Source organism: Delphinapterus leucas, chromosome 11 (assembly GCF_059928025.1).
Source record: "Delphinapterus leucas isolate spDelLeu-1000000601 "Yukka" chromosome 11, BTC_Dleu_Yukka2, whole genome shotgun sequence".
Classification (NCBI taxonomy): Eukaryota; Metazoa; Chordata; class Mammalia; order Artiodactyla; family Monodontidae; genus Delphinapterus; species Delphinapterus leucas.
Genome location: NC_143139.1, coordinates 5,607,655 through 5,679,743, shown reverse-complemented (window position 1 = coordinate 5,679,743; position 72,089 = coordinate 5,607,655). Strand labels below are relative to the sequence as shown.

General features: G+C 47.8%; 1 long non-coding RNA gene across 1 annotated transcript; it reads right to left on the bottom strand.

The window, feature by feature from the left end:
• Window positions 1-20,040: 20,040 nt before the first annotated feature.
• LOC149747935 (uncharacterized) lies at window positions 20,041-41,085 on the bottom strand. Its single transcript, XR_016394852.1, has 3 exons — window positions 40,892-41,085; window positions 21,815-21,926; window positions 20,041-21,716 (listed from the first exon to the last, which is right to left on the bottom strand). It is a non-coding gene; the product is annotated as an uncharacterized LOC149747935 (long non-coding RNA).
• Window positions 41,086-72,089: the final 31,004 nt, after the last annotated feature.

Here is a 72,089-nt window from a genome sequence, read left to right as displayed (position 1 = left end):
AGGTGATACCTCATTGTAGTTTTGATTTGCATTTCTCTAATGATTAATGATGTTGAGCATTTTTTCATGTGTCTGTTGGCAATCTGTATATCTTCTTTGGAGAAATGTCTATTTAGGTCTTCTGACCATTTTTGGATTGGGTTGTTTGTTTTTTTGATATTGAGCTGCATGAGCTGCTTGTAAATTTTGGAGATTAATCCTTTGTCAGTTGCTTCATTTGCAAATATTTTCTCCCATTCTGAGGGATGTCTTTTCATCTTGTTTATGGTTTCCTTTGCTGTGCAAAAGCTTTTAAGTTTCATTAGGTCCCATTTGTTTAAGCTTTTTTTTTAAATAAAAACTTGCTTGATACGTATTAATCTCGATATTCAGAAAAATTCTGCAGGTAATTCTTCAACAGAATGCAAAAATGCCTCCACATGATCTGAGCTGCTTTTCTCATCACTGAGTTTTCTTAGTGCAAAGTCTGCCATCTCTGCCCTCTGTCTACGGGCTGCGATTGCCCCAAAGTCAGGCTCTGCATCTCCCGTGAGGTCTGGGTGTGTGTGAGAGCTGAGTTTCATGGATGGCATCTGTGCAGACCGAGCATAGAGAACACGTGGGCCTGTGTCAGAACGAGTTGTTGAAAAGACAGAAGAAATATCTGAGCCATCTGAGATTTATTGAGAACACACTGAAGCACCAGCATCAACGTGTTTGCTAACACAGTCCTCAGTGGTTGCCAACTCTGTGTCCTAAGGCCAGATTAATCCCTGCTCCAGACGGACACTCATGGCACGGCCAGCAGGAGAGAGACTACTGGTTGCAGCTGCCCCTCTGCTCCTCTCAGTCCCGTGTCCTCAGCTACCCCATGCCTTGTTTACCCAGGCCCGGTGGTTGGCCAAGCCCATCGCTGGGCTCACCTTAAAGATGTCTGCTTCCACAGGTAGATTTCTTCTCACTCGTGTAGATGGGCTGGACTCTGCTTCCATGGCTGCCACCGACCAGCTGGGTGACAGGAGGCCAGCTGCTCACACTGCCTAAGCCCTTTGAGCCTTGATTTCCCTGTGTGCAAACTCAGATCACACTACCTATTCCTCGAGGGGGTGGATCACGGATGAGTTTTGTAAATAGTCAGGTAGCAGTCACTGCAAGACACTGTCGCCCTGACCCTGACTATGTCCGTCTGTCTTTCTGCACTTGAGTTCCTGGTCTGGGACAGAATGGGAATAGCTTTCTGTCATCTAGAGCATACAGAAGATTAACGGGCTCCAAGGGGCCGAGGCCGAGTACTTCCTCTTAACACACCTCTTTTCAGCTCTATGGCTGTTTGTGTAACCCGGCCACCAGGGGCATTTAGAAAGAAGAGCAAACACTCACCCGCCACCCAGTCACACTTACAGGCTCCTGTTGGGATTCAGCCCTGGGTTCTAATTCAACCCACACTGCAAGTTCCTGACTCCTTTGGCAAAGTCATTTCCTTTTCTTTGAGTTGAAATTTCCTCCTCTGTAGTTGTATTAAGACCTCTGTAAGGTCTCTGCTTCCGAAATATCCCATTGTTGAACTGTGTATTTCTGTCTGCTGGCCGACGAACATAATATCTGGCCAATTTACCCAAGTATTAAGGTGCATTTGTTATTAATTAAAATTATAAAATCCTGGGTATCCTTTGGTCTCCCAGGTCTGCACACCTCATCCATTTCTGATTCTCCCATCAGTTGCAGGAAAAGTCCCGTGGGCCAGTTCACCCCCATGCCTGGTGGATCCCCACCACCCTCCTTCAAGAACCAAGAACCAGGGATTTCAATTAGTGATGAGAGCCTGGGAAAGCTGAGAGAGTTACTAAATCAGGGACTAACCATTTGAAGGAGGAGCTATGTCAAAACACATGCTGTCTTGGATGGGCTCTTCTACAAGGTTCCTGTTCCCCAATAAAGCAAAAGGTCCACATAGAAGAGGGTAGAATGTAAGAGCATAGGAAGACTTTTGCTGTCATTCAATTCTATGCCCAGTTTTACCCCGACCCAGAGAGACGAAGTGACTTACCTAAAGTAATATGGATACCTGGTGGCAGAGACTGTTTCCCTGGAAGCCAGCCCTGCCTCTTTCTACTTCATCTCTCCCTTCAACCATTGCCCAAGAGAAGGTGGCCTTTTTCCCTTTATAAAGGAGAAGCAGAGATCTGAGAAACATTCGGTACAGCTGTCTGATGACACACAGCATTTTGTTGTCACTAGCAAATCTATTTCTTGAAGTGGCTTCTTTCCATCATGAAATGGGGACCAATTGGCATGTGTCTATTCTTATTTAATTCTCAAAGTCTGGTCAGGGTCAGCTTAATAGTCTTATTTAATTATTTGATTAGATTTTCCCAAAATGTGTGCTCTCTTTCTATTGGCTGGGAAAACTGTAGCCCAAATACACATTTGCTCTTTGTGCCCAGATGCTCACCTGTACACATACACACATGTGCATGTACACATACACACATGTGCATGTACACATACATTTAAGATGCATGAGTGTGCATATGGTGCCCATGGGAGAGGGTGTGAGTTGGTGGATTTTGTACTACATCAACAGCCATAAGAGTAGCTCACTCTCCCAAAGGCAGGTGGCCACTTGGGGTCCTTTCTAGCTCTGAGAGTTAGAGTTTGTGATTCTGTGTTGACTGAGAAATGATCAAAGACTTCCCATTCTCTAAAAATACATGTTTGCTTCCTGAAAGAGAAGAGCCCAGGGCAAAGTCACACTATTCTTAGCATTTATCCTGTGGGTCCGTGGCATGTAGGTGCTCTGGGATGGAGCTTGTGGAGGGTGGAAGGTTTGGGGTTCCGGATCCTCCAGAGCCCATAGACCTGTCTCTACACTCCAGTAGGACACTGGGGTGGAGCAGTGGATGGGCAGGAGGCCTGGGTCTACCATGATTGCTGCCAGGACTCTGTCCCTGTGTACACTTGCCACCCATCAACCATGTAAGGGCCATCGTTAGGTTCTGGGGCACAAAGGTAAGTAAGTCACGGCCTCCATTACTTCCATCATTGCGTAGTTCCTATGCCAACAGGGGTGGATAACAAACATATCTTTTAAAAAGTGTGATGAAGTGTGATCAGTGTTTTACTGGAGTATAGCTCTATAAAAATACCATGGGAAGGCAAGACGGAGAAATCATTCTTCCTTGGAGGAATTTTTCTCCTATGCTGGCCTAGGGTTCACTCATTTGAGATCTAATATGTATTCTTTGAATGTTTTCAACTGCTTACCACTGTGTTCAGAGTTGGGAGGAAGTAGTAGGGAGAATCTGTTTTGAAGAGAAAAGGGGAGACCCAGGGATCAGAGTCCAAGTCTCCTGATTGCCTCACATTTATTCAATCCACATTCACTAAAGCACAAACCCTGCATCAAGCTATTGGCTGGACTCAGGGGACATGAAGGTAAGTGAGAGATCCCTGCCCAGCTCTGCTCAGAGAAGCCACCCGTCAGGCCAGTGGGGCCTGGGGTCCCGTGGGGGTCAGTCCTCAGCCAGCATCAATAGATGGTGTTCAGAGAGCCCACCTAAACCAAGAACAGAGCACCAGCCCGCCCCTGGGAGGAGCCCTGTTTTGGGGTATCCTGTCTGTGGGGCTGGGACTGCACATCTGTCCACAGGTCTGGTTCCGGCCTCGTGCTTCGGACCTGATGAGTCCTATTGTCATTTCTGGCACCTGATCACGTCCACTTCTCGCTCTGCCTTTACCTGGACTAAGTTTGGGCGTCCAGTGACACCCACCTCACATCTCAGACCCAGCTGTTAGCAGGGCCTTGCTGTACTGTGTGATAAGGACTTACTGGAGCCAGAGAAAGCCCTACAATAAGAGGGTCCACCTAGGGCTGAGGTGTGAGGACATTTTTCTTCCCGTATCACCTCTGGCCGATTACGTGGCTGTCTAGCGCGTTCGTCGTGTTGTGAGACTGACTTGGGCGCGGTGAGGGGCGGGGTGAGGGTGGGGACGGCAGGCTTGCTGTGCTCTATTTGGGGGTGTCATGGGACGTAAGTGGTTTCCTAGGATCGCCAGCTGACTGTGAGTCATTAAAAGCCCAACTGTGTAAGCTGATTGGGCTGCTAAGGAAACTATATCATACGGGGCTCTACAATCCCAAACATAGTGATACTTCACATCATGTGACTCCAGGAGGCTAAGATCAGGTCTCTCTCCACCTAGTGCACAAAACAAGGTGACCCCCTGGTTTCCAAGGGAAACACAGTGGGCCTTTCATTACTCACTTTACAGCTTATCTCCTGGAAATCTTGCTTCCAGCCTGAGAGTTGGGAGGAGCCATGGTTTGCTTGTGATGCCTCTCCTGACCTGCAGCTTAGGGCCCAGAGAGGGAAGCAAGACAAGGCTTAGGGCCTCCCTTTTTCCTTTCCCCACCGCCCTGGAACACTTAGGTAGAACACCCCTAGCTCCTCTGAAGTGTGGTTTTGACATATGAAGCCACCAGACAGGGAGCTAATGACAAGGGATGGAGGGGAGGGGCGGGCAGGCCCTGCTTTTTTGTCCAGTGGGGCTGGTCCAGGAGCTCATCAGTGGGGTCTGACTGAGGAGCTGATTGAAGACTTTCCTGGGTTCTTCCACCCAGTGTTCGATTCTACGCATGCCTGATGTGCAGTGTTCAAATGCGACCCCTTACATTTGATGGGTATTTTACAGCTCATAAAGCCTTTTCATGTATTATCTCATTGGAGCCATGAAAATCCCGGAGACAAGACATTATTATTCTTATGTTACAGATGAAGGAACTAAATTCGGAGAAGCTTAAATGATTTTCCAATGGTTATTTGCTCACTCAGTGACTAACCATGGCTTTGCCTTAAGTCACCTGGCTCTACAAAGCCCCTTTCACTCTATGATGGATGCATTCCTGAACCAAATAGAAATAATTCTTGGGTTTTAGCTCTTAGGGATCATATGTACCAGTCTTTCTCTTCAATAGCACAGATAAATGGGAGCTGATAGAAAATTCCTTCTTATTATTTCGAAGGAGATGAGAAGGAAAAGTAAATGAAATTTTGAATGCCCAAGAGGGGTTGCTAAGGAGCGTTGTCTCGTGCTTTGGAAAGTTGGTCTAGTGTCAGCAATTAATGTGTCTTGGATAACTCTGCTAATATCTTGCCTGGATATGGAGGGAAGGTAAGATGGGGTTTCAAGTTCTCATCTGATCTAGAGGGCCTGTGAGTCTTTGGTTAGAATTTCTATGGCATCGCCTCTCAGCCATGCTCAGTCACCCCTGATACCCTCTGCCATCATGGAATCTGCCAGCTTGGCCCTCCCAGGCCACCTCCCAAAGAAACAGAACACTCCTGTCAGCATCTCCCCAAGGCCCTCAGCAACTAACCATCTCCGGACCATCTCCATGTAACAATGTTGTCCATAAAGTCTGACAATTCCTTAGCTGCTGTGCTACTCCACATGGAAGGAGATGGTTAGATTTTTTCTTTTTTTAAAGATCCACAATTTGATCTCCCAAAACACTGCTTTATTTGAAGTCAGTATTGAAAATATCATCTCCACAATTAGGCAAAAAGAGTGCATTTAAAAAAAAACTTATCAAAATTGGTGAATTTTTGTGTAGCCATTTTAATATTGAGGATGAAAGAAAAAAAAGCAACATTTTCAGCATATTATGCTTTATTATTGCAAGAAAGGTAAAACACAACTGAAATGCAAAAGAAGATTTGTGCAGTTTATGGAAAAGGTGCTAGGACTGATGGAAAGTGTCAAAAGTGGTTTGTGAAGTTTTGTGCTAGAGATTACTCACTGGACAATGCCCCACAGTCAGGTAGACAAGTTGAACTTGATAGCGATCAAATCGAGACATTAATTGAGAGCAATCAATGTTATACCACGCGGGAGACAGCAGACATACTCAAAATATCCAAATCAAGCATTGAAAATTATTTGCACCAGCTTGGTTATGTTCATTGCTTTGATGTTTGGGTTCCACGTAACTTAAGCAAAAAACAGCTTCTTGACCGTATTTCCACATGTGATTCTCTACTTAAACGTAATGAAAACATTGTGTTTTTAAAACAAATTGGGGATACTGTACAATAATGTGGAATGGAAGAGATCGTGGGGCAAGCGAAATGAACCACCACCAACCACACCAAAGGTGGTCTTCATCCAAAGAAGACGATGTTGTGTATATGGTGGGATCGGAAGGGAGTCCTCTATGATGAGCTCCTTCTGGAACACCAAATGATTAATTCCAACAAGGACTACCCTCAGTTAGACCAACTGAAAGCAGCGCTCGACGAAAAGCATCCAGAATTAGTCAAAAGAAAACACATAATGTTCCATCAAGATAACTCAAGACCACATGTTTCTTTGATGACCAGGCACAAACTGTTAGAGCTTGGCTGGGAAGTTCTGATTTCTCCGCCGTATTCACCAGACATTGCACCTTCGGATTTCCATTTATTTTGGTCTTTACAAAATTCTCTTAATGGAAAAAATTTCGATTCCCTGGAAGACTGTAAAAGGCACCTGGAACAGTTCTTTGTTCAAAAGGATACAAAGTTCTGGGAAGATGGAATGATGAAGTTGCCTGAAAGATGGCAGAAGTAGTGGAGCAAAAGGGTGAATACATCGTTCAATAAAGTTCCTGGTGAAAATGAAAAAGGTGTCTTTTATTGTTACTTAAAAACCGAAGGCACTTTTGACCCACCCAATAGTAGTACATGGGGGGAGGGGGTAGGCAATGATACCCTTTACTACTTGAAGATGTCAGAATTAAAAGTGTACTCTAAGGGTTCAATCATTAATCACAGAAAGTGAATCAGAGTAGGGTCCTCAGTGTCAGCTCTATTGCCAGTTTACCCTGTGCCCTGTAGGAGGTCTTGTGGCATCCCTGGCCTGTGCCCACTACCATCTTGTAGCACCATCCCACCTCACCCCCGAGCTGTCGTAACCAAATACGTCTCCACATTCTGCCAAAAATTCTCTGGGGGAAAAACTGTCTTCTGTTGAAAAACACCAAATCAGAAAGAAGGACTTTAAGACTTGTAAGTCTTGGGTCTAAATGTACAAACCCATTTAGAAGAAAGAGAGCGGGGCAAACTTGAGAAGTGCCCATCCAAGTACCTGCCAGGGTATCTCATAGTCCCTTTAAGCGTTAAGAAGGTACAATCCTTCTGGAAGGCATGACCGTAGCTGGACCCCTTTGGGTATTCTATTTTTCAAATCCCCCTTGCTCTGGATCCACTCTACCAAACAAATTTCTGATTATCAGTTTTTCCAAACTGCTTTCCCACACAGAGAGGGTTCACTGGCCAAATGGTGTGAATGAGTATCTTGTCTACCTGACAGCCGTACTTTATTTTATATGAGTGAATTGACATTGCAGTTTATCCATCAGTCTCTGTGAGTTAGGTTAGCAGAACTCATTCATTATCTGTGATCTATGCTAGGATCTCCATGAGGTGGAATTTTCAAGCCTGCAAAATTCAAAGAATTTAGCAAGATGAAAGCATACTTATGAAACCCCTTAGGAGCCAACCAGCTCCCTTCTTCTGGGTATCTATTGTTATGTAACAAACCACTCCAACACTTAGTGGCTTAAAATAACAGCTACTTTATTGCTTATAATTCTGTAGATCAAAAATTCTGGTAAGGCTCAACGGGTATGCAGGACACCCCTGGATTCACATGTCTGCATTCATATCTGAGGCTTTGTTGCTGCCAGGAAGTGGAGTGTCTCAGTGCTCCTCTGCTTGGCCTCCTTCCTCAGCAGGAGAGTCTGGACTTTCTTCCACGGCAGAGCAATGCCTTAGGAGTGCAAACACAGAATTTGATGGGTCTCTTAAGGCCTAGGCCTGGAAGCGACACAGTGTCACTTCTGCTTCTTATTGTTGGTCAAAGCAAGCCCAGCCTGGAATCAGTGAGAGGGGGAATACACTCCAAATCTTGAATGAAAGAGTGTCAAAGTTACATTTCGAAAGTGTACTTGTAATTGAAGGGATTAGTATGGCCATCTTTGGAAACAATCTGCCTTACTGTCATAGAATAAACTCCAACAAGATTCATAGAAAACCTATAAAATCTTTAAGATAAGTGTATTAAAGAAAGCAGTAAGAGCTTGGATTTTAGGACAGAGGTTGTTAAAAATAAAGATGCCTCCAGGCCCCCAACTTTCTTTGGGCAGAAAGCAGACTGAGAAATCTACTCAGGGGAAAACACAATCCATTTCTTATAGAAAATGAAAGATGTTCAAAGGGAAAAGCCCAGACAGCAGAGCCAAGAGCTGAGGAAAACAACGGATTGCAGAACCATTCCCAGAGAGAAGAAATGGACTCTGATCAAGGAACCTTCCTTGATGCTAGAGTCAGGGGAACTGACAACATATGTCTGGATTTCACAATTGCCCCGGATCAGTGATTGCTTTGTTCTTCCCAACATTTCCCTTGTAAAATGGAATGTCCTTATCTTATCCCTGTATTTTGTGGATGTGGTGGACAGGTAACCTATCCCGCTAGTTCACAGGTCTCCAGGAGTCTCATCCACATTTGAACGTCATGGAGAACACAAGGTGCTCTATTTTGAAACCCTAAGCACATGCCAACACCCATCAGGATGTGAAGACTACTTCCCCTCTCCTTGAATCTGAGCTGCTTCGAGCAATAGAATATGGTGGAAATTATTCTGTGTGACTTCTGTACCTAGGGCTTATGTGGTCTGGCAGCTTCCACTTTTATGCTCCAGAGTCCATAACAACCATGTGAGAAAGTCCAGCCTAACTTACTGGAAAAAGAGATCAACTGGAGGAACACTGAGGTGCCTCAGCTGGCTTCCACGATCGAGTGCCCATATATGTAGTTAAAGACATCCTGGATCCTCTAATCCCAGTACCACCTAATCAGTACCAGGTGGGACAGAGCTAAGCTGTCCCTGCTGAGCTTTTCCCCAACTGCAGATCCACAAAATCATGAACAAATTAAATAGTTGTTATTTGAAGCCACTGTGTTTTGGAATAGTTTGTAACCCAAACAAGAAAACACTGAAACATACATACCCTATTCTCACAATATGATTTGTTTTCTACTTTGTTCACACTTGTCACCTTCTCCCCGAATATTTTGAAGAAACACCTCAAATTTTCAATTCTTAGCAGGGTCTAGGGTATTTCACTATTAAAATAGTTGTATAAACATCGAGAAAGCACAATGACACCAAGGGACACTCCTGATCCCACTAATGCAACAACCAAAACTGAGTAGACAAAGCAACCAAAGACCTATGGTTCGCAGTAGATTCAGATGGTTGTAGAAGGTGTCACCACAGACCTCCAGGGTTTAGAACCCTGCTCTAGCTTCCATCAGGAAAATATCTAATCACGTTTAATCTCCCCACCATCCCCTTTCACCCTTCTCCCCTAAACCCCAGCAAGCACGTCCAGACTTAACCACCATCATCTATGTCCTGCTTGCTTCTGCTCACAGTGTGCTGTGGGAATTATCAGGGTCCCCAGGATCTCAGCCCACAGGAAGAAAGCAGGCCACCAACTGACTCTTGGCTTTGGGAAAGGTCACCAATTACAGCTCTCTGCTTACAGAAGAATTCTGGGTTGTCCTTACCCTTTGTGGTTACTTCTAAGAAGTCAGCTGTTAGGCACTGGGCCCTGAAAGTGCACTGTTCTTCCCGATTACTGAGAACAGAAACAGGGCCCTGATTTTCCATGGTAGTGTCTATTCTATGGCAAGGGAGGGAAAGGAGGACGATCTGAAGAAGTCTGGATTTATTATGGGATTAAGAGCAGCCTGTATGTTGAATGATCTGATTATTTTGGCTTTGGACACAGAGGCTATGGAGCGCTCCTGCCTCTAAAACTCAATACCTATATTATAAACAGGATTGTAAATATCCTTTCTTAACATAGAACAAAGTCCAAATAAGGAGCCAAGCAGCAGTAATTCTGGGAATTTTTTCTAAGCTGTGCAGATGCAGGATGACTTGTTTTGGAATCTGATGAGAAATACAGGAACTAGAAACCAATGGTATGAAAATATCACCAAAACTGAAGATAAATGCTCCAAGAGAGCTGTCATTCTCCAAGAATCTATAGACCCGTGCTTGGACCCCTGCTTGGCCACAAACCTCAGCTGACCGCTCTGCACTGCTTGATGGTCCTTCTCTACCCAGGATATTCTTTCCTCACATCCATCACTGAACCCCACACTATACTCACAGCACCCCAAACTTGATTCTTCTTCTTCAAAAAACAAGACCATGAAGAATAAAGTACTTCAACTTCCAACCTTCTCCACCGTCATGAAGTCAAACTTGTCAGCTCTTCCTCCATGGTCAGCTCTTTTCTTCAGGGGTCAGGGAACAAGATGCCCCTCTCCAGTTCATTGTGGTTCTTGATGTTATCCCCCCCCCACTTCCCTAAGACTTTGTATCAACAACTGCCACTTTCCTTGCTACATCTTCAACCACTTGTTCACTCGTGGCTCTTTGCCATCTGCCAATAAACATACCCAAGTCTCTCTTCTCCCCATAAAACCCCTCTCCTGACTCTGAATCCTCCTCCAACCAACAACCTGTCTTTCATTCTCCTGAAAAATATCTTGTGCTCCTGAAACAGATGTCTACACTCATTGTCTCCACAACTTCACAACCCCACCATTCCTCAACCCCTTTCCATCTGGGCTCCCTCTCTGCTGTGCTTCTGACTGTCCTAGCCAAGGTCAGCATGCATGGGGGGATGATGTCATACCCACGGGATGCTTTCCAGTCCTATGTCACCAGACATTCGTTCTCCTCTAATATTGTGATCGTGAACTTCTGACTCCCTTGGCATCTCTTTTGTTTCAGCTTGCACCTCCTTGATGATCTCTCCTTGACTTCCTCATGGAAGACACCTCAGCCTTCCCCTTAAATATGCTGTTCTCAAGAATAAGACCTTGACCAACTACTGTTCATCCAATAAATGCTCTTTGAATGGTCTTGTAACTCATTCTTTTAAGCACTCCCTGTACATTGAGGACCACCACATCTCCAGCTTCCTTCTCTTCCCCGAGAGCCACGCTTGCCCTCCAGCTCTCTTCAAGTCTTGGCCATTTAACCTTTCTTATCCGATTTCTCCTCTGTCCTATAGTCTCACTTTCTCAGTTCATAATTCTATCATCCATCTTGTCATCTAAGTGAGAAACTTGACATCATTCTATACTCCCCTTTCTTTCTGCCTCACAGCTGACCAGTCACCAAGTCCAGCTGACTTGGCGTCTTAATTACTTTTCCAAGCTGTCCCTGCCCTCTCTACTTCTGCTGCCCTAGTTCAGATCCTATTAGCTCTTACTCAGCCTTTTGAAATCCTCCTTTCTATATTAGTCCATCAAAATCCACTCTCCAAATGAAAACAGAAGGTTCCATCTACTTGTAAACATGTTATTCCCCTGCTTAATCCTTCAGAAGCTCCCTATTATCTGCAGAAATCACTCAATCTCTTTGCCAAGGCAACTCCCTGTTCTTGTGCTGTATGTTCCCGTATGGACCAACTGCTATGGTTCCCCACCCTCACAGTGTTCTTGCATACCTGTGTTTTGTGCATGCACAGAATGTTCTGCCTTTCTTTCACTGCCTGGCTAACTCATTCTCCTTCAGAACCAAACTCAAGCATCAGTTCTTCTGAGAAGCCCCCTCTAAATCTGCATGTTGGACCCAGTGTTCCTCTTCTGCTCTTATAATCTCTTAAAATCTGCATCTCTCTCTCTTTCTCTCTCTCATCACTTTCCTTGCCAAATTATATCTACATTATAACTACATGTTTTGTGGATGTGTTTGCCAAAGTATGGTAGAATCTTTAAGAACAGGAACTAATTCATCATTGCAGTTTAGTAACTGACACACAGTATGGACACAGTAGGCACTTAATAGATGTTTGAATGGAACAGAAACACCTGGTTGACCTTAGGAAGTCACCTTCCCTCCCTGGGCCTCAGATTCTTCATCTGTCAGTGAGTGGGGGTTGAATGAAATGTTTTCTATTAAAGGTCATTTCCTCTCTAACTCCCCGTGCTTTTGTGTGCTTCTGAGCAAGGAGGTGTTGACAGGGAAGGGTTGTCCATATATCTGTTTTTTTTTGTTTTTTTTTTTCATCCTACTGCCTCTGGAGTCGATTTTTTAACAAAAGAACAAAATAAAATAAGAACTCACATTTGCCACATGCTCCTTGGTGCAGACACCCTTGAAGGCCCTTTAATGACTCATTTGATATCCATTCCTACCCTATAAGTGGGCATCACTATTATCCCAATTTTCATGTGGGGAAGCTGAGGTACAGACTAACTTTCCCAAAGAGAAGAGACTGCAGTAGAAAGAAACTTAGAATCTGACATAAGAGTGTGTACTCATGACCATGACACTATCATGCATGGACAGACTGACAACCAGATGGAGACAGATACACACACAGATCAAGAGACACGGTGAAGGGAGAAGAGGAAAATGAATACTGCACTGAAGAACAGAGAGAGCAGGGAGGTTTGCAATTCATCCTCCCATGCCCACGAGAGGCCTGACTTAGCTCAGAACGTGATGAGCGGAAGGGTAGAGGGATTTATGTTACCCATGGCCTTCGAGGCATCGTATAGGTGAAAAATGAAGAGTTTATACAATTGGACTTTATGGGGCATCGTTGGGCATCATGAATTCTTCCTGCATTTGTCATTGTAGTGCTAATTAAGCTATATTTTGTGGGCTGTAAAGTGGCTCTGGCTAGAATTTCTCAGATAGTTTATTGTCATTTAGCATGAGTCAGGCTTGAGTTAATGGACATGGGCTGCTTTATGCACTCGGGTTGGGGCCCTGCCGTTGCTACTGCATCTTTTGAGATTCATCCTCTAATTCACCCAGTGATCAGCAGGTATGGACCTAGATGTTGTATATTTCCATAGGAATTCCATTTTAATTCAGCGTTAGAGTGCCAACTAAAATGCAAAGGAAGGGACATGCAGAAGTCACCTTAAAGCATCACTGTCTTGGGGAAAATCTGCTGGATTTAGCCGTTTGGCCAGCTCTGCTGGGGGTAGGACAAAGACCCAGACATAAAGGAATAGCCTCCTTTATGAATCACATGGAGGCCCACTGGCCAGGGTTTGAGGAGAGACGATGGAGCAGCTTGGAGTGGGGTGGGGAGGGGACCCTCTGAAATGTACTGAAGATTCCATGGAGGCATTGAGCACCTAGCAGGATCCTTGAAGAAAAAGGGAGATGGGGACCTGTGCTGTGGGACAGGAGGTGTCCAGTCTGACCATCAGGATAGAAGGAAGAGCACAGGAGTTGGGATTCAGATGCTTTCTCATGCTGAGGACACCCCATACTCCTTCTTACAAAGGTAAGGCTTCTCCGAGAAGTATATTGGGTGAAACTGAGTCTTAAGAACTCCTATGTTCTTTTTTTATTCTTTCGCGATGAGACCAATAGACAGGCTTCTCTTGTTTTGTTCATCCCTGTATCTCCTTACATCTTGCATTTGCCCAGATCCAGTTGTCAGTACCCCTGCCTTTGCCGTCGGCTATTCACCTCTCATCCCAGGAACACCAAGGATTGCCGTCAGCAACCAGAAGCCAGGAGAGAGGCAAGAGACAGACTCTCCCTCAGAGCCTCCAGAAGGGGACCAGCCCTGCACACATCTTGATTTCAAATGCTTCTCTGACCCACTGAAAATGGCACGAGGAGGCTTTAGGATTCAGACAGAGGTCGGTCTCTCTGAGAGGCAGGATCTAAGCTGGAGTTTGTGGTCATATGATTCTGTACGCACCACTGGCTCCCATCCTAAGGCCATCTGGGCTATTAGGCGTCTTCATTTCATTAACCATCACAGCATCATACAGGGGATTTCTTTGTAGGGATGGCAAATGAGGGATACTGAGGATAGTAATAGAAACGGCTTGAGTGTTGTAAGGGCCTAAGTGGGAGAAGGCCAAGAGGTAGCTCCATCTTTGGGTCTATGGGAACAAGGTTTCTAGAGCTGTCGTTGGAGCTGAGACGAAGGAAAGAAGCTCTTGGGTTGGCAACAGGAGACATTAGTAGGGATGGGACTTGAGGGTATTATGCTAAATGAAATGAGTCAGAAAGAAAAAGACAAATACTATATGATCTCACTTATACGTGGAATCTAAAAAAAAAAACCTCATAGAAACAGAGAACACATTGATAGTTGCCAGAGATGGGGAGTGAGGGATGGGGGAGATGGGTGAATGTGGCCAAAAGGTGCCAACTTCCAGTTATAAGGACTTGCTCAAGTCCTGGAGATGTGATGTACAGCTTGGTGACTATGGTTACTAATACTGTATGACGTATTTGAACGTTGTTAAGAGAGTAGATCTTAAAAGTTCTCATCACAAGAAAAGAATTGTAACTATGTGTGGTGAGGGATGTTAACTAAACTTATTGTACTAGTCATTTTAGAATATATACGTATATCAAATCATCGTGTTGTACACCTTTAACACTGTGTTATATATCAATTATGTCTCAGTGAAGCTGGAAAAATTTAAAGAAAAAAAATAACAGTCTGAGTTGCTGAAAAGCTTGGAAGCAGGGGCAACCGAAGACTCACCAGCCTCCTTCTGTCTGTCCCTGGAGTCTGTGGATACAGCTGGCTCTCAAGGGTGTTGCCTGTGGATCTTCCAGGCCATTGGCTACTGCTTCTTTCTCCCTTTGGCTTTTATTTATTTTAATTTTATTTTATTTTTCTTTGTATTTCCCTTTATATATATATTAATATCTTTATTGGAGTATAATTGCTTTACAATGGTGTGTTAGTTTCTGATGTATAACAAAGTGAATCAGCTATACATATACATATATCCCCATATCTCCTCCCTCTTGCATCTCCCTCCCACCCTCCCTATCCCACCCCTCTAGGTGATCACAAAGCACGGAGCTGATCTCCCTGTGCTATGAGGCTGCTTCCCACTAGCTATCTATTTTACATTTGGTAGTGTGTATATGTCAATGCCACTCTCTCACTTCGTCCCAGCTTACCCTTCTCCATCCCCGTGTCCTCGAGTCCATTCTTTGTTTTTTTTTTTTTTTAATTGAAGTATAGTTGATTTATAATGTTGTGTTCGTTTGGGGTGTACAGCAAAGTGATTCAGTTACATATATAAATATATATATACTATTTTTTATATTCTTTTCCATTACAGATTATTACAAGATGTCAAATATAGTTCTCTGTGTTACACAATGGGACCTTGTTGTTTATATCTTTTATACATAGTAGTTTGTATCTGCTAATCCCCAACTCCTAATTTATCCCTCTCCATCCGCGTCCCCTTTGGTACCCATATGATCCAGCAATCCCATTCCTGGGCATATATCTGGAGAAAACTCTAATTCGCAAAGATACATGCACCCCAGTATTCACAGAAGCACTATTTACAATAGCCAAGATATGGAAGCAGCCGACCTAGAGATTATCATACTAAGTGAAGTAAGTCAGACAGAGAAAGACAAATATGATATGATATCACTTATATGTGGAATCTAGAAAAACGGTACCAATGAACTTATTTACAAAACAGAAACAGAGTCACAGACATCGAAAACAAACATATGGTTGGTTCCCTTTGGCTTTTGAAAACTTCTTTTTTAGCACTTCTGGTTATGAAAACAAAGAGGGCTATAGACCTGTGATGGCTCAGAGCCAGGGCCAGGGCCAGAGTACAAAATTGAGAAGGGATTTACTTCCAGGGCCAGCTCTGCACTGGCATGGCCCTGAGGGTGAATGCCACCTTATATTTTGTCCCTTAGGTGGTACCAGCCCTACCCAGTGCTGCCTGTGTCTGCATAAGATGGCTTTATCCTCTTTTTTACTGTTAGGAAACACCCTTGCCTGCAGATATAATTTCTTCAATGTCAGTCGTATCACAATAATAGAGATGATATCTGGTCTCTTGTCTGCTTCAGGGAAAAGCATCTGAGAAGTGGTGTTGCCTGGTGCACGTTCTGGGGCCAGACACCCTGCCTTGTGTCCTGGTTCTGACATTTACTAGCTGGAGGCCCTGAGCCAATTACTTAATCTCTTGGGGCCTCAGTTTTTTTGTTGGCAAACTTGGAAAAATAATAACTCCCTCTTAAGGTTGTTTTCAGAATTAAATTAGTTAATATACCTATAATACACACAGGATTTCTTGACACAATAAATATTTAATAATATTAGTTAATAGTTACTAATAGATAACGTTAAGTGGGGGAAGGACACAACTTGCACCTTGATGTTCATATCTATTTAAATGTTGGGTCATTTTACCTTGATTTAAAATCATTTGAATGCTTAGTGATTGCTAATGATTAAACAGGTTTATTGTTATGTTTTTATTTTTATAGCTGCTGCTTAAGTAATTGGGTCATTAGGTAGGTGTTCATTCTCCATCAATTATAAGGGGTTAGCTTCTGCAGTCCCTAACAAGTTAGGCAATTACCCAGATTGCTGGCACGACGTCGAGAGAGCGTATTTAGCTGGTGAAGAGCTTGTCTTTATGTCACAATATTAATGGCAATCATCACACCCTTGCCTTCAACACGATTGCCGGCAAATGAGCTCGATCTTTTTAGGACTGGTTAATGGGGACATTGAATCCAGGTGTTTTGAATTTCTTAACAAATATGTATTTCACAGATATATCACACTAGACTTAGATCAGTTTGGAACCACTGAGAAGAACGCCAATTCCCCATCGTGTTCTACTGAATGTATGTACCAGCAGCGTGCTGATAAATTTTAACAATTAACTCATGAGGACGGGGGGAAAGCCCTGATCTGTAGCATTTACCAATTTCTGTGGTGTAAGTGCTCCTACCGCTGAATGCAGAGTTTGGGGGAAAGATGCAAACCATTGGCTCTCATGGACCAGTACAAGCTGGCAGCCCCAGTGTAGCCCTGCCTCCCAGTTCTACACTCCTTGTCACAGAAGTGTCAGAGTAGGAGTTCATTTGGCAAAAGAGAAATTTACTCCTTGGGTCCTTGCATTATCAACTCTGCTAGCACACAGGACTTATTCTGGGCTGGTCACAAATATTGACTCATTTAGATCTCAGAAAAAAATATAATTCCTATTTGCAGATGCAGTAACTAAGGCACAGAGAAGTTAGGTAACTTGCTCAAGGTCACACAGCTGGGGAATGGTAGATTTGGGATTCAAACCTAGGCAGTCTGGCTCCATTTATGGATAATAAGTGGTTATGGCTAATGGTTAATATTATGGTTAATGGTTAAAAACACTGCCCTCTGTACTCTGTTCATTTTCTCTCTGTCTCTATCTCTTTCTGAGTCTCTTAAGCAAAAATCTATTTAAAACTTATATCTATCATGGCATTCTATTTGTTTTTCTCATATTTTTAACACAGATCATAATGATTTTATCCTTTTCTTACTTTTTGTTTTATGTTATGCACCTCTCCTACCAGATTATAGACATCCCAGGAATAGGGACCATGACAGTTACTCAATACATTGTAATTGGATGTCAGAATGAATCTTATATCACCCTCCCACTTGATCTGTCTTCTTTCCTAGTATGTACAGATGTGCGGGTAAGAACAGAAAATGTCTTTGTTGTCATACCTGTAATCCTCACTGTGCCCAGGACATAGCTGGAGCTCACGAATGTTTGTGATTTGAATAATTTGAACTGTCTTCTCAGGGACAGTCAGGTGTTTCCAGTGTCACCTTATTAAAAGCAGCTCATCTTCAGGCACATCCATGCTTACTGCACTTGACTTTGTTCATACCCGTGTGCTTGTCTTAGCCTCCTTCTTGGATTCTTGACATGAGCAGAGACTGTGTCTTATCACCTTCATAGCCCTAGTATCCAGCATAATGCCTAATGCTTCATGGGCATATGCCAAACATGTTTCCAGACTGAAGCAAACAAAAGGCGCTCAATAAGTACTCGTTAATGGATGAGTAAGTAAGGAGGAACTTGCTCCTCAAAGTAGAATATGTCTGATAGGAAAGGTGCTTGAGTTGTTAACACAGGGGCCCATAAATATATATATATATATATATATATACATATACATATATTCTGCTGTAACGTCTGGAATGTTGGTGACAGAAGGGGAGAGTCTGAAGGACTGTGCCGATGTGCCATGGATGAATTTGAAAATTATCTTGCAAAAGCAGTCAGATGTTGCAGGAAGAAGAGTGGCTTAGGGACCCAGAGTTCAGGATTTGAGATCTGGTTCATCCACATATGCATCATATGAGCCTCGGTAATCCCATGTCATCCTTCTGGGATAAGCAACCTATATGTCTTCCCAGCTAATGGTTCCAGATTAAAGAATTAGTGTAGTCCAAGAAGTAGGATGTTGATGCCCAAGAATTGCTCTGCAACCCTAAGAGTCAAGCGTCTGCCTACCACTGAATCTCAAAGATGCTGAAGAGATAACATGTGACCGTATCATTGAACAATTCATTTCATAAATCTCAATGAAACATAATGACCTGATGAATATTAATTGCCCTCTCTTTCCTTTCCAGGCATGAGAATGGAGGGGAAAAAAAAAGAGAGAGGAGAGCAGAAGAGATGAATTCTTAAGTGGTGTGATTCAATTACCTCCAAAAGATCTCCAAAGATGAGCATGCGATTACTACTAATTGCAAATAGCGCTACTGGAAATGATAACGATCCGTCATTTTGCTCGACCCCATTCTAAACAAGACTACAGGCATGACCACAGATTCATCACGTTAATGGTCAGCGTTCTGGGGGGCTTTGGTCACGAGGTATGGATGATTCTCCATTCTGAATGGTGGGTAACAGAATCCCAGGGATTGCAGAGGTCAGCCAACCACATCCTTGCCCACCACCCACCTCTGGGCTCCACCTCACCTAACCTAGAGACATGGGTATCCTCTCTCCTGATGGCCACATTATTTAAAGTAACAACAACAACAACAAAATAACCTTTCTTTTAATCTGGTCCCAAACTCTTCATATTTGGAAACTGCTTCCGGGTGACCATCTTACCGCATTCTTGTTACAGTTTATTCTGCAGCTGGAACCTAGGATCTGGAAGGGTGGACACAGACGCTACAGCACACAGTTCTATTTCCATTTCTATGGACTTCGGCAGCAAGAAAGGGGACTTTGATTTGCCTGCCTATAAAATAGAGATAATCCTAATTACGTCCTTCTCTTTTGTTGAAGTGGGAATTTTTTGGGCAATCCATGGTGTATCTTTGATAAAACTGCTCTGCATACATAAATCAGAGATTATTCTGGGATTTCTTCTGGTATTTGTCAGAAAAATCCCTGTGACTCTGCGTGTCAGGACACTAATGGCTGCTTCCAACTTAAACAAAGACAACCCCATGCAGCCATGGTTATTACTATGTCACCCTCCGCTCCTTTGACCACAGAAAACATGGTGAGTGTCTGGGATCATGAAATAGTCAAATCCAGAGAAGATACAGGGAAGCTGTTTCTCTAGAGGTGCTGGCATTGCTCTGTACCCACCGCAGCCCAGCCTGGCACCGAGGCCATCAGCTCCCTCTCACCGCTCACACATGGGTAACCTGTTGCTCCTCCAAAAAAACTTTGAGCCCCACTTCCATTTCCTCCTCCTAATTCTGCATTATAAAACCACACATCATCATACAAGATAATTTTTTTTTTTTTTTACCACACCTCCCAAAGTAAAAGAAGCAAGCAGACACACAAAAAAGCTTCCCAAAGCTGATACAATTTGTCCTTGGTTTATCCTTTGTCTCGGATTACCCACATCAAGAAATAACTTTTGAAAAGGAAGTTCTGAATACATCAGTAGCGTCCCACCTGATTCTATCAGCGGAGGGAACGTCCTGAAATTTGCCCCGTAAACCTATCAGACTGTTTCTCAGAGGAATGGAGCTCATCTCCCTGTAGGGAATTGGGAGCTTCTCCAATGACAGAAGAGAACTACTGCATTGTTAAATACATCAGCTCATTCGCTCCTGCACGGTGCGCCTGCTTTGATCTTGAAATAGGAAAGCCTGGCCATAAGAGGCAGGGGTGGGGGTGAGGAGGGGGTCCCCCGAAGATGCTTTGTTGCTTTAGAGTTATAGATCCCGGAGAATCAGGATAAGCTAGCCCTTGTCTTGTTTTGTCTAGACTCGGATAGCTCTCCTCACTACTTATTTTACTGACACAGACATTTGAGCATGAGTAAGTACCCTTATCTGTATGTCACAGGACGGTTCATTTGGGTCCGTTCTTCCTCATATACAGTAAATCATTTTCATTCCCATTTTGCTGGAGGTAACATAAAGGGTAACTTTCAGAGTAAAATCCTCACGTTGGAACTATAAGCTCCTGTGATACACCCTAGTGTCCCTATAATCTATCTGGAGCTCTGGGGGTACCTCGGAAAGCTGTGGCTAAGAGGGATCATTTGTGTGTTTGTGGGGGGTTCCGCCCTAAAATCCCACACTCTTCCAACCTCAGTTAAAGTGTGTGGTCACAGTCACTACCCACACTTGTCATTCTTAAGCCACCGGGAAAATGTGGCAGTGGAAAATACCAGGGCTTTGTTGAGACCTGAACCCAGCTTCTGGAATCCATCAGGCTGCCCTGGGAGCCTGGCTGCCTTTCATCTTCCTGGTTCCACTTTGACTTGAAGTCTAGGCCACAGATACACCCCAATCCACTAGCTCTACACCCCGGGAAAGTTCTCGAACTTTCGTGAAGTGGAAGTTACCTGGTGAGTCTGCTCAACTTGCATCTAAATTCCATCCCTAGAGTTCCTGATGCACCAGGAGTGGGGTGAGATGGGAAAGATGTGAGTTCTAACCAACCTCTTAGGTCCTCAGATGCAGTTGCTCTGGGGAACATGTGCTGAGGCCCAGCACAGAAGGAGGGGGTCTCTCTATCGGGTAATTCAGTCAGGAGACCTGAGACTTCATGCTTCTTTTTTCTTTCATTCTTTTAGTGCTCAGTTTCTTTGCCTAAAAAAAATGGGAGACCGTCCACCATGTTTGTAAGGTTCATTCATGCCGGAATGAAGGTCTGGGTGACAACATGCCTGGTATGAGTTAGATCATGTCCCCTAACCAATACAGTAGAGCCTTGAACCCCAGAACTTCAGAATGTGACAGTATTTGGAGACAGGGTCTTTACACAGGTAATCGAGTCAAAATGAGATCATTAGGGTCTCTAATCCAATACAACAGATGTCCTTATAAAAAGGGGAAATTTGGATACAGAAAGATGAGCATCAAGGAAAATTCATGTGAAGATTATAGCGTTATGCCATCCAAAGCCACGTAACTCCCAGAAGTTCAGAGAGACCTGGAACAGATCCTTCCCTGCCGACTTCAGAGAGAGCAGGGCCCTGCTGACACCTTGGTCTTGGACTTCTATCCTCCAGGACTGGGAGATAGCACATTTCTGTTGTTTTGGCTGTGCAGTTTGTGGTACCTGGTTGTGGTGGCCCTAGGTAATGAGGACAATACCTAAAGATCCTGGGATACGTGGACCCGGTGAATTTCCCTCCCTGTGATAGGCAAGTTGTACTGGAGACTTTCCTGCTGGAGTCAAGTCCAGACAACATGGACCAGAGGAAAAGCCACGAGCAGCTGGGTCCCTGCTGCTGCATGTGGATCAAAGTGGCGAGGCTCTTCTTCCGGGGTTGGCTGGGCGCCTCCTTACCATTTCTTTTGGTTCCTCTGTGTAGTCAGGGGGCTTGCGTCACTTTGAGTCACTCCACTGCAAAAAAAGCAACATCGGATCTCTTCAAAGGCAATGATCAAATCAGATGCTGGGGGGAAGTATGCACAACCAGCCAGCAATGATTGCGCTCTTACCAAATGCCAGGCGCTCTTCTCACTGTACAAAGACACTCTTATTATCCGGGTACCTCACAGGTGAGGAAACCGAGGCACATGGAGATGAAGTCACTTGCCCGAGGTCACACACCTGGAAAGTGGGACAAATGTCAGACTGGTTCAGAGGCACAGAGAGGATGGCAGGGAACACGGAGTAATCCATTTAATCAAAATATTTCCCCCAAATTTCTTTTGAATCAGTCATTGGAGAAAAAGAAGGAGTTTGCTCATCAAAAATGCTGTGCGTAGGGGTTGAGAGAAGGATTCTCCAGAGAAAGGAAAGCTTCTGCCAAGAGTGGGTGGGTTTGCTGCATTCAGGGAGGTCTGACATTTGGCTCTTCAGAGGTGGGAAAGAGCTGAGAATGCAGACCCCATTCCTAGACCTTTATTGGTCACTGATGTCCGGAAGCCGTCACCATAAAGATGACTCACTGTCTTTTCCTAGGGTGTGCTCTCCTAATGGTGGTTACTATCCCCACCAACCTCCGCCTCTTCATCACTTTCCCTTGCGTTGCTGCATTATTGTGCAATCGGTAAATACCTCTCACAAGTATCCCATCATGGGTTCATCATGCTGTTAAGAAATAAGCAGAACTTTAATCCAGATGAAGAAGAAACCAAACCTCACAAAGTTTCAGTGATTTGTTTGAGGTCTCTAGCTAATTCCTTTGAGAGCCAGGACTTAAATCCAAGAGTGCTGACCTTCTCTACCTACCCAGGCTCTTTCTATTCCAGCCCCCAACCAACACCCCAACCCTGGGCTCTGGGCTGCCAGGAGCTCTTGGTGTTGGATGCTCTTCCCAGAGCTCTGCTCCTCCTTGCCCTGTTAGTGATCCCCGGGGCTCTCTCCCAGAGGAATTCAGAACATGCTGTGTTTATTTGTAGAGCACTTTGCCTCTGGGAGATGGGGGTTTACACAGCTCAGAAAAAGCAGCATTTGCCCACACAGACAACGCTGCCCAGGCTATTAAAGTCCAAGCAGAATAGCTGAATGACGAGGTGGAGTGTGGCTTGCTCTGCCCACAGGACTTCTTGGCCAAGGAGATCGTATTCTTTTACAACAGCCTTGCTAATACCCATGCAGTAAGACTCTTGCCCCATCTTCTGAGACATGAACAGAGAGGGCCTTGCATAGAACTGCAATTGCCTGTCCTCATCAACTTTCCTGGGAGATCAGGACACATGGAGGCTTGATGTCTTAAAACACTATTTGATTAGTGCCCCCTTGGGATTCTAAAGCATCCCAAGCATTCCGCATTTGTTGTCTTTCTCAGTCTTATAGTTATCTTTGTGCAAAGGGAAAGGGTAAACATTTTTAATGCACGTATTCACTCAGAAAACATGTGTTGAGTCTCTACCATGTGTAGATGAGTCTAAAGCTTCCTGGCTCTGATGATACAGAGATAAGGAGGATAGCTTTCATTTACTCAAGCTCAAAGCTCGGAGGAGAAAGACAGTTCATCACTGTTATATCGTGGTGTGATGATCGCTGTAGCAAAGCTAAGCATAAGAATCTGTAACAGCGCAAAGGAAGGAGTAGTCAACTCAGGCTAGAAGAGGCAGAAGTCAAGGAGGCTTCAAAGAGGAGAAATAAGTGCACTGGGTCTTAGGGATGAATAGACATTCAGCAGGACAAGGCTGGGAAGGGCGTTCCATCAAAGGGAAGGGTAAGTGGAAAGCCAGGGAGATATGCACCAGCCTGGCACCCAAGATAAAGGATCTAAATCCCAGAGAGGGAGGGGGTAGGCTGGTGGGGTATGAAGATGGACAGGAAAGAGCAGATCTGCAAGTCACTTAATGTCTTTAGACCTTAGTTTCCAAAGATATTCTGGAAAGCCTCTCCAACTCCTTGTTTGCTCAGCAATGTTGCCTGCCACAAATCTGACTGTGTGCCCATGCTTCATGCCACGTACTTCAAAGCCTCCATGAGAACCCTGAAGACCTCCTGCAGTCGACACTGCTTCAAGAATTGTGGTGGATTCTCAAGCAGAGAATACTTTGTGTCAAGAGACCTGGTGGCAGAACTATGGTCAAGGCTGCAGGATGGAATGGCAAAATGATAGTGCAATGGAAACTTACCAGTCGTGACTAATGAAACCTAGACCATTCCCATCTGCTTGAGAAGCTAGGAGGCTGGGACGGGCTCTCTAATCAGCACACCAGGCTTGGGGTCTCTCTTGCTCATTTGTAACATTTAGGGACCCACCGACAGACCCATGTGTCTTTAGTGCCAGTTATCCAGGTTCACTTGTGGCCCTGGTCCTTTGCTCCAGCAAAGATGTAAAGAACTGAGGGACCCCAAGATTGAACCATGAAATGTCATTAGCTAGATCTCAGTCCTCACAACTCCCAGGACTAATTATAGAGCAAGGAGTGGCTGGGGCCAGACCCCTCTGGTATAAAAAGATTTTATGAAAGGCAAAGCGGGGGGGTTAGGCAACAATAATTCTCACCCTATTATATTCCTTTCAATTATTTACAGTAATAGACACTGGTGGCTACCAAATATAGAGACTGGAATCCAGTGAGGTCACATGGGTGTTCTGGAAGCCAGTGATGCAGACTTGGAATCTGGGGATACCATGAGGCAATGTTTCAGCTGCCCCTGCATTCTTTACCTCCCATTGTTCCCAGCTCTCTCTGCTTCCCTTCCCCCACTGCCAAAGTCAAGAGCACAGACCCTGGCGAGAATTCTAAGCTTCATCCCATGTCTAGGACTAGCAAATATCTTTCTTCCATTCTGGGTTTGTTTCTTTTTTTTTTTCTGCCCTTGGCAGTGAAAGCACGGAGTCCTAACCACTGGACTGCCAGGGAATTCCCTCCATTCAGGGTTTTAAGAAGACATTCACACTCGTTCTCCTAACTCAGTACGATGGGAATGAACGTGAGGACTCCAAAGGCAGAGTTGGGGTGGCACTGGGGAGCGTGCCCTACAGATCACCAGGGCATCATCTCCCCACTGCAAAGCCCTTGAGCAAAAGCTCTGTAGCAATAAAGATCCATGTGTTCCTCCATGTCTCCCAGCCTCCCTGGCATTGGGTTGACGCCTCAGCCAACTGGCTTCCGGCTGATGAAATGTGGGCAGTGACATAAGCCACTTGAGCTGGCCCTTAAAAATCCTGCAACACCCTCCAGCTCCCTCTTCCAAAAAAAAAGATAAAATTTTTTCCCTTTTCTTTTTTTTTGCTTTAGATGTCACACATACCAGATGGAGTAGCTACAAGATGGAGAAGCCTCTTGACCCACCAGTTATCAGACGGTGACATAAGTGAGAAATAAATGTTCTTAAGAATGATAAGCCACCGATGATGGGTTGGCTGGTGTGGCAGAGTTAGCGCTATTTTTTCTAAGCTCTCCCAGTCCAGGCACTAGGCACAGAGACATTCATTTCGTAGAAAGAAAAAAAAAATCCAATGCATTAAATAAATCTCTGTCTCTTTTCCTTGATCGTATGATTCATGCTGTAGAATAACCCTTGACCTGCAGATTGGAGGAGAAGTTGTAGTAAATAAGTCCCTGGAGATGGGCAAGCCCCCATGTCACTGACTTGGAGCTGAAGCAGTTTAACTCCCCCAGGAGTAGGAAGAAGGAGCCTTTCCCGGGACAGACTCCAACAGGCTCCCTGGACTCTGTGCAATGAGAATCGGGGAACAAAGTCACAACAAACTGTGGAGAGAATTAAAGCACACACACACACACACACACACACACACACACACACACCCTGTTTCCCATGTGGAATAGCCTCACCATGTGTGTCCACCACTGGGGAATTTTCTGACTGAGGAAATTGATTGACATGTGCAGTAATCTCGGATGCAATGTGTCCTAGATCGTTTCCATACTTCTCAGTGGTCCGGGACCCAGTTTTTGAAGGGCCTGACCACCTTTTTAACCCATGACATTTGTTTCTTCTAGAAATTCCTTTTCTATTTTTCCTTACCTCCCACTCCGCTCTTTCCATCTCTACCTCTAGCTCTAGTCTCTGAGCTGAAATCTCTGGCATCTTTCTTGGTATCTAGTCCTGTGCTCTTGAGGAAATGAAACCTTTGATATTTTAGAAAACAGAACCCCACGCTTTCAGACTGGCCTGACACCCACTTTAAGTAATCAGACGAGTCTGATGTGAGAGGAGCCCAGCCAGGGAATCTCAAGTCTCTCCTAGATTCGGGCATTTGGTGGTTTTTACCAACTCGGTCACTGAGGCAGAGAATCAGAAAGAGAAGGCAGCTGCAGATTCCATCCTATCTGGCTCCACAGAGCATGGTATCAGGAGTTATCGAAGGCCAGGGATTGCGCTGAAGGCGATGCACAGGTGGGCATCATTTCTCTGCCGTGCCCCTCACCACACCACCTCCTCCCTAAGTATGCGGTCACCTCACTCCTCCTCTCTCCGGGGTAAGGCAATGGCCTTCTCCTACTTCTTCTCCTCCAGCCCATGCTATTTGTGGCTAGCAGAATACTCTCCCCAAACCTACTATTGGTCATATCACTCCTCTGCTAGTAAGCTTCCCCTGATTCCCCACTACCTTTTGACAAAACCTGAACCCGGCATTCAAAGGCTCCAAAATCTCTACCCACTCTATCCTTCCAAGCCCATCCTTTCCTATTCCTCTTCCCAAACTTTCAAACTGTCCACGTCAGCTTCATCCCATGCCTCCCGACCACCTCCCAAGAGGCCACCATGGCCCTCTCTGACCGGGAAACTTCTGCCCACCCTTCAGACTCTCACCCCACTTGGTAGCCTCCCTGCTGCTGGTGGCACCCGGGCATATATGGTCTCTCCCAATTTCAAATGCCATAGGTCATTGAACCTCCCACTTATGTTTAACCTGTTCTGCCTGGTACGATGGTTATTGCAGCGCTGTTGGTTTTGTCTCCACAGTTAGAGAGTGAGATCTTTGAGGGGTTACGCATGAGTCATTGTGACTTCGTTCATGGTGCGCTTCTGTCCCTTGGCAGGGTGGTTGCTCAATAAATATCACGCCATTGAAGGGAATACAAGGCAGGTGAATCAGCCTGACATTAATATTCAATGAGGCTTTTATCCAAAGTGGGAATCAAGAGTTGCCTGGACTTTCTTGAAATGTGATCAGATAAATCTTTAAAGATCAGCCTTTCTTAGAAAAATAAAGAGGAGAAGGGAAGGATTCAAGTCATCAGAAAAAGAAACAGCAGCCACCTCGTTTTTAGATCTTAGCCAGGGATTTGTCCATCTGCAAAAAGGTCTGGCACCACACCCTCTGGAACCACAAATCGCAGAGCTTATGGGTCCAAAGTTTGCACAGAAAACGAGCACTCTCCATTTACCAACTGTTTTCCTCCTCCTTCCGCTAATCGGGAATCTCCGCTAGAAAATGACACCGGGTGTGTGTCACTGAGTGTCACCTGCTCCCAGGCCTGCTGGTGCCTCCCAGGCCCTTTGATCCTCTACTCCCATTGTCTCCTGTAACCAATCCTTTCCATTTTGTATTTTCCCCCCTAGATCACCTGATACTTCCAAGCAACCAGGTGTTTCTTTCAGAAGCCAGAAGCTGATAACCTGGGCTCATTGATCTCACCCCCAGCCCATGTTCTGTGCAGTGGAAGACTCAGGGTGGAGATTCTTTCCACCAAGAGGTGGGTGCCAACTCTCCCTTTCAAACTCATTCGTCAGCAAACTAAAGAGAATGCCCAAAATGTTTGGAGCCGTGGAAGCACCATTGGTTTAAGTAAATAACTTTACAAGACATTTATTTCAAGATAACGTCTCATTAGATGTATAAGTTTCTGGTTTAAAAAATACATGAAATACAACGAGTCCTATTACTTTGTCAATATCCCTTGAGTAATTATCTTCACAGCTTGATTGTAAATTCTTGGGACAAAAACTAGGTATTATACGTTTTTTGGGTCCCACACTATGTCCAGCCCCAAACTGAAAACAGAAGCACACATGCCTTGTTGACTTCTTGTTTCTTTAATTGTTCCTGGATGAGACATTTTCTTGGATTATACACCTCACTGATCTTTTCCATTAATCGGAAGAGTCCATTTAAAATAGTTGCTCAATGTTTTATTAGCCCTCACGGAAGCTCAGTGAAGTAAGGATGGCTGTCATCTCTAGACCTTTTGGAATCAAGAGAGGTTGGGATCAAGACGAGAACGTTTGAATGATTTTCCAGGTGTCACCCAATAAGTCATGGATAAGTCCCCTCAGTTGGGGAAGAAAATGTCATAGAAACAGAGTAAATCCACTGAACGTGGTCAACTGATAAATATGCTAGAGCCTTCTAGAAGGGAGCGTTCTCATTGCCTGAATTCATCTTGACCCCAGCGGTGCTCCCTACATCTAGGGAGAAACGGATGTAAGAGAATCTCATAACACCAGAATATTTTAGGCCATTCCTCTTGCTTAAAGGGACAAACCATATAAGCAACTCCCCCCCGCAAATTGGTCCATGAAAGGTATGGCTGTGCTCAGGCATGGGAGAGAGGAAGGCTGAGGTTGGGCTTGTCCTCACGACTTGCATTTAACATTCAGCCAAGCAGCACATTTTCCATATTTCCCAGGACACAGAGGGCCTCCTTCTAACAGAGGCGATGCCCGTCTTCACACACACATTTGAGGTGATGTCACGTCAGCAGACAGTGTCCTGTTTAGACATCTTAGACCTCCTTAGGCTGGAGACCTGCCTGGGCCAATGTCCCTACCCGGGGACAGACACTGCATTTGCACACAGGCTCCAGGATTCCTCTAAAACTCCAAGATTCTAGTCAAACTGTGTGCATATCCCTTGTCCGGTTGGCCCTAGCGGTACCCCCCAAGAAGCAAAGGCAATTATACTCCTATAACTTTAAATTCTGGGGCTAATTCTGTGCATCTTTACAATTTGTATTGCAATCTACTTGGATCACGAGCATTAACATTTAAAACATTGCCAGAAGTTTTGCACGCGGGTAGGCAATAAAGCTGACTGGTAGACTAAAGTCCCTCTTTCCCAAGAAGCTAAGAGGGCTTGATTTTCCCCCCCATTAAATCCAGGTTTTATAATGTGAGATTTTCTCCAAACTTGGAAGAAGCAAAGAATTTGGGGTCAGAAACCCTTAGTTTGGGGGCAGTTGTATATTGATCCTGTGACTTTGAGCAAATTACTCAACCTCCCAGAGTCTCAGTTTCTTCGTTTGAAAAAATAAGAACCCGATACCTATTTCACACGGGTATAAGGATGAAACGGGGTAATGTATATATAAGTGCTTTGCAAATGGTTGCGAACGACACAAATGCACCTTCCTATTGTTTTGTTCTCAGCGCTCCTGCCTGGCTGCCTCTACTTAACCCACTCTCCAAGATCTAGAATCAGATTTCAGCCGTATGGAATCCTCCCCAGGCAGCAGATGGGCTTACAAGTCTCTTGGTCTCTTCATGTAATTAACAGCCAAGACGTCTAAAGCTTGCATTGTTTACAGGGAAGATGTTTCTTGCCCTTCTTTTGCTTGTTCCCACGCCATACCATCTGAACCCACCACCCTTTCGTTTGTTCAGTGCAATTCTTTAACTTTGTGGGATCCTCTGTGCGTAGACTCCGTTCATCTGTCTCCTCCCGCTATCAACGGCTACTTCCCTATGAGTTTAGTTCTACGATTTACAAAGTGTTTGGTACCTGAATTATGTTTCACCCGGATCCTCGAAAGTAAAGAAGGCCGGGGCAATCGTTTCCCTGTTACAGGTAAAGAAACTGACGCATGGAGAAGTTGACTAGTAAGTGACACTGCAAGACTTCAAACATCCCATCTGACTCCAAGGCCAGTGCTCTTTTTCAGATGCCACACTGTCTTGTCTCCACAGAAGCAACCTGCCCAGAGCAGGAGGTAACCTGGAGAGAGAGCTCCATCTTACAGTGGATAACAAAGACCTTGGGGACGTCCTTGGGGACGGCCCCAATGCTGCCTCTGTCAGTGCCATCCTCCCATCTCCGACACTCAGAAGCCTCCATGGAAGCTGCCTCTGTGTCCATGGCCTGTGTTTTGCTAGTGAGATGGGAGACACAAAAGAATTGGAGAGATTGCCTCCGACCTTAAGAAACTTACTAACAATCCAGGGAGTTAGGGTTGATGTATAAAATACTGAAAACAGCTAAAGGCAACCGGAGCATGGGAGGCATTCTCTCCAAGACTGAGGTTTGCTAACCTCTGAATTGAAGTTTGGTTTCATTGTTCAAGGTCCAGAAGTATAATCTGTACAGTAGATCTAGGGCCAGGTCCTTCCAAACTGATCAAGGTCTCAGTTCCTTTGGTGACCATCAGTGTTGCTCAGCTCATGGGAGCAAGGTGACTTTTCTCTTGTGGCTGCAAGATACAGTATAGAGGAGACTAGGACAGAATTGCCACCTATAGAAGCATTTTTCATGGTCCCTATGGGTTTCTCCTTTGTTAGTTAATGTCTGTTCTTTTCTTATTGTTTCGATAGACCTACTTCCTATTCAGCACAATGCTTCTTCTAAAGGGGAATTAAGCATTTTACCTAATGCCTATTTTTTTTAGGAAGGGTAACAACTGAAACTTTCATAGTAAAAATAGATCTCAGTCCCTGAGGAACTCAGGAGGATAAGTTTGAAACCCAGTCTGGAAATGGCATTTCAGAGAGACTTCATAGCCAGTTGTCTAATTCTACCTACGTAGGTTTTAACTTCTGATGTAGTATTAACATATCCATAACAGGAGCTATTGACCACTACACATAGGTCTCATCTTTCTATTAGTATCTGAGCTAACATCACTGTTTAAAATTTAATAGTTAAAAGAGGAGTCTTTCGCAGACATAGAGAATGGACTTGAGGACACGGGGAGGGGGAAGGGTAAGCTGGGACGAAGTGAGAGAGTGGCATGGACATATATACACTACCAAATGTAAAATAGATAGCTAGTGGGAAGCAGCCGCGTAGCACAGGGAGATCAGCTCGGTGCTTTGTGACCACCTAAAGGGGCGGGACGGGGAGGGTGGGAGGGAGACGCAAGAGGGAGGATATATGGGGATATATGTATATGTATAGCTGATTCGCTTTGTTATACATCAGAAACTAACACACCATTGTAAAGCAATTATACTCCAATAAAGATGTTAAAAAACAAAACAAAACAGAGGAGTCCTTGAAAATGTAAAGTTGCAGCTACCAGCTGCAACTAATGGCTGCTGAGAAAACCTGTGTTTTTTTCCTCCACTTGCCTCGGGAAGATGCATCCATCATGTCCCAAGGCCTTGAAGATGTCACAGAGTGCCCTGCAGTCCTGGGGATACGGCTGCCTGAGGCCAGGCAGTCACGGAATCCCAGCACTGATGCTCTTTACACACTCCACCCTGACTGCCAGAAGGCATCTCACGAGACTTTCTGCTTAGGGTCTTCCTGGGCTGGCAGAGGCGGCCCTTGGACGTACAGTAGCCATAGGCTGGGCTAAGTGAAGCTGGCAGTGACCGGGAGTCCACCTTCTATCCTAGTGCTCTGCCTGCTAAGGCCTAGAGCTGAGGTGACGTAACTTCACGCCCCCGGACACCTTGACCAAAGTCACCTGGTCCTCAGGACAGGCAAGACGGAATCAAAGTGGAAAAGGGCTCCAGGCCCACAGCCTAGTGAAGGACCAGGACTAGGGGATGGGATGCGCTGGTGAAGATTCAACAGCCTCGTGAGGCTGAGGCTTGCAAACCCCCAGGTGATGGTAGGTACTATGGGAGCGCCGGCCCAGTCAAGTCCCGGAGGCCATGCCGTGTGGCATTTGGAATCAGAGAGAGCTGGCCATGCATTCCTGTTCTTCCACATACACATTGTATGACCTTGGGTGGGCTGTTTTAGCTTCAGAGAGCTTCCACGGGGCCTGCCTCATGGGAGAACTGTGGGTATTAGTTATAATGTTTGTAAGCACTGAGAAAAGCTGGCTAGCTATTATCATTTTTATCCATGTGTAGAGATAAACATGGTCCAAATAGAGTAGGAACTGCAAAGGCAGTCTCTGGCCTAGCAGAATCTTCTAAAGAGAATCTTGTTTGTGTGTATGTATATGCATATGTATATGTGTATATATACAAAATAAATGTATATATTTATGTACACGTATGTATTATATGTTAGTGTATCTGTGTCTGTATGTGTAGAGAGAGAGCAGTAGTATAAGGGGGAAGATTATATGGCAAAAATCAAGAAGGTAAAAAGGCTGGAAGATGAGCCTCTTGCCAGTGCTTCGGCACTGCCTCCCTGGAGAACCTCGGGCTAGTCACATAACCTCCGTCCTTCTCAGTTCCCCCTTTTGTTCAATAAAGATGATAGTACCTCCCTTGCTTGCTGTGCAGAGGAGTTTTTGTGAAGGGCACACACCATTCTGCAGGCCACAGTGCTCTGAAAACATAAAGTGCTCTACAAGTACAAGGGAACTTTATGTATGTGCACCCAAATAAGGCTCTAGAAGCTGAAATACTCTGCTAGGTGAGGACCAAAGGAACGTCGCACTTTGATTTTCTGTTCCTAACTCTCCACTCTCCATAGCCCACTGTTCTGGCCCACTCTGCCCTCCCTCCTGCCCGAGTCCCCAGCATCGTACCAGTGTTGTCAGCAGTGTGCCTACATGAGCCACAAGCTTTGGGGAAAATTAGAAGACAACGAACATTGGAAAAGCATCTTGAAAACATGTGTTAAAGGCACAAATGTGGTGATCACCTGTGGAAAAAAAAGTGGAATGGAAATGTGATTAATGTTTCCCCTGCAAGGCAGAGAAGTACTCTGGCCTTGATGGAAGGAGAGGGGTGGTCAGGCCGGCTGCTTTCACTGTCCCGAGCTTGGACCCTGGGAGCCCATCCCTCTTTCCGTTCCACCCTCCTGCCCTCACAGGGGGTGCTAGCCTCTCAAAGACCTTCTCAAAAGACCCCTGAGCTTTCCTGGACCGACCCAGTGAATGTTCTTTCAGTCCCCTAGGAATCTGGCTGTCACTGGCGTTGATTCCTAAACCAGCCCACCTTGCCCTACAGGAATGTCAGGATTGTCCTGACGAGCCAAGGGACATCCGGAGGTCACTCACTCAGCCATCTCTTGGCAGCACTGCTCAGAGAGTGAGGGCTGTTCCCATAAAAGGGAATTCCCACCCTGTGCTACATGCTGAACGTTCTGGTGCCCAGGGCCACGTAGGAAGAGCTCTGTGTCCTCTGTTCAGCGTCTGCTGCAGAGACGTACAGAAGGGTGGGGAGCAGAGGGCAGAGGACAGGAACTAGCACGGTGGCCCCCACACCCCGTAGCCTCAGCTTGGATGCCCTGAGCCTGCCCTGGACTCAATCCCCTCCTGCACTCCCCAAAGTACCCCATGGTGATCTGTAAAATATGTCACTACTCCAAATGCACTCCACTGGTTTTCTGTAACCACATGAGAAGCAACTTGTGGAAATTCACGTGTACTGGACACCTGCTACCTGATAGGTGCTGGGGTGGGGGTCTCTGCCTTCCCAGAATCTCCAACCAACAGATCATCCTTCAACAGATACTTAGGGAGCACCCGTGTGGGTGTTGGCACTCGGTTTCATGCTGAGGACGCGAAGACAACTTAACTGTCAAGGTCAACCCACTGCTGCACAGGGGAGGCTTCCAGGGCTCCGGGGGGGGGGGGCGTAATCACCCAAGGTCACAGAGACAAGCAGGAGACCAGGGTGCTTGGGGCTCATTCACGGCCCCGCTGCTCCGTCCAGGCTCTCTTGGGAGTAGGTTCTTGGCTGCCCCAGGATGGGAAGGGCATCAGTCCATCTGTCAGGAGATCTGAGTTCAGGTCTTGAGTCGTCCAGTCACTTGGGGAACGTTCCAGAAGCCAACACCATCCACCCAAGATTCCTTTACCTCTGTTTTCTTGGGATCATATTTCTAGTGGGTGTTTTCGGTGTCAACTGGTGGCCCGAGGGAAACAGGTGGTGCCCGGCAGACTAAATAAGGACACGGGAGATAAAGAACAATGGGGGAGGCGGCGGTAGGAGATGGGGGGACGCGTGGTGGGGTCTACACACAAGGAGAAGTCACCTAAAAAAGCTCCTTACTAACCAGAAAGCTAAGAAGTACTTGGGAAAGCAGGTGAAGGTTGAAAATGTACCTGTGTGGGTGTAGGGGGCAAGGGCAAGATGCGGATGGGGGCTGTCACTTCAGGAAGTGTCCTGGATTGGTCCCCGTCTCCAAAGCAAACACGAGCCCGAAAATACTCCAACACTGCTCCCTGCCCCTCGGAACAGTCCTTCCCGGGGGCTCTGGATGGCGGAGGCGTCCATAAAGCAGAGGGAAGAGAAGCAGGTTTCCGCTTTTCCCTCCTCACCCGCAAACAGAGATCGCAGCACCGAGCAGCTCACGGCGTGGTCACCAGGATGGAGTCACGCAGCTTCCACCGCGGCCGAGGTGAAGACCAGCGCGCCTCCGAGAACCTGGCGCGGCTCCACCGGCCCCCACTCCGGGCTCTTCCTGCCAATTACCGCATCCGTCCTGCCCCACAGGTGGGGAAGTGGCCGTGACTTCTGTCTGACTGTCGGGCCAGCGCGGATCCGACCCTGAAACCCCACGGAGGGGCGCACTGCCGGGATGGATGGAGGGGGGACCTCTCAGGGGAAGAGCTCCAGGGTCCGGATCCCACCCTCCCTCCTCTTCCTCCGCCTCCTCGCGGGAGGAAAGAGGGGGAAGACCAGGCTGGAGATGGCAGAGAAATTCGGGGGCTGGTTTAAGGGAAACAGACTGAGCTGCTTACAGCCTGTGGAGGCTGCCAGCAGCCCCAGATGGCACAGAACCTGCTGCTCTCGCTGAAAATTGATTTTGGAGGCGGCGAGGGAAGGAGGAGGGGAGGGGAAGGGGCTACAGATCAGGGGGTAGGGGGAGGACTTGCCAAACGGAGGGTGGAACTTACAAGCGTTGATGAAGACGCTTAGTCAGACACTCTGGGGGCAGAGAGGTGAAGGCCAGAGCAGAGAGGGGCCGAGGTCTCCCTTGGGGGGGCTGCCTCTGCGTTTTGTCCCTTTTCTGCTTGGGTGCTTTCCCTCCATCCTCCCTCCATCCCCACTTGCCAGTCTCCGAGGACCTTCCTGGGTGCCCCGTCTGTGCTGCAGGGAAGGCGAGGGGCCAGGCCTTGGAGAGCACCTCAGCCGCTGACCCACACCGACCCTTAACGCGGATGTGACCCTGGAGCTGGGGAAGCTTCCTCTTCAGGCCCCTCGCTCGCACAGGCCTTTCTCCGACCCTGTCTCTAATTCTGTACTCAAAATATTATGTTCTTTTCCTTGAAGATCTTGTAAAATGTATGTAAGCTTCAGACCCACATCAGCACTGACATCTGTCCGCGTCTCACCCAGCTACTCATTCCTTCCACAATCGCTAACTGGCAACCTCGGCCGGCCCTGAACCAACACTGGGGACAAAAGACCCCCACCAGGCACGACCCACCAGGCCCGCAAGGAAACTGGCCCCAATTCACCCCAGATTGTAAGAAAATCCACGGGAGCCAGGAGACAGAGGGGCTCAGAGAAGGGAGGGTCTCGTCCTGCTAGAAGCTCCGGGGTTGGCGGGGCGGGCGGGGGGGGAGTTCCAGGGTGGAGACTGCATCTAAGATGGGACTTGAGGGAAGGCACAGATGGAGGGGGAGGGGAGGTCTGGGAGCCACGAGGACAGGCCTCTGCAGGCAAAGGTGATGGACAGGAAAGCCCGGAGCTGGGGAGGGGAGGGGAGCAACCCCTTTTGGTCTGAGCAGGGACGGGGGGAACAGGACAGCCAGGCCAACGGCCTGAGTGTGGGCACACCTGGCATTTGCACTCAGGTCTTCGGACAGTGTGGCCTCACATCGGGGCCCTGAGGCACTGGGCTGGGGACGGGCCGGCACGCTAGCTGGGCAGGAGTGAAGCCATGTGACAACCAGGTGACCTGTGAATGAAGCAGTGGGATGGGAACAGTGTGGCCTTCATGAAGGAAGCAGGCAGCTTCTTCTTCATTGCTCGGGGGACATGGAGACCAGGGAGGATGGAGGCCTTGCAGAGCAGGTGCCCAGGAGAGGGCGTTCTGGGAGGTGTCCGTCACAGGCATCCAGCCCAGCCCGGGGCAGCCAGCTTGGGTCTGCAGCCTCCTGCTGTGGACACATTCCCAGCTCCCAGTGACGTCTCCAAACAGCCCAGGAGAGAGCTGGGCACGGGCCCCCGCTTCCGCAGGACAGAGGAGGAAACTGAGGCTCAGACAGAGGGCCTCTGCAGGGCCACCCGGAATGTTAGAGGTGGAGCCGGGGAGTGAACTCGGGCTCTAGTCTACAAGTCTCCCCATTCTAGAAGCTATTAGGAGTCACGGCATAGCCCAGACAGTCCCCATTGCTGTGATGGGACCAAAATGCCTGCATTCTCCAAAGAGCTGTTAGGTCACAGGTGCCACGGCAGTGGAACCGTCCCACACAGCTCTGCATCTCCCCAAACATTCGGGGAAGCCTGCTTCTCCCTTCCTTTCACTCGATTCTTGCCTGGACGGGAGCCTATAGCATTAAAAAGGAACAATCCCCAGCCCTAACCAAACCCTAAAAGAAGACAAACGTCACCTTTTCCTGGCTGGAAAGTGTTTTGTTTTGTTTTTAAAGAAATAATTAAGGATTGCAACAAAGCATCTGCCTAGCCTGGGAAGGGCCACTCTCCCCAGAGGCGTGCAGCCACTTGCCCTTAACGTTTGGGTGCAGGTAGCAAATTCTTAATCTGCCCTAGGATGTCAGCATCACCCCTGAGCCAACGAGCTGACTCTCTCCCCTTGGGCTCAGCTGCATCTCGAAAGGGCAGGTCAGGGCGGCTCTGTGCGTCAGTCTTCCTGTGTGGTTCAGCAGGCATCGTCCCCATGGGGGCCTGTAGCGAGATCTAAGACCCTGAGCAGTGGAGTTGCCCAAAGCACGGTGCCAGCCATTCCCCAGGAGACAAGAGAAGAAGCAGCTCCCGTCGCCCAGCCTATATCCATCCACACACAGCAAATAGGCAGGGCCTGGGAACACCGTGAGGACCAGGGATTAGGGAGACACCCAAGGCCACCAGTTTGGGGAGTTCTCATCACCACGCTGCCCTGCCTCTAGGGAGCGTGTGACCTCTGGAAGAACCACACTCGCCACAGCCGACAGAAACAACACCCTCCAGATAACAGACAAGGAAACCTGAGGGAGGGGGAGCAGCTCCCCTGTAACCACTGAGGAAGGAGGGGCACAGAAGCCTGGACCGAAGACCCCCAGAATTGGTCCATGAGGCCCGGCTTCTGTTTTCTCAACACTTTCTGCCTAAGACCCCACGGAGGCTGCACATCCTCTCCTGGTCCTGCTCAAACTGCCCGCTGGAATGCACGTGACCAAGCCGCTCATACTAAGCCACTTGCACGGTGCCAGGGAATCGCATGGAAGGGGCTGACTTCCACGTAGATGCACCAGAGCTGGGTGGTACTTTGGGGGAACCAGGGGCCAAGATCTGTCCAAGAGCATGACAGAGTGGGAGGAGGGGAAATCGAGGCTCTGGAAGGGCTGCTGCTGACTTGCTGGCCGACCTGGACAAATGACCTAAACTCTTAGGATTCCCACTTCCTCCTTTGAGAAATGGGCACGATGGTCCTGACCTCCCACCATGGCTGTCAGGACGAAGATAGATGAAGTGTATTAAGCCCGTAGCACCACCGCCATGTCTGACAAGTCATAAGTGCATAACGAACATCTGCTCGTTCCTTTTTTTTTTTTGCGGTACGCGGGCCTCTCACTGTTGTGGCCTCTCCCGTTGCAGAGCACAGGCTCCGGACATGCAGGCTCAGTGGCCATGGCTCACGGGCCCAGCCGCTCCGCGGCACGTGGGATCCTCCCAGACCTGGGCACGAACCCGTGTCCCCTGCATCGGCAGGCAGACTCTCAACCACTGTGCCACCAGGGAAGCCCTGCTCATTCCTTCTTTATTCCTTTACGCAGTTGCTCACAAAATCCCTTCCCAGGGCCTCACCTCACCCACCTGTAGGCCGTCCTTGTTTCGAAGCCCCAGTCCTCTGCATCCACAAAGCTTCCTGTCCAGAGTCAGCCCTTAGCACCCATCCCTTTAGGAACCCAGCAATCTCATCCATCCGATACAGAGTTTTCCAGAGGAATGGCTAGAAGGAGACGGGGTCTGAAAGGAGAGTCTGCACCGCCTTCATCTCATTTAGATCTTGTCTCTGGGCAGCTGAGAGACTGTTTTTAGCCTCCTCCAAACAAGCTTGCTGCTAAATGTCCTCTGAGCCCCGACACTGGCCCTGTTCTCACTTCAGCCTGGGGAGAGAGCGAGCCCCAGCAGGCTGAGCAGCGGGGCCTGAGGGACAAAGCGCTCTGAAGGCTGTGGCAGAGGCGGGGCCAGTGGGGGCAAAGGGGTCAGACTTGGACCCACTTGAACCCCAGCTTCGCCACTGGCTCGGCTCTGGGTGGCTTGAGAAATTTTCTTGAGCCTGTTTGTCTTCCTTGTTTTAAACTCTGAGTGATAACATCCCCGAAGTGTGGTGATCTGTAGCTGCTGTAGCTGTTATCATCGTTAGGAGGTTACAGGAAGTTTCCGACAAGGTTTCTTCAAGGGGAGCAGCAAGGCCCAATATTTCCTTTGACTCCGGGCTGGAACTTCTCCTTAAGATTCGCTCTTCAGGTTCAGACACTGACCTCCCTTGGAGCACACACTTGGGCACTCCTCAGTCCTTTTAGGATGACAGGACTGGGGCTTCCCTGGTGATGCAGTGGTTAAGAATCCGCCTGCCAATGCAGGGGACATGGGTTCGATCCCTGGTCCAGGAAGATCCCACATGCCACGGAGCAGCAAAGCCCACACACCACAACTACTGAGCCTGTGCTCTAGAGCCCGCGAGCCACAACTACCGAGCCCGTGCGCCACAACTACTGAAGCCCTCGTGCCTAGAGCCCGTGCTCCGCAACAAGAGAAGCCACCGCAATGAGAAGCCCACGCACCGCAACGAAGAGTAGCCTCCGCTCGCCGCAACTAGAGAAAGCCTGCGCACAGCAGCAAAGACCCAACGCAGCCAAAAATAAATAAATAAAAAATTAATTAATTAATTAAAAAAAAAAAAAAAAGATGATAGTACCCCAGGACAATCCCTGTCAGGTGACGGGACAAGCAGAGACATTCAAAAAAGAAAGGCAATGAACAGTCAAAACCACAATTCTCCAATGTCCTATTTTCCCTGAGCCCCAAAGAATCCTTTTTTCCCCTGTATTCCCTGAAATGCACTCAAAAGCCCCCTCCGCTTTCCCCAGAGCCAGACATCTTCAAAGGAAAACCAAGGGACATCAAGGACAGAAGCGTCTTCCGAATCCCCATCTGGACTGTCTCACTGTGTCTAAAATGGATTGCTTTGTGATCTGGAGGAAGTGAATATTTTCAAAGCCATTTTACCCCAGTCCCTGTCTCTGAACTCTTGGAGATTTGTACCACTCTTTCATTTATGTTTCATGTGATTATCTTCCCAGGTCTCAACAGGTAGTCAGTAGAAAGAAGGATGCAGAGACAGGTTACTTTTTCTCCAGATCCCACCTTCTATGCCAACCCCTTGGGATGGGTGGAAGATTAGGGGTCGCGATCTTTGCAGTATCACACAAGCAAGCAGCCCGGAGAGGTGGATCCACAGGGCCAGGCAGGAGGCTTCTGGCATCATTAGCATGCAGACTGCGTTCTGCCGGAAGCCCAGGGTTCTGTGTGTCAGTGCATGAGCTATGATTCGTCACTCGTGCTATTAACAGGCATATTCCATTTTGGCAGCGACAGCACATTCCACGCACCTTGCACACGAACACTGCTCTGTCCTCCATTAATAACCACTTCCAAACCCTTCCATGCCCCACCTGGCCCATTCCCTCCCATGCCTTTCTCGTGGGGTGAGGCTGCACTCTGGCCGTGGGTGAGGATGGGAATGTTCACCATCCTGAGGAGCAAGCTGCTTCCTGTGTCCTGAAAAGCACAGGACAGGGGAGACTGCCCTACACATTGTAGACTTTCAATAAATCTCTCTTAATGAGTCAATGAATTAAAGGTAGACATGAAGAAGGATTTCTCTATGGCAGAGGGTGTCTGTTGCTGAAAAAGATGGTGTCAGCTCTCTGCACCAACTCATAGCAGGGGATGATGGAAGAGAAAAGGAGGAAGGTGGTACAAGCCCTGCCTTGCTGGTGCTTATGTGTAGCAAGGACGGGAGGACTCATCTGACAGTCTGCAGTAGAGGGTCCAAGGGGAGTTGTTCTGCATACCCACGGAGGAGTCCAGGCATGGCAAGACCTGCTGGGACATTTCAGAGCATGACAGCCAGAAATACTGAAATCTCCCCCATTCTACATGTTCTTGCCAGTTGAAACACTCTATCTGGTTACTCCCTGCTCAAGAATCCCCAGTGGTTATGAAGGGAAGTCCTAGCCTCTCCCCGATGTGAGTTGTTATCTCACTATCCAGGCTCCAGGCTTCACGAGCTTTTCTGTTCCACTAGTAATGGGGTGAGAGAATACAGGAAATCCGTGAACAAAACTCTTCTTGATTAATAAACCCTGGATTTTTTCCCAAATTGACTTGCAAGCCATAATCAGACTCAGTCCTCCCCTTGGCTTTCAAAGCCCACTGTAACCTAACTGCATCATGATTGTCCAAACTCAGCACCCATCTGTCTCCCTGGGAGGGATGACAACGAGAGGGCATTTCCGTTTCCCACGCCTCGAATGCCTTGCCTCCCTTCACCTCTCTCAAGGCCACCCAGAAGTCAGCCTCTCTTTTCTGGGGAGCCGCCCCCACTATCTCAGCTTTAAATCCCTACAGCACAGATGCCATATGGTCACGAGCTGATAGAGGCCGCATTGCCTCTCTCCTTATGTCCCATATTTCCCTGGCATGGTGCTCAGGACCGGGGGAGCATCTTGGCTATGCTGAGACCCAACACAAACAATTGATGAATAAATGGCATGCGCTCAGATAACTGGTATACCACAGATTTCCTATTGGTGGCCTAGGAGATGCTCCCTAGGAAAGAGGGCAGAAAAACTAGAAGGAAATATAGGAATGAGGTCTCCAATACTCACCTAGATGTCCCCGTCCCATCGGTTGAGGAGCAGTAGCTGAGGCCAGCTCTGGCCCTTGTTGAGAAACGTGGCTCCCACGGGGATTGGCAGGTGAGAGCTCACTCAGCCACCTGCTTTTCTAGTGGAAGGCATCAGTGCCACCCTGTGGCATTCTGTTGGACCTTCCTTTGAAATAGTCAGATATTTTCCTTGCAAATACCACCACCAAAAAGAGAGAGAGAGAGAGAGAGAGAGAGAGAGGAATCTACGGACCAAGAGGGAAAGAGCAAAGCCAATTTGGAACCAACTTTGGCCAAGGAAATGGCGCAACCTAGCTTTACTGTGATTAAATCAAATTACTTCCAAAAAGAGATGTAATTATGACAGCAACTTCTTTGGGAGCAGGCTGGGATTGATTCTCTTTTGGAGAGCTAAGACCGGATTTAGCTTTTCATGACCCTGAGGCAGCAAAGATATGGGGGAGCTCAGGAATGTATTTCTTTCACAGAGAAGAATTTCAACCAAAGAAGAGAACTCAATTAGGAATAGCAAACGGAAAATTGGCACCTCCAGGGTAACACGCGGTAAATGGGTGCAGACTCCAATACTTCCAAGAAGGGATAGACAGAAGAGAAGGAAGACCCTTTCCTGTGGTCAGTCTGGGAACTTCATAGTTATGAGAACTGATGGAGTGACACCATGCTTGCAAGCTTTTATGTGGGGGGAGCCAAAGGAATGTGACCTATGTGACATTATGTGGATATGTTCAAATCACGTTGCAGGCACACTATACCCACTAAAAACAGTTCCCTTTATTAAGCACTCATTATGGGCTTGTTATCAGCCCAAGAACTTTACATTTATTGTCCCATAAGGGAGATCATCCTCATAACAATTCAGTGAGCTAGGTATTACATCCATTTGACAGATGAGGTAACCAAGGATCAGAGATGACAGGTTTGCTTAAGAGCACCCAGCTTGTAAGAGACAAAGCAGAATTCAAACACAGGACTTTCTTTTCTTTTTTTTTTTTTTTTTTTTTGTGGTATGCGGGCCTCTCACTGTTGTGGCCTCTCCCGTTGCGGAGCACAGGCTCCGGACGCGCAGGCTCAGCGGCCATGGCTCACGGGCCCAGCCGCTCTGCGGCATGTGGGATCTTCCCGGACCGGGGCACGAACCCGCGTCCCCTGCATCGGCAGGCAGACTCTCAACCACTGCGCCACCAGGGAAGCCCAAACACAGGACTTTCTGACCCCAAAGTCTCTCGATGTGGTATCTGGGACTACACTGAGACAGGCTCAAAGCTTGAAGCTCCATCCCAGCATACATTAGACTTTTCTAGAATGGGGTATGTATTCCCTGCCACACACTGAGCCTCCTGCAGTTGACTGTAGCCTCAGCACTCAGCAAGATGATTGCTCCCCAGGCCAGGTTCCGCAGAAGCAGACCCTGAGCGGAGAATCCGTGTGCAAGTGCTTTAAGGAAGGGCTCCCAGGAGGTACTGAGAAGGGAGTGGGGCATGCAGGACACAAGAGAAAAAGCTAAGCGAGGCTCTGGTTACAGGTGGAGCCCCAACTTCAATCCCATCCTGCAGAAATCTGGTGTGTAAGTTACAATTCAGAATGCATCCCTCCTAGAGGCCACGGAGCTACCAGCCACCCTGGGAGGAGGGCTCGGGAGGGGTGGTAAACTTCTGGGACTTTCCAACTTTTGCCATAGTGGCAGCCCTAGTGGCCCAAGGACAATCCTCCGAAGAGAGAGGGTGCAGCTGCAAGCCATTAGTGGCAAAGCACTGGAGCTGGGAGATGGTCTGAAGATGGGAAGCGGTGGCTACAGTTGTGGTCAGTAAACTTGAGAGTCTGGATTGAAGGCCTCATGTGGAGTGCTGGAGTGAAGGAGTCAGAGAGCCATGGGGCAGGAACCTGAGCCCCAGTGCGGCTGAGTGCAGGACCATGTATTCACACCTGCAGGAATCCAGCTGCCATTTCTCTTGCTGGTACACGATGTCGGGTAGAGGCTATGTGGTGGGGCACAAGAGCAGTCCAGTACCGCATGCTGTAACTTATTTGTGGATCAGGGCATGGGTGAGGCCCCCTTATCAATGTCCAGAGTCCACTGTTGAGCTTGGCACAGGGATGTTCCATTGACTTGGAAGGGGTATAGGGGATGGCCGAGGGAGGAGGGAGCCAGTTCTTTTGATTATAGAAGTCATGATTTGATGACTCAGCCTCTAAGTGAGTATTCGGAGGCCTAAGGGCCCTTCAGAAATCCGTAGAGGACATGTCCTAACTGAACCGCCAGCTTGAGCAACAGCACATCCTTCACACCAAGGTGGAGCAGACTGTTCATCTCAGTGGTCTAGGGATCGCATTGCTCTAACGGAGATAAGGATGGGCCAGGAACAGGGTGGCAGCCCTGTGCAGGAGGTATGGAGAGGTCTGTATCCTCAGCCAACCCCATGTACACTGGCTCCGTTCCTAAAATGCAAGGAGCTGGGAACAGGGGCAGGGAGGTTGCTCCCGTGAACAGGAGAGGCTGCACAGAGGTTAGACCAGAACAAAGGCCGGTAGGGAGGGTCTCTGGCCCGGAGAGACAAGGACAGGACTCCTGGGGCAGCGGCGGTAGGGGGTGGGATTACAAGCCCTCTGAATGAGGGCCAATCTGCCCCCTCTGCCTGACAGCTTTACCTCCCAGCAGGGACCTGGCAGCTCAGCAGCCACTGTGCACCCCCCTCCTGGCATCGTTAGTCTGTATCAATTGCCTTCTTCCTGTAGGACAAGGATGGGGAAACGCCCTGAACAAAGACACTTGTGCCCGATCTCTGGTTCTGCCAAAGTTACAGTTGGCCCACCTGGTGCTTTTTCCTCCACCCTCCCCGTCTCTTTCCTGGACCGCGTCCACATCCACTCTGAGTCAGCTCTGATGACTCTCCCTTCTCATCTCCCAAGGCTGATCACCAGCTCCCATTGCTTCTTCCCTCAAAGTATCTCTTCTGTATGATCTACCTCCTTGGGCCACGTGATAGAGTGGAAAGAATACGGGGATGCGTGTTCTCTCTGTTCCAATACCAGCCTTTCCACCTGCTGGCCATGTGAGATCCAGAGCTACCTTCCTCTCCTTCCCCCCCTCCACCCTCCCCGACCTGCATCCTGTCCTCCACCACCTGGACCGCATGGCCATCCACTCAGGATCCCCTGGCCAAGCTGTGCGCACACTTCCTGCCCCAGGCTACGTGCTCTCAGTTACCTACCACAGCCAATCTACGGTTGGTTTCTCTCCCAACAGGATCCATCAGAAGTTCTGGTCCTGAGCCAAAATCTGACCAAAGATAAAGTTGTTTTTTGCGGGTTTTTTTCTTGGAGTTTTAGACTCAGACCCCTAGCTAGTCTGCAGCCTCTTAATAAATGAGGCTGAGTGAGACGAAACGATACACTTTAGTACAAGCCTGCATACGAATGAATGAATACCAAAGAGGTTAGAATTGTTAGCGAATCCATCAAAGGGGAGTGGAGGGCCAGGGAAAGAGCTATTGCTAAGGATATGTTCTAACTGTAGTGGATTAACAGAAAATCTGAGGTATGGTAAGGCCAACAGATCAGGGGATGCTGCCACCAGAAAGATAGCTTGTGACTTAGAGTTCCCCAGGGCAAGGGACACTCCACTCCACGGGGAGCCAGGCAGGAGCGGACAGGAGCCTTACTGTGGTTTCTGTGGGAAGAAACAGGCAAGGCAGGACATGCAGGCTGAGGATGGGCTGGTTTGAACAACCTTCAGGGACAGAAGTGCTGCCCCTAGTTGTCTGGTACCTGGAGCTGGCGTCCTTAGGGCAGGTGGATAGTGGCCGGGGGTGGGGGAGCTTGAAGATGGTGGTTAAGGTGTAGGCTCTGGATGGACTGTTTGCTATTTCCAGAAGCTGGCTGACCCTGAGGGGGCAGGGTTTCATGGTCAGAAGATCCCAGAGGTCAAAGCGTCAGAACACAGGAAAGAGAAGACATGGCTGGTAAGGTATGATCGGTAAAAAAAGAAGTGGGGTACTGTCAGGAGGTGCTTGCAACAAGCTTGTCTGTTTTGTGTAGGGTCTAGTTCTGTCCCAAGGGATGCTGAAGGACATCTCCTTGAGGCTTGCCACTCTGGGAAAAAAGAATTAAAGCCTCTGCAATTTACACAAGCTTGTAAAATTGAAGCATCATCCCTCTTATTAATACTTAATACTGATTCATCCCCAGGGTCCAAACAAAGAATTCTAGACCTCAGGAAATTCTAACCTAGACTCTGAGTGATGAATATGTGAATGGCAGTTCTTTGTTAGCTTAAACTGGCTTTTAAATATAACAACGAGAGACCTTGGAGGCAAGTTTTAATACCAACAGTATGATGGGAATAAGTGTCTTTTTAAAAAATAACAGATCTGAGTCACTGGCACATCCCTCTCCAAGGTACAAGCAGGCTGCTCACGGATAAGAGCTGAATGGATGCCAGACGAGTCCCCTTGGTCCTTGTCCCTGCTGTGCCCTGCACACGGGACTCACAGGGAAGGAGGCAAGACAGGGCATCACGTGAAACAGTACACAAATGCAGCATGAACACACAGAGCTATGTGTGTGCATCATAGTCAAACACTAAGCAGAGATAAGATTGTGCAAAGTGGTATGAGGCCAACTTGTTCACATGGATGAATTCACATGATTCACATCAGCTTGTTCTCTCAACGTACAGAGAACAGAAGAGTGTCCAGCTTTTAGGAAAGTTGTGCTTTGCTTTCTTGAATCCCCACGTCTCAGGGTGGGCGCCTCCTTGTTCTTGATCCCTGCCCAGGTCGTGGGTCAGATCATCAGAACAGTTGGTTCAAAAGGGCAACCAGCAAATATAGAACACACATGCGATAAACCTTTTCTTTTTAACTCAAAACATACACATATGTTTATTATAAAACTTTTACATGAAGGGCCAAGACCGCGGGCCTGGGAATAGACATCTGAAGATGACCATGCCAACCTTTCTTTTTTGGAAAAACCCCACTTTTTTTTTTTTTTTTTTTTTTGGCGGTACGCGGGCCTCTCACTGCTGTGGCCTCTCCCGTTGCGGAGCACAGGCTCCGGACGCGCAGGCTCAGCGGCCATGGCTCACGGGCCCAGCCGCTCTGCGGCATGTGGGATCCTCCCGGACTGGGGCACGAACCCGTGTCCCGTGCATTGGCAGGCGGACTCTCAACCACTGCGCCACCAGGGAAGCCCCCAAACCACACTTTTAATGCATCCTTGACGATTTCCAGTTTCAGTTTCCTCACAGCGGGAGAAGAGTTTACACGTGTGAAGAATCTGAGTCCAGAAACCTAGATTTATATAACTTTTGTTTCACTTTTATATTTGTCTCATCCACATCTGACCGGCATCCATTCTTTTTAGTAACTCACCTGTATTGAGACATTCCGGAGCATTCAACTTCATTTTCACAAACATGTTGGTTCTTTTCATACTTATATTTTGTTTAAGGAATATTCAATTTAAATTAATTCATTGTATTAAAAAAAAAAAAACTACAACCACATAAGCCAGTGAGATAGCAAACACAACTGACTCTTGGTGGACCTGCCACTTACCTGGAGGCAGCAGAGGTGTGCAGGTGTTTGAGGAAGTAGCCCGCACCCCTGGACCACAGCAGCGGTCACCCAGCGTTGGGGGAGACTACTGCACGGGCAGCCAGTGACCCCTAGGAGTGGAGATTGGCTAAGAGAGCTTCTCTTGTATTTCCTGATCTCATCCTCTTTTTCCATATTAATACTAACAGTACTTTATTCAGGTACAGTTAACATACATTAAAATGGACAAATGCTAAGCGTATAGCTCAAGATCCTCACATGACCACTACCCAGACCAACATAAAGAACGTTTCCATCACTCCGCAGTGTTGCCCCTTGCCCCATTCCGGACAATCCCTGCTCCCCCAAAGACACCCACTGTTCTGATTTCTGTCACCATGGGTTAGTTTTATCTGTTCTTGAACTTTACATAAAAGAAATCATCTGAACTATTTGTGTCTGGTTCCTTGCCCTTAATATAATATTTTTGAGAATAATCCATGTGGTTGCACAGATCAGTACTTTGCTCTCTCTCTCCCTTTTTTTAAAAAATTTATTGCTGAGATATATTTTTGATTCCCATGCTCTTAAATGAGTTTACTGGCAATCACTGAAGTTGGGAAGGAGATAGAGGGCAGGAGGAGAATTCCCTTCCTTTAGGGTCCTTTTAAGCCCTTATTTAATCTCTGCAGCCCTCCTTAGCTGCTCCCAGCAGGAATATGTTCACCCGAAGGCCCAGGGATTATCTCCACTGACAACTTGTACACTGACAGAATCTAAAGCTTCAGGTATTATCAGAGTGATTGAGAATCCACAGACTTATTTAGCTACACCTCTTTTTTCCTCCATCCCAACCGTACAGACTTGGAAGAACAACAGTCTTGGGAAGCTACCTTGGGCCCAGCCATCACAAGACAGGTAATCTACTATGGTTTGCTCAGAGGTCACCAGCCTACCTCCAGTATCCACCAGGGACAGGGATGGGTCCTTCCCCATCAACATGCACAGATCCTGCCTGAGGAACCCTACGAGGTTGAGTTTGCCTATATGACCAAAGGACTCACTCATGGGTAGAGTGCCCGGGTTCTAGTTTGCAAATATTTTATGATAATACAATTCATGGGTCCGCTACAGCTATGAAAGGAGACCAGCCCTCTCCCTCTCCTGAGTTAAGTGCCTTTGCGAATCCCATCTCCTCTGTGTCAGAGAGCATTGGTGGCCCAGGGCCAAGGCCATTTGGCAACTCCTGAGGCTCTGCTCAGCGTGCCTGACAAGGCCAGTGGTTGTTGAGAGGCGCACGGAGCGAGGGGAAGGTGGAGCTCGGATCATTCACACTGGGCGGTTGGCAAAGACACTTCCCAAGGCTGGGACAATGCTCCGTGATCCATAGAGACAATGGGCAAGAAAAGGGGAGAGTCTGGCAGGTCACCGTTGGTGTTGGTCGGTACTAATTGTCCAAAAATCATTAGGTTGATGTCTGGCAGGACACCCTTGATGAGCACAGGTGACCTGAGATTTTGGTTATATGTCTAGGCTACTAATTGACAGAGGGAGGGAGGATAGGCAAGAAGGTTGAGAAAGGATAAAATAAACATTGGGAAGGAAGCTCTCCACCTCTCTCGTCAGACTTTGCCCTCTCACTTCCATCAAAGAAGTGAAGGATCTGTCTGCTCTCATGCAGACAGGGGAACTGTGGATTTATGCTTAAGCGTCTGCCCGCTGAGCTCGACCACCAGCACGTTAGCCTGTTGATTTGCAGCTCTGTGAATCGCAGAGCTGAAGACCATTCTCAGCTTGGTCCTACTCCTTTCTCAGTGGAGATCTGATGGAGTCCATCCTCAGATAGTCCATCTATCTTCCATAGATGAAGTCCAGGGCAGAGCTGGGATGCACGAGTCTGACTCCCAGCTGACACATTTGATGGTATCAACAAGGCTGTCACGATACTCAAAAGCCAGGTCTTACTTGTGTCCACTTCAAGAAGATCTGCCCTCCTCCATCACAGAAGTGCACTTTTAGAAGTTGTGTTAGGAGAGTCTTGGCCAAGTGTTTAGAGATCTGGGGAAGATTATTAAAATACAAAGAGAGCACTGCCCTGATAGCCAAAACTCACAATGTACTCTTGAGCTGATCCCAAGGTAAAAAGCCAAATGTCCTAACAAGGTCTGGGAGCCTCGAGGGGTGTGGTGAGCTGGTTGGGGGCCCACAATGGCAAGATGGGGTCTCTCCAGGGGGCACGTGTGGGATGAGGACACGGCTGTGCCACTAGCTCTGCCCAGCTGCCAGGGGCGGGGAAGCCATAGGGGAGCCCTCCCCTCTCAAAGAGCAGCATCCACTGCCGACACAAAGCCAGCTGGTCAACCCCACCCAAGTGGGAGGAACCAGAGGGTGGAGATGAGGGCTGGAAGGACCTGGTTCTGGCCAAGGACGCCTTTAGGTTCTGTTGAGATTCACTGGAAGGAGAGGACTTGGACTGGGCTAAACGTGACCTTCAGGTCTAGGGAGAACTTCAGCACAGGAAATGCCGCCTCCACGTCAGTGAGGTGGGAACAAAAGGAAGCCGACTGGATGGTCCAAGAAAGACCACAGGGCTGGTCTGGAGGATGTTGTAGCTGGTACCATGGGCTTACCGTCCACTCAGCCACACAGAGCAAAAGCCTCAGCATTTCAGGGCCCCCATTTTCAAAGAGAAGCTCTCTGTTGCACCTTCTCTTGGACAGAATACATCCTCAACCTCTCTGCTCTCAGGATCTGCCCCTGAGAACACACACCCCTCCCCACGTGGTCCACTAACCCTAACCCTAACCCTCCCTGCATCTCCCCTCTGTCCTCACATCATTGACTTTCCCCTTCACCCACCTTCCCACACCCATCCTCCTCATGACTCGTGTATAGTCCTACTTATCTTAGAAGAGAAGGCCCACTCTTCTAAGAAGCCCTCCTGGGTTGATGCTACCCTAGAGGGATGTAAATTATAGAAATTTCTCACCCCGTTCCAGGAGCCTGACATTCATGTTTCTTCAACCCTGAGTTCCTGCCATCCATGTTGACGCCTGGATTGACATTTTTTAATCTGAGTAAATAGTTCCAGAGATATACAGTCCAGCCAGGTCTGGCTTGGGACAGAGGACAGGGGCCCCTAGGATGGGGCTCTAGGTCATGTGGCTGCATCCCCTGCTTCTATGATTCCTTTCTGGTTGGGAAGCACCTGGAGACAGAAAAACGTGATGCTGCTTTCACTGAGAAATAACCTTTCTCTGAGGGGTTCTGGACCTGTACTGGAGACCAGTGACTCATAAGCTGTTTACACCCTGTGACTTCCATGAAATCTCTGAGTACTCTGCAATCCTGTCTTCTTTACATGCTGGGCTTATTTTCACAGCCCCCCACCCCACGCAAGTCTGCATTGGGACTTCGAGTTCCTCAGGCAGGCTAGTCATTGGCGCTTTTCTTCATTTTTTCAGCCTTCACTCAGAGGGGTGCCGTGTGCCTTGAGGGCAGAGGGCAGAAAAAGTTGACCCCTGATGGCAGGCCTGTCCTCCTCTAGTGCCCTAAGCTGTCCTCTTCCAGCCCCAAACTTGCTACCCAATCAGCAAAACCCAAGCCTCACAGATAGGGGAGGCTCTACCAGTGAGTCTGGTCCATCCCTCTCTGCTGGAGTCCGTTGGCACTAATCGTCCAAAATTCATTAGGCTGGCGTCTGGCGGGACACCTTGATGAGCAAAGATACCATTTGCTCTGAGATTTTGGTTAGGTGCCTTGGCTCTGTGCTGACAGGGGTAGGAGGATGAGCCAGGAGATGAGATGAGAAAGATGAAAAAGAATACAATAAACATTGGGAACAGGACAAACCCTCCTTAGAAAGTGATTGTTGCTAGAAAGTGGTCTCTGGGTGCGGCGGGGTGGGGGCAGTTCCTAATTTTTACCCCCAAGACCTAAAAAAGGATTCTTTGAAGCACACACTGCTTTCCCTGAAAGGGCTTATCGTAAACATAATTTTCTTCGTCTTATGACACTTCCAGGAAAAGCTGTGTCGCCCCTTACAGATTGACCAAGCTGACTGCCACCCCCTTACCCAGGTTCTTCTCTCATTAGGCCCCCTTGAGAGGAGTAGCAAACACAAGGGACTTCACTATTAACTCGTTTTGGGGAGAAGATTCTCCAGTAAACACTGTCTTATCCCAGGATAGAACTGTCCAGAGGAGAGGAAACAGAGCAGAGAGGACCATGCTGGGCAAGGGAGTCCGGGTCCCGCCGAGGACAGTCTGTACTGATGGATGGCACAGAAGAGTAATAGGAGGCTTCGGGGAGGAAGAGGAATAAACTAGAAGGCAGGCTGGGGGACTGCACTTTGTCCTCCACAATCCCTCAGCAAACTCCTTGAAAGTCCTAAACCAACTTAAACCACACTTGGGGTGGTTTCCCATATTATCCAGAGCCTGCAAGCGGACGTGTGTGTCAGTCTCCACCCGGCACTGTTACCAAGTCTCCAGACGCACCTATGTTTCCTTCTCAGCTGGGTTCTGAGAGATGAAGGTACCGCCAGCCTAATGCTCACACAGAGTCCCCATCTGAGAACCGACTGAAATCCCTGAGGAAGGAGAGGGAGATCTTTCTTGCCTTTTTCTCAGTCTCGCTCAATGTATGCGTGTGTCCCGGTGTGTCGGGGAGAGAGGGGAGGCATCCTGGCCAGGTCAGTGGGTCACCATCACCATCTCTTGTCCTCTATGTTTTCCCTGCGGTCACTTCATCACGGACCAGAGGAAGTCAGCAGCATCTTCCCCGCCTGGGCCGGTGAGGTGAAGACCAAAGGCGAGGTGATCAGAGGGCAGTAGACAAACTCAAGAGAGTGTGACCCTCGACATCAATGAAACATGGCCTCCCCGACCTTCAGCCCCACGGCCCTCGTCCTGCCAGCAGCTCCCGAGGCTGCACCTCCCACAGCTGCTTGATTTAGAGATCCTGCGGGGGAGCCCCTGATCCCTCGAGACCCACAGGGCTATTTCCAGCTCTCCAGTTGCCTCCTCCTGGCCATGACTTGTGTACCAAAGCAACTGAGGAGCCCTGGTGGCTGCTTTTCTCTGTCCCCTTTAGAGGTGATGCGCCAGTGCCTGCTCTCCCAAAGCCTCTTCCTGCAACCAGGAGTGTAGGGATCCCCAGACTGTCAGAGGGCGCGGGCCTCTGAGACTATCCTGCCCTCCGCCGCCCCAGCGGAGGTAACAGGGGTCCCTGGGTAACCCGCCCCAAAGCCCACTCCCAACTCGGGCTTCCTGAATTGTGGTCCTGGACTCTTCTAGCTCAAACCATGCACATTATTCTTATTCACGTGTAAACAAACAAAACAGGACTCACATCCAGACCCAGCGGCTAACATCAAATGACCTCAACCAGCCTCAGGAGAAATTGTACAAGACATGTGCCTGGACCACTGGCCTCTCTCTGCCTGCTCCCCTTCTCAGTCTCCCTGCACGCTTGGTGCTGGTTTCCAGACCCCGGTTTTGGAAATTCCACCTGCCCTGCAATGTGTGAGGAAGGAAGCTGGGCTCCTCCTGGCTGTGTGATTAAGGACAGTTCACTTAGCCTCTCTGAGCCTCCATTTCCTCATTGACAAGTTGAAATAAAACCTTGTCCTAGGGGCTTCCCTGGTGGCGCAGTGGTTGAGAGTCCGCCTGCCGATGCAGGGGACACAGGTTTGTGCCCCAGTCCAGGAAAATCCCACATGCCGCAGAGCGGCTGGGCCCGTGAGCCATGGTCGCTGAGCCTGCGCGTCCGGAGCCTGTGCTCCGCAATGGGAGAGGCCACAACGGTGAGAGGCCCGCGTACCGCAAAAACAAACAAACAAACAAAAAAAACCCTTGTCCTAACCATACCTCTAGAAGAAAATACACGGCAGGGCTTTGCAGACTGCAAAATGCCATGCAATGCCAGTTACCTTTATCCTTAACCTTCTTCTTAAAGGCTACTTTCACCTGACTGATGGACTCCCTGGTAAGAACCAGGAAATGCTGCCACGGTGACAACTAAACCAGGACCCACCGGGGGATGCTGCTCTGTCCAAACTCACTCAAGTGCAGACTTGGCCCCGGGATAACGGAAGAAGGAAATTGCTATTGTTCAAGCTGGTTAACCGTTTACTCTTTTGAAGGAGTAGAAGACTGAGGAATGAGGGGTAGAGATGAGACGGGTGAAGATTTGAGAAGAATAAAAGCTGGAGAGCTGGGGTGGCCCTAGAGGACCCCTAACTATCCATGCCGAGCCCTCTGCTGGGAGCCCCGTTGAGGTCTTGTTTACCCTTTTGCTGGCTTCAGTCCTGGGTCCTGGATCAAGCCTCCTTTGTTATTTTGGAGCAGGAAATTATTGACCCATAACACAAGCCTATAATAAACAGCCTCACATCATAAAACGCAAGCCTTCCGCAGAGCCTGCATTTGGAAAACACTGAGGCATTTGCAAGCTGCTGCCCAGAATATATTTGGTATCTTGCTGCCCCTCCCCTCCTTCAGCAGGCCAGCCCACAGCCTGGCAGGACCAGAGTCAGCCCCTCACCCACAGACCCACTGCTCCGCTAGATCTGTTGGCGTTTTTCCTTCATCTCATGTTCAGCATCTCTTGATGAGAAGTCCGCACATTTAAAAAATGTGGCATAAAACCAGAGGGGGCAGCTTGCACAAAGGCAGCCCGCTATGGTCCCCCAGGGTGGGCAAGTGCCCTGGGCTGCCTGATCCACAGCCTCTCCAATCTCTGGGTGGGGTGCAGGGAGCGATGGATAGGGGTGAGGGGTGAGGGGATGCGGGCAGGGACTGGGCTGGAGGGGAGGGTCGACCCCCCGCAGAGCTGAGCTCAGCTCCAGGGAAGAAGCACGCCTGCCGGTCTGGCATGGGTCCTGGGGACGCTCTGTCTCTGGAACCTGGCTTTTGAGGCAAGGAGACAGGGCCAAGGGCAGGGTGGAGCATGCATGCCGTACCCCTGGAGTGGACTTCTGGATTCAGACCCTTGCTAAAGCTTCCGGAAGTGTCCCAGCAGCCAGGGGGCAATCTACAATCCCTCCTAGATCCCAGCCAGTTTGCCTGTCAATGGGAACGTTTTTGTTCCTGTCCAAGCTTTCTGGCTCCACCCCTTGTTTGATACCTGATGGGGCAGGAGAGGACGGCTCCCCAGTGTCCCTCTGTCCTTGTAACCAGCCTGTGGGTCAGCCTGAGGCCTGGCAGGGAAACAATTCACCTAGGTATTGTCTGGGAGGAAACCGAAGGCTCCATTCCCTCAAAGGCATAGTTCCTAAAGTTGAAATCCTCTCACTAGCATTTCATCCTTCTCATGTAAAGTTTTTTCTCTTCTAGTTAACATGGAAATCCTTTGCCTTCCCTGGCGGTCCAGTGGATAAGTCTTCGCCTTCTAATGCAGGGAGTGTGGGTTCAATCCCTGGTTGGGGAACTAAGATCCCACATGCCTCGTGGGCAAAAAATACCCCATAAAACAGAAGCAATATTGTAACAAATTCAATAAAGACTTTAAAAATGGTCCACATCAAAAAAAAACTTTACATTTAAAAAAAAAGAAAAGGAAATCCTTCTGAGCAGGGGAGCAGTGCCAAACCATCCTCAGCGTACTGTGAGTTTCCAGTGGGTCCTGGGAGAAGGTGTTTCACAGGGGAGGGACAGAGAAGGTGCGAGAACCCTGGATCCTGGAGGGTGGGGAGTGTACATTTCAGGAAGAAGGAGGCTGCAGGGGAGAGAATGGAAGAAACAGGACAGAGCAATGATCCCAGAAGCTTAGCAGAATGAAGCATGAAATTTGAGCCAGGAGATCAGGGTTCAACTCCCTGCCCTACCTCTTATTCAGGCGAGGTTTCTTTGAGCATCTACAAATGAGATGAATTATGTCTACCTCGCGGGCCTGCCTCCCAAGGTTGCTATGGGGACAGGATTAGATGGCAAATGTGGACGTGCTTTGAAAAATGTGAAAGGCTCACCAATGTCAGTGGTTGTGACGTGTAAGCCTCCCCGCAGGCCCTCCGATCCCCCTTCCGCCTGCCTCTCTGCTGGTTCTTGCCCACATGCTGCTGCTGGCTGAGCTACAGACCTGCTGACTGGGCTTCTGGTAGAGACAGCAAACAGCACTCCACCTTCTGCATCGCTCCAGCCCTGCAGCATCAGCATCCCCCCTGGACACCATGGGCCGCCAGCCTCAAGTCTTCATGTAAACCAACAAAGAGTGGCACCCCCGTTATCAAATTCAGGAGGCTGTGCCCACGGGCAGCAGGCGCTGAGCCTGGGTTGCTGTGCAAAACAGGAGGGGTGACAGAAGGGAACCCCGGGAGGCATAAATGCTTTGGCCCCATGCCCTCCCTCTCCAAAGGGCTGGATCCATGTCTCCCCCTGGCAAGGGCTGGAGAACGGAGCCAGGCTGCCAGGGCATGATGCTGGGAAAAGGAGGGGGTTTGCCAAAGTGAACTCTGGAAGCAGCCCCATTGGTCCTCTTTGGGAAAGAGAGGGTGCCTCAGGCCCGTTCGAGGCCCAGCCCTAGTGCTGACCTGAGGGGCCAGGGATGGAGGCAGGCTTTTCTCCCCTGGAGTTCTCTCCTACAGGCAAATTTGTGAAGCAACGGAAACCCACCCCCAGCCTTCCCCAAGCCTCAATGGACAGGCACGCGTGTGCGCACATATGGAGAGAGGTCTGGTCTGGCCTGATCCGCTCTAAGGTTATTTCCTGTCCCTGAAATGCCCACTGATGCTCTGCACAAGCCCAGACCATGATCTCACAGCCCTGATACCCTCCTCTCTGCAACCCGTCTGCACACGCACGCACGCACACACACACACACACCCCTCAAACTTCACTGGTTCCATGAGACAATCCTCCTGCTTTCTCAGAACTCTAATTTGGGCATGAAGTAGGTTAAAGATTTATCTGAAGAATGCAATGATTTAATTATTTAATCCATCTGGAATTTATTTTTGTATTCACTATGCAGTAGAAATAGAGAAAAGATGGAAAGCTACACAATTTATTGTAAAAAGTCACTTTTGCCCTGATATAAAACATAGAGAAAAATACTGTTTTATTTCCCCAAGGCGCAAGGGTTTAAAACTTGGTAAAATACTTGCAAGAAAAATTCAATATCCCATCGGTAATGCAATTCTGCCTTCTATGAAGATGGTTGTAGGTTTTATCTTAGGCACAGAGGAAAGAAGAAAGAGTTTGAAAAATACCAGAATGTATTGAATTTCTTCGAGGGTCTGGTATGAAGCAGGGAGCCTAGAGACCTTGGAGGTGTCCAAGGCCCCACTTGAAGACCTCTGCCAACCGCAGACAGAAATACCAAGGAGCTCTGTGAGTTTGAGACTCGGGGAACCAGAGGCACATGTGGTGCTGATTCTGACCGCGTGAAATCAGCATGTCCATCTGGGAGGTGGGTTCCAAACAGACCACTTTGATGGCAGCAGCGGACCCTCTGCTGGTGTGAAACCCCAGGCAGCTGGTCAGGGGGCAGGCCACCAACACTGACCTAGGACACACAACAGCCTGCTGACCGGCTGTGGCCGCCACCACCTCCCCCTCAATCCATCCTCCACACCACTGTCAGTGTGAGCTTTCTGAGACGGAAGTCCTATCAGGTCAAATGTTTCGATGGCTCTCTCACCTACACAAGGATGTCAAAAGGTTTTATAGCACTCTGACTAGCGGGGACTTCATGTCCCCACACCTTACAACTCTTATCTACTTGATGCAGGTCAAACTCAGGAAGGCACCACAGTCCCCTGCTCACCCTTCTAGAATCATCTTTTGCCACCCACTCCTGTACACCGTTCTCCAGTTTACTGACCCACTTTCAGTTTCTTGAACACATCTGCGCTCTCTCATTTCTTTGTCTTATCCAATTCCTCCAGCCTGAATTCCCAGCCTGAATTAGATGCTCCTTCTCTCTGCTGTTGGAAGTAGCAGCTGTCTGGTCTTGGCATTTATGATAACACGTATTCCAATGTAATTGGCTGTGTCTCTACGTCTCCTACTAGGATGGGAACCTTCCAAGGGCAGAGGACATATTTATCTGGTTTTGTGTTCCTGCTTCTAGTGCAGTGCCTGGCTGACGCACAATATACTTTCATGTAGTTTATTGCGTCCAACGTTTAGCCCTTTCCCTGAAAGACCTTATGTGGTCTTTATAGTATAGTTAGGGAAAACAGAATAGTATTAACTGACAATAGGCACAAACTCAAAGACCTTGACAGCAAAAAAAAAAATAAGCTGTGGGCAGTGAAGAGGTTAATCCAGAGGTTAATCCAAGTAGGAAATCCCATCAGTAGCCCTTATATTGTCATAAATGAAATTTATTGAATTTATTGGGGTTTACTGAATTTGTATCAGTCAGGATCAGTTAGGTCACACTGCAGTAACAAAGAACTCCCAAATCCCAGTCGTTAAAAACAACAAAACTTTATTTGTCACTAGGGCAACATCTCCAATGTGGATTGGTAGATGAGTGAATCTCCACACCATCTGAGAAAGACTCCATCACCTTACAGCTTCACCTTTGGGAGCACATGGCTCTTGGCTGCAAGAGAAGAGCTAGTTGGGGGTCACACAGCAGCTCTGTCCCTCCTGCTCCCCAGATCACTGTTCAGGTTAGTCACAGGGCACCCTCAATAGCAAAGAGGCTGGGAGATGTGAGGAGCTAATGGTAATACCTCATAAGTGACACTCATGCACCATAAGCATGGACCACATTCAAGACATTGAACTAAGCGCTGAGGACCATATAAATGTCCCTCGAGGAGTTCATCATCAGATGGATGATAAGACATTAAGTATGAACATAAAAAATGAGAAGGCAGAATGTGCCTCCAGGCTTCTCAACTATGATGACCCTCCCAGGAATGAGCCCACCACAGGGAACCAAGACTCAGAGTCAAGCTCATGAGTCTATGCATTAAATCACCACCCACATCTGTGCCATCATCCTTCAGGCTCACTTTCACTGGGGCTTGCTCTTTCCCTTGGGTCAGCCTAGACACAGAGAGCTCCTCAGCCTCATTTCCCCCTTTTGGATAAGGGTTCTGTTCTGAGTCCTCCTCCTCTCCACCCTTCCCTCCTTCAAGCTGTGTTTCCTTTTCTCGGAAGTTGACATCCTGCCTCCTTCTCTGCTCAAGGAAGCTGTCAGCCTAACATGAAACCAAAGTTCCATATGATCTTGTGAGGCTGAGAATAAAACTGAATCCCCCTCTCCTATCAGGGAACCTCGAGCTTTGGAGACTCAGAAATATCTCAGCAGTAGGTCAAACGCACCATAAAAATGTATAAATATCCATGTTCTTACTTTGAATACCATTCTCTGCACTGAGGCACCTAGCACAACGACTAAGCGCAGAAGCTTTTTTTCCATCCCTCTCTTTTATTCTCCACTCAGCCTCCCTTTCTTACCCTCTGCCAATTGTCTGGTGACCTTCTGTCACTGTGAGTTACTCAGGCTCTCCATCTATGTCTGTACTGTCCAGGTGGGCTCTCGTTTCACACCCAACCCTCCCCTTCCACCCAATAAACATGACCTGTCCTGAATCCCCTTTCTCCTCAGATGACCTGCACAAAAGGAACCAAGAGCACTGGCCTGGCCAACTGGCTGAACACTGAGATGTACAAGATTATTTGTGGGATCCCAGGGCCCAGGACTGCTCCTGGTTAGGAGAGGGAGGTCTGGCCAAGCCAAGTAGACAGCTGGCTCTCTTGGCTGTAAGTCACTGTCAGCCCTCTATCATGTGTGGGTCTGGAGTACAAACGTACTTGGAAGGCATAGAGAGAGGAGAGTAAAGACCTGTAGGGGCCACCTTGCGTTTCTCTCCCATATTAACGGCAGACACAAAGAGGCTGTGAGATGGACAGCCATGAATAAAGCAGTTTTTTTCAGAGCCAATTTCCTCTGTCAACATTTCCCCTTTCCCTGTGCTTCTTAGACACACATTTAATTTGTTACCTGTCAATGGATGATTGCATTTTTAGAAAGAACTGTTCAGAAAGGACTAAAGGGGATACAAAGGAATGAACACTAGTAGCTGAATTATAGACATCTGTGATTATGTCAGTAAGAAACATATTTTCATGACTGAGGACCTCCCAACACGACTAAAGGCAGGTTGCTCAGGCGAGGCAGCTAGCCTTGACCTGTCAAGTGGCATACCTGAGGTTCCCACGGAATACAAAGCCATGAAACCAGTGTTTTGTTACAGTACACAGGACACAGACAATTCACGGGGAGCTTCTGACTTACCCAGCAAGTAAGTGGAAACCTGGTCTTGGGGATTTGCAAAAAGCAGGTGGAAGTGCTGATAAATATTCAATACCCACTGCCCAAGTGAACAGTGAGGTGAATTGCAAATAATTCACATAGCACTGAAAAAGCTCCTCCACTTTTCTGACTTAAACCTTTTCTGGAGAATATTAATGTCAGACGAGACCTTAAAATTTATCTAGTCAAATGCTCGATCGGCATGGGAATCCCCTTTCCAAGGTCATGAGACAGGATCATGCAACCTCTCTTGATCACACCCAGAAATGGGCATTCATTCCACTGGAGAATCATCCCAGTTGATTAGTTAAATTCTTACTGAGGCCAGCACCCAGACCTCTAATATGGTAACCCTTACTCTTTTGAGACACCCTCACCTTTCAAGGTAAACCTGGCAGCCCTTGTATTAATTTTGCTTAAAATCACTGTTGGAGGTGGCATGATGGTCAGGGAGGCCTGAGAGAAGTTTTGTGGAAATAGGACAACTTCCCCGTATCCTCCTGGAAGCTGATCCCTCCCTTTGATCCCTTGTTTTCAGTGTCATCCTTTCTTCCACAGTTGCTCAGTTTTTGTCTCATCTGCCCTTCTTTACAGACTGTAGCTCTGTGTGCTACAAAAGAGAGAAACTGAACCGCACAGCATTGAAACGGAATCATTTGTTTCTTGCACCCATCGCCTCGCCGGCAGCAGCTCCCCTGCACCGCAAGCTCTCTCGGGGCTCTGGTCCTTCCCTCCTGTGGCAGAGAAGGAGAACAAGGACCATGACACACGAGGCAGCGGTTTCAATTCAGGAGGTGAAGCAGGTGCTAATTCCATGCACATTCCATTGGTGAGAATTGAGTCCCTAGGCTCTGCATCAGGGCCAGGAAGCCGGGAAGTGTCGTTTCTAGTGACATGTGCCTCGGAAGGAAGAATAAAGGGACTTGGGGGCTCTAGAGGGACAAATACCAGCTTTCCACATGTGTTACACCCTCTGTCTTTCTTTTCCCTTCCTTTCCCTCTTCTAGCTTTATCTCCCTTATCCTTGTCCTTTCTTTCACTCTGATCTAGCCATAAAGCGGTGGGAAGTGTATAATTGTGTGTACACGTGCACACACACACAGACACACATACACACACACGTAGGCAGGCTGGGCTGGATCTGGGAGGGCCCTGAGTCTGTGTAGCCGGCATACCACCCACACAGCACCACCCTGGGTTCATCTTTTTATGGTTCCCCTCCTGCGGTCTTGTCTTTCAAGCAGCCCCGCTTCCTGCCCAGACCCCAGGTGCACAGGTGGGGCTTCTGTCAGCTGCGTGCTCAGCTCGGAGCGAATGGACTCAGCCTTCGCCACAAAAGGAGGAAATAAGTGAACTGTACCCACCACCCCATTGCCAGCAGCCGGACTCCACCTCCCTCCTACTCACCCCGACAACCTCTGGGCTCCACCATCTGACGGGATGTGCGTGCGCTCTTAGGAGCCTAATCCCTCAAATAGGCAGTTCCTACCACTGAAATATCAGGAAAGAAATAGGTGATGGGTTGCCAACGACAGGGCGTATAGAATCCAACTTGGAGATTCAGGCAGGAGGGAAGAAGTTGGTCATGTCCCAGCTCTTCTGCATGCAACAAATGTCTGAAATATTTTTTTCCATTGTTTCGGAGGGTGGTAGGGAATGGAATACAACCATGATTTCTTTTTAAATTTTCCAAAATGTTACCTGCATAAAAAATGAACAAATGTCAGGGACAGGCACATCTTGGACTGAACTTCGAGTGAACTGATGGCAGGCCTCACCATTCTGAAAATATAAAAATTGAAAGCTGCCAGGGCTCCGAGCAGACCATGCATTTGCATCCCATTTAAATAATGTGCAAGAATCTTTGGTGGGATGGGGAGTTTTTAGCCTTGTCAGAGAACTTTGGAAGTACTTAGCGTGAAAATGCCAAGGAGACCCATGGCCCGAGTCACCGGACAGACAGCTTGAAACCAGCCCACGTGCACAGGGTGAGACACTGCCACGCCTGCAGAGAGAGGTCTTCTATATTCCAGGGGCCAGCCGGGTACACTTGTCAGAAACTTCCCCCAGGGGCATCTGGTCTAGAGAGTGGTACTTTCTGGGCTTGAATTATGAGACAGAACCTCTTCCTACCATGGGCAGGGTGGCTCGGCTGCCAAGGTTCACATTTTTACCAAGCAGCTCCTGGGGTCTAGGGTGCAGGGCTCTGCATACGCGCCCCCTCCCTGCACTGATTTTCTAGCCCACCTACAGTGGACTAGAAGCCCACTAGAAGCCCACCTGGTTAGGACCTCTCGGTGGAAGCCCCGAGAGAGATCAGGATAAGTCTGTGAGATATCACAGTTGGTTGTGTAAGGAAAACCCCATACCGTCACCACCCCATAGTGCATGTCAGCATCTGTTGGGTGAGTGGAAGGAATGGCAGAGAATCCAGTTTCCAGAACGGCCTTGTGGATCAGTGGCCAGGCTGCATGGAGTACTACACACAGGGACCCTATATCCTAAAATATGAAGCCAATAACATTTATCATTACCATATCCAATTTCTGACTTGATAAGGAAACCTGAAATAAGGTTATGTAAATATCCCAGACAGGGGGGAGGACAGGAGTGCCACTTTCACTTCAGGTGTGCAGTAAGGGCAGTTTTCTTTTCTTTTCTTTTGACCCTCATCACTTTATAACACAAACCTCCTCAAATGGCTTAAAAGTACTTCTTAATGTATTGGCACCACAGTCGTGCTGAAGGATTGGAGAAAGGAGGTTTCTGTTAGGAGGGTTCCTGGAACAAGACAGCCCCCTGTCCCTAGAGATAAATGATTTCCATCCATAAATTGACTCTGGTGGCAGATTAAAGACGCTGCAAATGATGTGACTTGCCTCCTCTTGAATCTGCGTGACCTGTGATCACTTTGACCAGTAGACGTGGTGGAAGCTGCTTTGAGGACTTGCAGTTTCTGGCTTGGTCTTTGGGACTTAGCTGCTGTGTGAATGGTCCAACTGTACCGACAAAACGACCACGTGGAGATGCTCTGAGATCTGCGGGGATGCAGAGGGGCCAGGTGACGCCAGCTGTCCCCACTGAGGCACCCGGTGTCCCTGGATATTCCAGGTCACCTGCTGAGTGCCACCGAATGACCCAGCCGGTGCGACACAGAGCAGAGCAATTGCCTGGGTAAGCCCCGCCCAAATTCTTGACCCACAAAAGAGTTATAAAAACTGGTTATTGTTTTAAATCCAGTATGTTTTAGAGGAGCTTATGACACAGCAATAGATAACCGCCCACCAAACCACATGCATGATGGTAAAATTGAATTAGCAAAAAATGGTAAATTATGAACCCCACGCAATCACAGGGACCGTAATTTTCTACTTTCAGAGCGGGATGATGATCTGGTGAGTCCAGGAGAGCCAGAGGAAACTTTTCCCCTCAAATCAGGGATATTAAAGCACCAAAGCTTAATACACAGTATCGCGTTTAGGTGCCCAACAAGGAAATGCAAATCCAAGAACAGCCCCAGGGCCGCTCGGTGCTCCACCTTCAGCCACGCTCGCTGGGTCTGTGGTTTTCCCCGCCCGCAACTCCCCAGAGCATAAGGTCCCCGCCTTCCTTCTTTAGAACACAGCCAGCCAGGAACCCCTCCCTTGCCTCTGGCGGGGAGAGGTTCCTGTGGCTGCCCCTGGTTGGCCTTCTGAGTGACAAGCCAGCAGCCACCAGGACTGGCTGTGGAAGGCTGCCTGATCAGAGTGGAATTATAGCAGTTCATTTCCTAAAGTGCCAGGAGACCCAGGGATGAACCTGGGGGCAGAAGTGGAAACCAACTACTGCAGCACCCTCAGGGAGAGGCCATTCATCCTGAACATGACAGCTCTGTCAACCAGAGGGCCGTCCTCCTGCAGCACATAAGTAATCTCATTGCCTCTGTTGCAGCAGAGGGACCATGGAAACGCAGGAACTCCCACTAAATAACTCGCCCTTTCCCAGGAGTCGGGGTGGGGCATGCATGTGTGGGGATGCAGAGCAGAGGCACGATGGGGGGCCAGTCTATGCCCGCATGTTTCCTCCAATGAACAGTGAGGATAGTTCGAAGTGAGGGTAGTGTGGGGTGGGAGTGAGAACCAATTTTGTTGCTTTTTTTGTTTTTAATTGAAGTATTCCTCCCTCGTCTTGCAGCCGCCAGCCAGATCTCTGAACACACTCTCTACATCTCAGACTTGGTGACACAGGTGGGGCACGCATGACCTTCTCGCCCCCTGCAGAGCTCCAAGGTCCTAACCAGGTGCGTGAAAGGACCAGAATTCCCTGTTGGGACACAGGCGGCTGGCGGCATCAGATCTGATCTGGCTCACACTCACTCTAGAAGGGTCCATTAAAAGAGCTAACGCACGTATATGAAATCTAAAAACAAAAATGGTACTGTTGAACCTAGTGGCAGGGCAGGAATAAAGATGTCGACGTAGAGAATGTACTTGAGGACGCGGGGTGGGAGGGGGAAGCTGGGACGAAGTGAGAGCAGCATCGACATATATACACTACCGAATGTAAAATAGTGAGCTACTGGGAAGCAGCCGCATAGCACAGGGAGATCAGCTCGGTGCTTTGTGACCACCTAGAGGGGTGGGATAGGGAGGGCGGGAGGGAGGCTCAAGAGGGAGGGGATATGGGGACATATGTGTGCATATGGCTGATTCACTTTGATGTACAACAGAAACTAACACAGTATTGTGAAGCAATTATATTCCAATAAAGATGTATTAAAAAAAAAAAAAGAGCAACCCCAAGTTCTTCTGCGGGTTTTCCTGCCGAAAACGTGCAATCGGGGTTCAGGGCAATTTTTGGCAAGCACGCTGCCATTCCTTGCGAGTTTTCCAGAGGTGTCTGAACTCTTTTGTCTTTCTTTCCCACTCCACCCGCTTCCCGTCCCGGGCCGTAAACCCACCGTTTGAGGCTTGTGATGCCTTGTTCAGAAAGCCTTGGATGGAGCCTCCTCTGTCCCCGCGTGTTCCACAGCGGACGCCCCGCCCACCCCCGCACCCCTCCCCCGCGGGCCGGCGGCCCGGAGGCAGCGCGCTCTCTAGTGGCCGGTGCCTCCAGGCCCGCGCTGGCCCACCGCGGCTGCTGGGACGGAGGGGGGCACCCTAAAGTGTTTTGAAGTTAACCCAGGCCCAGAATCTAAGGAAAAAGAAACACGTCCTTTGGGCTTTTAAAACAGAGATCCTTTCTCTACCCAATGCAAAAGATGTCCTGGGGTCACACCAGCAAAAGCATCCATCTGCCCTGCTCCCCCTCTGCCCCCCAGTGGAAAACACCAGAGGGTGGAGGTTTGGCTTATTATTGCTTTCTCTGGGCCTCTATCTCCATCGTTCATAGGTGAAAGATAGGCCTTCCTGAGCCATTACCTGGGGTGGCTCTCCTGCAGGTACCGTCTCTCTCTCTTTTTAAAATTTTATTTATTTTTATTGAAGTATAGTTGATTTACAGTGTTGTGTTAATTTCTGGTGTACAGCAAAGTGACTCAGATATATATACGTATATACACACATTCTGTTTTAATGCACCCCTGTGTGCATAGCAGCACTATTCTCTCTGCCTTTCTAGTTCCTCCTCCATGTTTTCCAGCAGGTTCCGTTGCCCCTCCTCCATAGACAGCAGAGCTGTCTACATAACGGCAATCTCATCCCAGGAACAAAAGCCTGACGTTGCAGGTGTCCATCCCCTCCTTGACCTGTTCCCTACCAGAGCCAGTGCGCTTCAGACATGGAGAATCTTAAGAGGACTTTTAAGGAAGTTTTCTGTATGTTAGATGATAAAATTACACCCCATCCCACCCCCCAGCTCCTAACCAGGTGGGTAAAAAGTATCCCGAATTCCTGCTGGGTGCGGGGAGGTCATAAGCAAGCCCAGATGTACTGGGGTTTGCTTTTCAGGGGTTTTCCACAGCCTCTAGAGTGAAGCGAGATGCTTCAGTGTGGGCCCCACCCCCAGGTCTGCATCTAGGAAAGAGCCCACACTCCAGCCCCGCCCCCTCCACTGCCATCTCTTCCCTGCAGGCGCCAAGCTGCAAGAAGGTTCCTGAGGAAGAGAGAGGCCTCTCTGGTCCTCGGGGTTTCACATCTGTGGCTTCTTGAACTAGCACCCAGGCTCCCTCCAGCTTCCCACTTGGTGCTCCCATGGTGCCACCCTGCACCCTCCCCTTAGCTGAGGTCCCTCCAATGAGCGCACACTACCTTAGCCCTCACCACCCTCTCCTGTAACTGCCTCATTAGCTGTCTGTCCATCAAGGCATAGATTGACGGGGCAGATGAGAGCCCCACAGACTCACTCAGCTCGTCCTGCCCATTTCCAGGAGAAAATTTCACTCGTTTTCTTTGAAGATCTTACAGAGAAATCACAGCTACAACTTCCCACCATCATACACGGTATGCCTCACCATCTTATCTTCCTCCAACCCCCAAAGCTCCTTAATATTCAGCCTCAAGTCAGATTATTTCAAAAGAAGACTGATATTTGGGAATAAAAGTATTTTGTGGTCTTGAAGATCATGATTCAGCTCTAGTCTTTTTACCCCCTCAGGCCTTTTGTTATTCAGACAAACTTCTCTTACTTCCTTGAAAACCTCCTTTAGGAGATATAAACATTGAAGACACATTCGCAGAATTTTTTTTTTTAAATTGGGGATTTTTGCCTAAGTATATTCTGTCCTCAAAATTCTTTCCTCTTGGCATCTTCCCACAAGGTTTATCTGAAGAATATAATTGATTAATAAATATGAGAAATCAGAATAATTCTCAGGCCCAGCTCTTCGGTGAGAACACAGGAAAGGTGTGTGGGGGGGGTAACTTTCTTCCAGATTCCAGGTAAACACAAAGGGAAGAACCTGTGGGATAAAGGAATTGGATTGACACGTTTCTGGGAATGATCTGTGCTGACTTTCTCGGCCTCACTTCCTCCAATCTTTGATCATTAATGCAAAGGCTGAACTTTGCACTGCTGCATCATGGCCACCAGAAAATGGGTCTAATAAGGCTGGTACTTCCCCCGGCCAGCACTCCAGCCAACTGACTGGACCCCAGTGAACAGCATTCAGTTCTCCTCTTTACAGAGTCTAGCAAGCCAGGGACGCAATGGAAAGCACCCATGTTAAGTCACTCAGTAGATTCATCAAAAAGCTGCTTCATGGTTGAAAAAGTCACCAACCTGAGTTGTGGTCTTGACCCTGGTTGAGTCCCTCCCACAGTAGGGGGAGGACTCTCTGTATAAGGGTCTTGACACTGATTTCTTAACAACAGCTTTGAGAAACTATAGGAGAGGTTAGATATTGATGGAAGGAAATTGATCTCCATCCCTGGAAGAAACCTCATGAATACTACTTGTCACAGAGCCTGGTAAACATTTTCAATCTGCAGGGTTTGTAGCTGGGAAAGTCGAGAAGCCAAGACTCCCCGTTCTGGCCCACTGAAGAATAAGTATGAAAGAGGAGGGAAGCCTTATCCCATGGACTTTCTGTAATAACAGAGATTTTGGAGTTGAAAACTGGAGACAGTGTGGCTTGGTGACAACATCATAAAAGTTCCTTCAGTGAAATGTAAATATGCCTCCTTGGTTCAGACACATGTGCGTGTACACACAGACCCACGCGGGGCTGGAGTGAGTCAAAGACTGTTGTCCAAATTAAGGGAGTGTCTCCTGCTTGGTGGAGCGAAGCAAATCCGAATTAGAGCAGATGTCACCCTGAAGGACACCCTGGGAACCGAGGCGGGAGGAGTGAGGTCTGGGGCTGAGAAGCATGTCCCTCAGAAGCAGAAGACAAGGTCCAGAGCCTGCTGTTTGGGGTTTGCCAAGCTATTTGCCTGGAGGAAGACTTGCATTCTTGTGGCATGTGCTTTCATGCATCTTTCCTCACTCAGTCTCCTCTGCCTAGAGGGATGATAAGGCTTCACAGGAGGGGACTCCAATGATTCCAGGGGATCCTGTGAGCAGATTCCTTCCATGGAGTGTAAACAAGTACCCACCAAGGAGAGTCAGCACCCCCGCTCCAGCTAAAGGGGGACTGTTTTCTGACCCTTTGTCTTCATGCAGGTAGAGATTTAGACCAGCCCTTACAGATGGCAAACACTTATCTAGACTTTTCTTTCCTGGTGTGGAGATGGTCTCCTTTGTTAGTTACTCTAGGATTTTACACAGTGTTTTCTCCACTGGAGAAAAATCAATGCCACATATGCAAATGAAAAGTTCATATTCTCCCCCCCACCCCACCCCATCTCTCTCTTTCACACACACACACACACACACACACACACACACACACTCAAGCACTGGGTTTTGGTTCATTTTGCCCAAACAAAGAAGCTGCAATGCGCTTTCTCTTTGGACATCCCCAACTGAGCCGGAATGGGGGGATTGTCTACCAGGCAATATTTCATTTGGTTTGATTCAGCCATTAACTGCTCTGTGGTTTCTGACTAATTCCTTCCTTCCCTTTGCTGCAGTGCATCCCTTCAGGGAAAGAGAAGTTTGAGGGTTACTTGGCAGCTTCACAACCTCCATTTGCTTAAAAATGCGGAGACACCTCCTAGATTCAGGAAAAAAAGAAAAAAAAGAAAAAAAATGGAGAGTTACAAAGTCTGTCGCTCCAGGGAAGTACAGTCATCCAAACCCACAATTCCATCCAAGAACTTCCCTGGTGGAGCCAATTCTCCAAGTCAGATACAGGAACAAAGTCTCTTGCTTGGGCACCCAGATGCTTGATTAAAGGACCCATGAGAGGAAACAGAGTGGAAACAAAGGGGATCTACGGAAAGGTGAAGGCAGGTAGCTGAGGCTGAGCTCTACTTTTAAATGTGTTGGGGTCCCTTATGAAAGTATAGGTTCTGGGTAGATTCTGAACAAAACCTAAGACTGACGTTAAGCTGCAGTTGTCAGCAGCCATGTTCAGTTGTTAATTTCCCATGCAGGACAGGACCATCTTATCTATATTTGGTTGGTTAATATCAACATTCACTGTTACTTTCAAAGATAGCTGACTCTATAGATTTGCAAGTCATCTGGGTTGACAACCATTAATAGTAGTATTTATTGAGTATTTATATATAGCATTATAAGACAATGTATTCTGCTTGGATCATCTCATTTTATTCTCACAGTATTTCTATTAGGTAGGTACTAATATTTCCATTTCCTAACTGGGCTTCAAGAGGTTAAGGAATTTGCCAAGGTCACACATAGTTGGCTTTAAACACAGGCAATGGGACTCCAGGCCAGAGTCTGATTCCTAAACTTTAAGCTATACTGACATTTGCCAGTTAGAAACTGTAACAGTAACTCTTAAGACAACTGTCTCTGCTTCTCCTATGGCTCTGATTACATTGTTAGTTTTCCAAAGGGTAGAAGTCAACTTCTCATTTCTTTTTTTTATTTCCTTCAAAATACTCAACACAGAACTGGGCACTAAATAATGTTGACTCACTCACTCAGGGAATTTGGCCAACAATTAACTCCTGCCATCTTGCTAAGTGTTGGCCTTTCTGTTTTCCCCTCAATTACTGCTTCAGTCTGTGAAAATGCTAAAGAGGGGTTTGGAAACAGGATTGTGTGTTGATAATTCCTTGTCCTGGAAGGATGAGAGGAAGGGGGTAAGGATGAGCTGCTCAGTGAGGGAAGATAGCAAGTGGAATCTTCTTAGAAGTGCAGAAGAAGGAAAGGAGAAAGTGGGGAATGAGAATGTAGGAGAATTAAAGCAAACCATTGATAGAGAAGGATGGTTCAGGGAGAATTCCTAACAATGTTATGTTTATATTGATGACAACTTAAGCATTTGATACACAGCCTTATGAAATGTTATTTGGATAACTTGAGCTTACAACAACTTGGCTCTGGATTTAGGCAAAGGAATAAAAATGTAGTAAACAAATTCAAGAAATCTGGGATGATAGCTATGGAGTCGGTGAGTGGTTCATATAAGCTTCCAGTAGAGGATGAGATGGATTTGCCATCCAGCCCCTTCTCCCTCTTCTCCATGGAGACAGAAAAGCTTGGCAAAGCACTCCGCTGTCACTCTGCTTGGGCCATATTTTCTTGAAGACATTAAAGGGTGGTGGTCACAAACCTATAAATGTCAACTCACAATCAATAAGTAGGTATTTATCGAGTACCTGCTTTCTCTCAGCATGGGACGATCCAAAAGATATGCTATGGGGCCTTCCATCTAATTTACCTGGAAAAACACCAAAGCAAGTATGGCAAATATGTGGTATATATACTACCCTTGGCTGTGTTTGTCCTTGAGGCAGATTTCTCAACTCAATCATGATGCACATTCTCATTGAATTAGGGTGCTGCACGAGAATCCTTCTCACCCCAGCTCTCCACGCAGCCCCTACCAATCATTCAGCATTGACCCAAGAAAGGAAACCTGGTTCCTATTTTTGCCCTGGACCAACATGACTAGAACAGCAACATATAGTGAATTATTCTGTGATAAATGATACAGTATTATAAGGAATTTGGAAGACACAGAGATTCTTCAGGGCCATAGGACGTGGATGTCTTAACCAACAAAGTGGAACTTGAGCTCCATGTTGGAGGAAAGGTGTGACTGGAACTGGCATAAGAGAAGGAGGGTCTCCCCATGACAAGCGCATGGATGAAGGCGCTGGAGTGACAGAGAAGACCCAACATCCACAAAAGACAGGGAGCAGCTGAGGACTAGCTTACTCACGTACAACTATCTGACAAAGGACGAAGGGGTCCAGCCGTGGTGGCTGCCGACAGGGAAGATGGCTGACTGCCTAGCAAGGATCGCCAAGCACTATTCACTAAGGAGGCACAGGAGGAAAGGCTAGTGGCCAGGAAATGTAGTCAGCTACCAAAGCAGATCCCCAGACCACCAGCCTACAGGACTGTTAGAAGCACCAGATAGAAATTGTGAGCTTCCAACATTAATATACGGGAAACTTGTTCACAGCGCTGAATCTTCAGTGGAAAATGTCCAGAGTCATGCACAGAAGTGGTCACAGGAGAATTAAAACGCCTTGTGGTTTTCCATCATGGAGAAGATAGAGCAGCTGAGGGTAGGGTGGAAGGTATTTACAAATGTCTTCAGAAGGTGGCCTGGGACGCTCTGTTTTAATTTTCACTGAGGGCAGAATAAAAAGGGTTATCTTGTAGCACGAGAGATTTAGGAAAGACACAAGAAGAACTTTCTTTTTCAGAGTTGTTGGAGACTGGTTTAGATCATCAAGAGTGATATGGTGTCTCCTTCGCTGTGTGTCTTCGAGAACAGGAGGAGTGTCCATATATTTGGGCTGCATTACATACAGTTCTACCTGGAGGCAGAGAGTAAACTAAATAGACCCTGAAAAGCCCATGCCAGGCAGGATGCCATCCAGGCAGAATGCCACAGCTGTAGACAGTATGCGATCCTAGACTAGCTAAGCAAGGAAGTGTCTTGGAGAAGCTCTTTCCATCCACTTTTTGAGTCTTGAATTCTGGCCTTCCTGACTCCCTAGCCCCCAGATGTAACCACATCACTGCTTGTACACGTCAAGAATAGGATGTACCCAACTCACTGACTTTGGGTGCCTCCCAAACATCTCTTCCTTGGCTCACAACCTCACGTTGTAGGCATTGCCATTCCCTGGCGTGAGTCAAGCTGCTTCGCTGGAAATGAAATTAACTCAACAGAGATGGAACCAATGTGTCCCATTTGAAAAGAGGTAGTAGTTGCCATGGAGATCTGTATGCTCGGATACAGTTGGGAAGCCTTAGACAGGGTTGGTAATGCTGTCTGATCTAAACATTTTAGGCAGGATTATATTTCACTAAGACTTTGACCCCTGGTCTTCTGAGCAGCAGATATAATGAGGAATATACCAACCAGAACTCGAATTGATTTTTATTAAATGAACTTGAGTGAAGAATTTTAACTTCCTTGTGCTTTTATGTCCATTCTCCAAAGTGGGGTTAAGGCCACATATCTACTTAATTATTCAGACAGAGTGCTTGGGGAAGAAAAATACTTAATGACCTAAGAACCAACTGGAGAAATCTTCTGCTGGTCTTGTATGTGGCACCAGAACAAAAACAGGGTGTTAGTGGTTGGGCCACTCAAGGTCAGCACCCGTTGTCCAAGTGTGAAGGGCAGGCTGACTCCTCAGGTTCATGGCAAAAACCTAAACCAGGAGCAGGAGAGCCAGAAAAAATTTGTCATGAGATATCTTAGCACGAAATGACTGTACTCAAGAAGGGAGCAATTCTAAAATTATAGGGAGACTCTCCCATTGTCTAGGAAGACCCAGGAGGGCCTAGGGTTCTGTATATCCCCACAAATTCTCATTGCTTTATTTCCTTAACAAGGGACATGGAAGGCTGCCTTTTAGAGAGTGCTGCAGACAAAGTGGTGTATATACATAGAGTTGTATATGTATAGGGATGTGTAGGAAAGAGATGTGTGTGTATAGGGATGTGTATGTATAGGGATATGTATGTATAGGGATGTGTATGTATAGGGATATGTATGTTTAGGGATGCATATGTATAGGGACGGTGCAATCAAGTTGACCTGGAAAGATTCCTATATACTCTTTGAGGGAAGGTAAAGGAAAGTCTTGGAATGCTTTCCACCATTAAGATATAGAAAAGGAAACTTGTTCAAAAGGAACATAATGAAGAAAGAGTAGGAGATACAACAAACGAGTTAAAATATTGATCCCAAAGATTCAAGAAATCCACAGACAGACATCCAGTGTGTAGGGTTCAAAAATTTATACTGACTTCACAGGACTCTCCAGCAAATGGGCAAATGCATCTCAGCCTCCAAAATGAATCTATTTATTTTCTGCCTTGGGTTTGGCAGTTGAGTCTATGTCCTGCCCTCCTAGAGTTATTTCCTTTGAGCTGGGAAGCGAGATTCCTTCTCCTGTATCCACCGTCCCTTCTACCCTAGCCTCTGCCCACCCCCCTATTTTAGGAGCAGTCAAAAATCCCAAATAGTGTCACCCGTGATTCCCCCTTTAATCCATTTATGTTAGACTTCAAGGGATTCCAGCCATTCTTCTGATAGCTGTGCAAAATTCATGGTGGGTGTTTCCTCCGTGGAGGGACTGGTATCTTCAACTGACTGCATTTATCCTGTTGTTCGTATTTGGAACTGGTAACAAATTCTCTGAGGCGAAGGTAGGAGTATGCATGGCATTTAGGGCCATCCTTCTGTTCAAGCCTCATGTCGTGTACATGCTTCTCTTCTGGCCTCTTCTCCTTAAAGGCATGGAGTCCTTAGCTGGATATTGAATGCTATTCCCTGGGTTTGGATGTTAGTCTCTGAGACTATATCAGCCCCTACATTCTGGGGTAAGAGACAGGAGCTCC